The 57,338-nt window shown below is 43.2% G+C and overlaps 5 protein-coding genes across 7 annotated transcripts in view; 4 read left to right on the forward strand and 1 right to left on the reverse strand.

Annotated features, from left to right (window-relative positions):
* The first annotated feature begins 211 nt into the window (after positions 1-211).
* On the forward strand, positions 212-13,240 carry pcsk1 (proprotein convertase subtilisin/kexin type 1). Its single transcript, XM_079265467.1, has 14 exons — positions 212-544; positions 1,767-1,871; positions 1,965-2,087; positions 4,769-4,915; positions 5,911-5,987; positions 6,680-6,768; positions 7,639-7,811; positions 8,139-8,351; positions 8,456-8,556; positions 8,668-8,901; positions 9,902-10,059; positions 10,165-10,298; positions 10,400-10,561; positions 11,123-13,240. Exons 1-14 carry the CDS (start codon positions 356-358, stop codon positions 11,558-11,560), a joined length of 2,343 nt encoding a protein of 780 aa, XP_079121593.1. The 5' UTR covers positions 212-355; the 3' UTR covers positions 11,561-13,240.
* Positions 13,241-14,321: 1,081 nt separating this feature from the next.
* LOC306775216 (globoside alpha-1,3-N-acetylgalactosaminyltransferase 1-like) lies at positions 14,322-16,881 on the forward strand. Of its 2 annotated transcripts, XM_079265526.1 has the most exons (4): positions 14,349-14,406; positions 14,536-14,580; positions 15,179-15,241; positions 15,632-16,881. In XM_079265526.1, the coding sequence occupies exons 2-4, from the start codon at positions 14,547-14,549 to the stop codon at positions 16,576-16,578; spliced, it is 1,044 nt and encodes a 347-aa protein (XP_079121652.1). In that variant the 5' UTR covers positions 14,349-14,406; positions 14,536-14,546; the 3' UTR covers positions 16,579-16,881. The 2 variants fall into 2 exon arrangements, with proteins under 2 accessions (XP_079121651.1, XP_079121652.1); XM_079265525.1 differs by having other exon boundaries at positions 14,322-14,580.
* A 4,052-nt stretch (positions 16,882-20,933) lies between these two features.
* On the forward strand, positions 20,934-34,510 carry ell2 (elongation factor for RNA polymerase II 2). Of its 2 annotated transcripts, none has more exons than XM_079266056.1 (12): positions 20,934-21,124; positions 23,803-23,850; positions 24,532-24,656; positions 24,773-24,936; positions 28,279-28,538; positions 28,952-29,076; positions 29,433-29,505; positions 29,594-30,272; positions 31,247-31,319; positions 31,727-31,898; positions 32,576-32,620; positions 32,741-34,510. In XM_079266056.1, exons 1-12 carry the CDS (start codon positions 20,951-20,953, stop codon positions 32,855-32,857), a joined length of 2,055 nt encoding a protein of 684 aa, XP_079122182.1. In that variant the 5' UTR covers positions 20,934-20,950; the 3' UTR covers positions 32,858-34,510. The 2 variants fall into 2 exon arrangements, with proteins under 2 accessions (XP_079122182.1, XP_079122183.1); XM_079266057.1 differs by having other exon boundaries at positions 29,597-30,272.
* A 1,652-nt stretch (positions 34,511-36,162) lies between these two features.
* Positions 36,163-40,652, forward strand: glrx (glutaredoxin (thioltransferase)). The gene is made up of 3 exons (XM_079265880.1): positions 36,163-36,433; positions 37,828-37,960; positions 40,604-40,652. The coding sequence occupies exons 1-2, from the start codon at positions 36,227-36,229 to the stop codon at positions 37,939-37,941; spliced, it is 321 nt and encodes a 106-aa protein (XP_079122006.1). The 5' UTR covers positions 36,163-36,226; the 3' UTR covers positions 37,942-37,960; positions 40,604-40,652.
* rhobtb3 (Rho related BTB domain containing 3) overlaps positions 40,616-57,338 on the reverse strand; it is an 18,058-nt gene continuing 1,335 nt past the window's right edge. Inside the window, exons 3-13 of the mRNA XM_079265879.1 lie at positions 56,767-56,959; positions 54,354-54,511; positions 53,983-54,091; positions 51,899-52,094; positions 51,553-51,749; positions 46,266-46,375; positions 44,735-44,840; positions 43,773-43,946; positions 42,124-42,290; positions 41,693-41,789; positions 40,616-40,751 (exon numbers count right to left, since the gene is read on the reverse strand). Coding sequence (XP_079122005.1) covers positions 40,633-40,751; positions 41,693-41,789; positions 42,124-42,290; positions 43,773-43,946; positions 44,735-44,840; positions 46,266-46,375; positions 51,553-51,749; positions 51,899-52,094; positions 53,983-54,091; positions 54,354-54,511; positions 56,767-56,959 — 1,626 coding nt within the window. The 3' untranslated portion in view covers positions 40,616-40,632. The remainder of the gene's footprint in view (positions 40,752-41,692; positions 41,790-42,123; positions 42,291-43,772; positions 43,947-44,734; positions 44,841-46,265; positions 46,376-51,552; positions 51,750-51,898; positions 52,095-53,982; positions 54,092-54,353; positions 54,512-56,766; positions 56,960-57,338) is intronic.

Below are 57,338 nucleotides of genomic sequence, written 5' to 3' on the forward strand. Positions count from 1 at the left end.
CCCTCAAGGACTCGAACTCTCTTACCTAAGGTAGACGCCAAACTGACGTCAGAGCACCCGTAATTTGACGTGTGTACACCCCCCCCCCCCATGACGACCACACACACAATGCACACACCAGCCCTCCCCGTCACTAGTATTTCCTCTCCTCGGCGAACCAATACCGCGCAGTTTCTCGTCCGCTCGACCTCAGCCAGCTGTTTCTTTAGGAATTAACAGAAAACAAGGAGATTTATTTGTAGTCACCACGAAACATTTATACCTCGGAGTTGTGGCTGCTTTCTCGGGAGCATTTAAGCTATTTGTACAGATATATATATTTATTTTTTTCTCATCTGGTTGAATTTCCTCTGAGATGGAAGTGAGATGTCATCCAGCGGTGATGTGTTGTGTGTTCGCCATCCTCTTCCCCGCGGGTGCCCGGTCGATGGAGTCCTCTTACGGGGACAGGCAGTACCTGAACGAGTGGGCAGTGGAGATCCCCGGCGGACTGGCCGCTGCAGAGGGGATCGCCAAAGAGCTGGACTACAAACTGGTCCGACAGGTAGGCATTTATGTCCCCGTGTTTAGACTTGAGCAATAAAAGCGCTTAATTATAATGATATATTAATTATAATTATAATTATATTAGATAGGTGTGTGTGCTGGCTGTTTTAATGGATCGTTTTAATGGATCGTTTTTTATTTGGCGTGATATCAAAGCAAACTGGTACCTGAATAATGTCTCGTTTTAATATCAAACACCTAATTTAACAGCAACTCAGCAGAAACCATAAAAGCAAAATGAATCATGAAACGGTCTACAATACCAGCCAGGCAATAGCCATATCAATTATCATACTTTGCTTGATCAAGCCATCAGAATGGAAACTCCTTCCTTTTATGATAGTCCTAAAGCACACTGTACATTTTCAGCACCCTGCTAAATCAAAGGTGGAGGATTTAATCAATCTCTGACTCACTGTTTACACACTTCTGATAACTCTGGTTTTCATATCCATGTTCAGTACGGCCCTGTTTTTTTCCCCAGCATTTCAGACTGACTCATGCAGTCTTCTCCTAAACAAACACATTAGTCATCATAAGGACAGCTCATTAATATGAAGCCTGTAGCTCTGAACATCAGCGGCCAATGATTAACGCAGCTGTCTTGGATACTGAGGCTGTCATCTTCACACATAATCACACACATATTCAGTTTTTATATTACATTACATTCATTCAGAGGACACTTTTTATCCTAAGCGATTTACAGCATCAGCCTCCAAAAGAACAAGAGCTAGATGTCATCAAAATAGTAAACTAATTGACACATTGCTTAGCATCAGTCCATTGCATGAATGTGGATATAAAATGCTTTACTTTCCCCAAAGATGCATGGAAAGAATTGGCAGAAAAGCATTCACACCTGTAGGTCCCATTGTGCTTTGTTTTTACAATGTTTTGGTTGAATACATGAAAATAAAACTTGTAAATACTGTATGTCATGCTAATCAGATTTCTAAGTACGTAGTTTACCCTTCACTTCATAGAAGAACACCACACAGTGTATCATAGATAAAATAGAGGCAGACATTTAGATGTAACAGTGTAGTGATCACACCGTCTGAGTTTAACAGCTTCTTTTTGTTTCTCCCCTGCAAAACTGAATTCCTGAGGCTTTTTGTGAGAGATAATAATGTTTCTAGACCTGTAGGACAGGCTTCAGCGACCAGATGGCTGGTATTATGTCATTTCCTATCTGTCTCTTGCCTTCCTCTGTGCAGATCGGGGCCCTGGAAGACCATTTCTTGTTCAAACACCGCAATCATACCAGCAGAATGAAACGAAGCGCCAACCACATCACCAGGCGGCTGTTGGAGGATGATCGGGTGAGTGGCCACTTTCCTCTGCTGACTTGTCGTGCTCTGCGCGCGATCGTTTTGGTCTCATTGTAACGGCCGCCTCCTCTCGTCTGTGTGTAGGTGCTGTGGGCAGAGCAGCAGTACGAGAAACGTCGCAACAAGCGAGCGTCCCTCGGGGAGTGCAGGGACTGCCCGGTGGATAAGCTGTTTGATGATCCCATGTGGAACCAGCAGTGGTACCTGGTGAGTCACCACTAAGGCTTGAAAGTGATTCACACACAACACAAAGCAGCAGATTAAGCACTGATAGAGAATGTGCATGAGGAATTCAACAGGTGGCTCAACAATTAATCTAGTTTGTGCTGGCTTAAAGATGCCTTTTTTTAGAAACATATTTGAACACTGTGGACTTTCCAGAGCTCCAAAGACAACAGATTTCATTCGATATCCCCGTACTGGTCATATGTTGTGCACTTCTGTTGTGTGTGGTTGAACCGCCTGTTTGCTGTTAAGCTGGTCTGTTCTCCAAAACCCTGTGCGTGCTGGACAGCTCCACACTGCTCTCTGCTCTGTCCTCACAGTGACCTCATGCCTCCAGCGTCCAGGCCACTGAGTGTGTGTGTGTGTGAATTATACCTATAGCAACATGCATTTGTACGCACACAGGGCTGTTTCAGTAAGTTTGCATGCACGCATGTGTGTAGAAATGCACAAAAAGCGGGGAAACAAAACATGAAAGCGGTGTAACAATAGCACGCTATCGGGCAGCTCTAGCCAAAAGAGCCATTTGCTAAATTGGTGGAGCAGTCCGTGTGGAGATGAGAGGAGTGCAGAGAATATAATCCAGCGGGATGGAATAGAGTAGAGCCGTGCATTAAGTCCCAATTTACCCTGAATGGGATGGTTCAGCCCATTCAGGCAAAGCAGCAGAGAACAGTCGACTGTCACAGCTGTGCATCCCCTGCCAGATCCGTTACTTTATCCTGACCGTAGGCTGACCCCAAAATCTTTACTGATTTGAATCATTAATCTTGAACTATGCGACTGTTCTGTTGACCAGAGCACGTACAGTGGATACAACAGTGTTTCTGGGTGCTGCTTATATTTTCTATTCTTTACCAGATCAAATTAAATACATTAAAACACAAGCTACTCCATTAGGGCTGCAACTGCAGATGATTTTTCGATTAAATGAATACGTTTTCATAACATGTCAGAAAATATTGAAAATAGGCAGTCCAAAGATATCTAATTTATAATGACGTGAAATGGAAAAAAGCAGCTAAATTGATTGTTAATCAATGATTAATGCAATTAACCAATTATCAAAAAAGTTGCTGATTTCTGTTCTAATGTATTATTTCGTAATGATTTAAACACCATAATCAACTGTAATATGTTGATGTGATGCCAATACAGTATATACCTAGAACAATGACCATTAATGTTAATGTGTGTGTATCTTTAAATAAACGGTAAGCATTCAGAAGAGAGAGAGAGAGAGAGAGAGAGAGAGAGAGAGAGAGAGAGATTCACATTACGTTCTCTCAGCTTCCACTTCTACGCACCTGCGCTAACCGACCATGAGTCACACGCTTGTGGGGAATAAGAAACAAATTGAGATGAATCATTTTTGCCGATGAGAGATGATGGCACTAATGGAATTGGCCTTAAAGTGCCGCTTAGTGTATTTCCACATCACTCTGTGCCTGTGTTCACAGCAGGAGCCACATACCAGTTCATACAAAGTATCATTATTCGCTCTCCAGCAAGGACAAAGCTCAGCACAAAAAAATAGCTGGAAAGAAAATAACATCACAGCCACAATGCTGTGATGTTATTTTCTTAGCTCCAGTATTTGCAAATGTAGACGCACATATGACGCCACGATGACATCAGAGTGAGGGTGGAGCTGTGTGACGGAGGCACGGAGCCTGATCATTTAATCAGGGAGTGACTCATACTTGAAGCTTGAAATTCCTCCTGCCAGAGAGGGAGGGAGAGAGAGAGAGAGAGAGAGAGAGAGAGAGAGAGAGAGAGAATCTATGTTAATTGTGCATGGAGGGATCTCATTGTGCTCTGGCGTGTGTGTCCACTCTCTCATTTCACATGCGATAGCTGCAGAGAGACTTGCATAAGCTGCTGTGTGTGTTTGCTGTGCAACATTAAAATCGATGCATGGCCGGCCACTGAGAGCCCCCTCAGCTGCTACCAGCATCGACAAGTGACTCATTTGGTCTTACACCAAAACAGGCAAGCTGTAGATATGAGCTGGTCGGGAGTGAAATCCTCTTGAGCAAATGGCCATTGAAACGCATCGTGTGACAGCGTGACATCTGCTGCGTATTTACATTGAATGGGCTCTATTGACTGTCAGCTGGAACTGATACTGTCCAAAGAGAAAGAGCGGTACAGACAAGATGCTAGTTAGAGGATTGGGGAGTCAAAGAACAGGAAAAGAGGCGATACACGACAGGGATGAGTCACGTCTTGGGGTGGCGCTCTGCAGTGTCTGTGCATAATGCGCAAAGAGCGAAAGAGCAAAGTGGGTTCTTTTTTTAGTCTTAGCCGTCTCCAGCTCAGAATCATACTGTTCCCGAGCAGACAGGCATCGGCCCTGCTCACTCTCCCTCACTTCCTGCCGATTTTCCATTCAAAACAGCCCCCCCCCCCCCCACAAAGCCTGCATCATTATGACCCTCTGGCAGCAACCTGCCTACAAGTGGCCATAGGAGTGCACTCAACAAGCCAACAGTCAAGTATTGAATTTCTGTAAATGTCAGTGGAAGAACAGGCAGGCGGAGTGAGCTGGAGGACTTTGGCTGACCTTCTTAACATATCTGATCATATTTAGAGAGCCTGTTCAGAGCTAATCCACACACAATTTAGCTTGATTTACAGATTTTGTAATTGTATCTTCACAGCAAGACACTCGGACGTCTTCCTCGCTGCCGAAGCTCGACCTGCACGTGATCCCCGTGTGGCAGAAAGGCATCACGGGCAAAGGAGTGGTCATCACCGTGTTGGATGACGGGCTGGAGTGGAACCACACGGACATCTACTCCAACTACGTAAGACACTGTTTCCATGGAGACAGCCTCCGTCGTCTAGGTCTGTCGTTGCCATAGCAACGCTGCTGGTGACACCTTACAAGGCAATTGATTAAATAAATTAAAAAAGCCGGTATTAGATCTTCAGTGCGATAAGGTCTGCCTCTAAAAAGCCATTTTTCATGTTTTTAATTCCTGGGTATTCTGCTCTGAATGATTACTCACATTTAGGGGCGCAGAATATGAAAACATTTCGTTTTTTCCGGACAGTGTGAAAGGGGGTTGCGGATAATTGCAAACCGATGAAAGCGAGCACGGCTGAAAGGGAGTTCAGCGAGGTTTTCATCTTTGCATCGTTTCTCCTGTTGAGAGAGGCACTCTGAAAACATAAAAAAAGCCACATCTGTGGTTTGGTTTCAAACAGCGCTGTTGCTTTTATAAACCGCTGCATTGCCAGCGCAAAAGAAGGGAAGAGGAAGAAAGGGATTGTGGGAGGGAGGGAAGGACATAATGTATGACAACAGGGCTGATGGAAACAACTCCCACTGTAATTAAGTTAACGCTGATCAGAGAGGCTTAACAATCACGGCATATGAGCAGCGATCATTTGCATAACTTATGGATCCAAAGTGACAGGCACAGGCGTCTGCTTTAGATCGGATATTAAAGCGGTTACTGAAAGGAAGCATTCATTTTGATTTCCTCTTTAATAAGAACATCATTTGTATATTGAATTGCATTTTACGCTGCAGGAAATGATGGGACAGGCATGACTTTCCGCACACAGTGTAGCATTTCAACCCCCTGCTGTTTGTCAAACCAGGAATATTTCAAAATATAGTTGTGGACAAGCACCCGCTTCCCCTCAGAGTCATTCAACGTGTTGTTTCACCATTATGACACATCAGTCTCTCCTCTTGTCACCTACCAAATGTGTCTCCATGACAGCAGATTGGCTCTGACAAACGTACGCTGACGTCAACCCTTGATATATTTCTGTCTGTTGTTGTTCAAAGGACGCAGCAGCGAGCTACGACTTCAACGACAACGACCCCGACCCTTTCCCCAGATACGACTCCACGAATGAAAACAAGTGAGTTAACTGTGCGGAGAGTTGATATTGGCCATTTTTGTGGCACGGGCTGGCTTATTACAGGGTCCCAGTGTAATAATTAATAAGCATAACATAGGCACAGGAACAAAGAAGCTGATTCTGCACAAGCATTGGAAGACTCAGGATTCAGTTTACTGCCTCAACTGTTTTCTCAGACCATGCCTGGAGTTAATGGCTCACCGTCTGTTAGCTGTCAGACAGACACACACACACACACACACACACACACACACACACACACACACACACACACACACACACACACACACACACACACACACACACTCCTCTCTGCCAAACAACCCTGTGCTCTTTTGTTGTCTATACTCAACAGATCAAAGTCTTTTCTTCCAGATGAATAATTGCAGAGCCACACAACTCGAGAATCTCCCTGACCCTGTCATCACAATCGATATTTCTGCTCTAAACATGACCTTTTACAAGAAAAATGATGGAATCAAACGTTATAGTGGCCTCTTGAGTTTTGCATCCTATGAAATAATGAGTGCAGGTGAAACAGTTCAAGGTAGCCATGAGGGAAACACAATGCATTTCCTGCCTTTCACACCCAAAGATACAGCTCTGAGTCTGACTTGAGGTGAGGGATGGAGCCGAACCGAAATATGCAGGATTAGTGTTAAGTGTGTATTGAATATGTAATTGTTTCTTAGACATGGGACCAGGTGCGCTGGGGAGATCGCTATGCAGGCAGACAACAATAAATGTGGTGTTGGAGTGGCATTCAACTCCAAGGTTGGAGGTAAGAGCTTCTTCTTTTTTTTCGTGAATATCATTTTGTTTTGTGTGAATTTCATTTATGTCGTTGTCTGTTTGCTCAGACAGACACTAGAGACTGAGAAATTCAAATTGCACTGCTATGAGGGATTTAAATGAGCATTGATTAAATCTGTTTGATATCGGCATGGAAACTGAAAGCCTTTGTTTTATCACCAGTGATATACTTGATATGTTATACAATAGCTTTGGTGGGTGCTTGTGCACCATACGTTTTAAATAGTCTACGAAAGAAAAGGACACAAAGAGAATTCATCAAGTACTTCCGTTCTGAGCACTGTTGTTAGATACCAAAGGCTGCATATCCCTGGTTTTTAATTTATTTTATTTATAGCCAGCAGGGAAGGAAGATTTCCTGATGGAGATCTGATCTTTACACCCGATAGTTAACGGCACAATGAGCTCCAATCCACCCAAACAATGGTTTGCAATATTTAGGCTGCAACGTTTGAAGGGCCAGGGTGGCCCGCTGGTTCTTAGTGCATCTCAAGAAACAAACATCACACATTTTGCTGCCCTAAAACACAACTGTATTATTCATAACCTTTAGATTACGGCTGCTTTAATAGATTTAATTTAGTTGTTTTCTCTTTATTTACTGCTATGAGTGCGTAAATTGCGACATTTGATGTCAGCTTAGCCATGAATTAATGAAACGTCTGCAAATATGCCTGATCTCACAATGTCAACGAAAGTGAAAGAATAATCATGTATCCGCCCCGTGAGTCCAAAATTGAACGGGTTCTTCATTGGCCCATGCTTCACCCTTTCCATCAAGTTTCATGAAAACAGAAGGCGTAACTGGGCGCTAACGTTCCTGCACCCCTCTGCTCAGGGATTCGTATGCTCGACGGAATCGTGACTGATGCCATCGAGGCCAGCTCCATTGGGTTCAATCCAAACCATGTGGACATCTACAGTGCTAGCTGGGGACCCAACGATGATGGCAAGACAGTGGAGGGCCCTGGACGCCTGGCCCAGAAGGCTTTTGAATACGGTATCCAGAAGGTAAACGATAGGACGGGCAGCTTGTATTCAGACTCAAGCTGGTGTGAACCCAGACTGAGGTTCTTAATGGGAGCTATCTGCAGCAGTGATGGGAATCAGATCGCATATAATCAATAAGGACAATGTTACTGGAGTTACCTAGAAGTATTACATCTAATACCATGAAACAATTTTCCTCATATTTATTATTTCTATAACAGTATTATGGCAGCAGCTGAATGTGTGTAACAACACGGTATCTGATACAGCAACACATCTAGCGTTTCTTATCGTCTTCAGCTCTCTCTCTCTCTCTGTCTCTCTCTCTCTGTCTCTTGTCCTCCGCAGGGCCGTGGGGGGAAAGGCTCAATCTTTGTTTGGGCATCAGGTAATGGTGGGCGCCAGGGCGATAACTGTGACTGCGACGGCTACACGGACAGCATCTACACCATCTCAATCAGCAGCGCCTCCCAGCAGGGCCTGTCCCCGTGGTACGCAGAGAAGTGCTCCTCCACTCTGGCTACAGCATACAGCAGTGGAGACTACACCGACCAGAGGATTGTAAGCAACTACGTCTGTCAACTATGTTGTGTTTTAAGTCAACTAACCTTATTTGTGTTATCTTAATACATGAATTTCGTGACACTTTGCCTGCTTGCTTTCAGACGAGCGCTGACCTGCACAATGAGTGCACTCAGACTCACACGGGAACGTCGGCCTCTGCCCCTCTGGCTGCTGGAATATTCGCCCTTGCACTGGAACAAAAGTACGTAGTGCTGTTGCTCACAATCTGCATGTGATATTCTTGTCATTTCACACTTCTACATCGATATCAGTAAATACTCATTGGTCGGGCTCTGCGTCTTCCCTCCCGCAGCCCAGATCTTACCTGGAGAGACCTGCAGCACATTGTGGTCTGGACCTCCGAGTTCGACCCTTTGGCCAATAACCCAGGCTGGAAGAGGAACGGAGCCGGGTTGATGGTCAACAGCCGGTTTGGCTTCGGCCTTCTCAACGCTAAAGCCCTGGTGGACCTGGCGGACCCGGCCACGTGGAAGCATGCGCCTGAAAAGAAGCAATGCATCGTCAGGGATGATTCTTTCCAGCCCAGGTATGCGGCTGCTTCACAGCTGCTCTCGTCTACCATTTGAGTTTTGTTGTTTGTCGCTTTGCCAACAGCCCGGGATTTCTGGCCTCTGTTATTAAATGATAGACGTAGCTGCACATTACAGTGTATACATCTTATATATTATTAGAATACACGTTGTGACCCAATGCAAATGATTACATTTTGAGATGGAGAACATTGTTCCCTGAAGGAAACAGATTAAATGATCTGTGATATTAAAGAAGCATCTGCTGCTCTTCCAGTGACATCATGACGATAATTAATCTTAATCCCGGGAGGATTAAAATTAATCAAATCTATTTCTTTTTTTGTAAATCTCAATTCTTCATGATTGCAGCTGAGAGCATTTGAATTTGAGGTCAATCATCAACTCTGAATATTCATTAATGCTAATAGTTAAACAACGGGATTAAATATCTAAACCCAAAAGCGGCCGAGCACGGACAGAAACTCAACGTCCCGTTCAGCCGTCTGTTTGCATCCCTTCATGAATTATTAACCCGAGATCCACGCCTAATGCTCAGCTGCTATACATTTTGTCCCACCAGTAGACAGCAGCTACAACCAACTGAGTTCTGCGTTCCTTTAAGTGTCCATTTTTCAATTTGCAGTTGGATTACGGGGCTCTATAGCACTGACACCCAGTGTCCCCATTACCTTGCTACATCCCTGTCTAATCCCGAGGATTTGGCTCTCCATTTCCCTCAATGCTTAGTGGTCTAACCCTCTCCAGCTTTATGGCAGCTTGAACACGGAAATCCTTTCATTCATGTCTGGGATAGATGAGGATTAACTGGTTTTGCAAATGAATGACCAAACCTGTACATCTTGTTTTCATTTCCAAAATTGTGTTTGTCATTGAATTATCTCACAGTGAAATGTGATGTTTGCAGTAGTTTGTTGAGTTCCACCCCGCTGCTGTTTCCCAGACAGTAATGAGAACATGTCAGGGAACTACATGTTTGTGTGTCTCATCCCGCAGGGAGCTGAAAGCAGCAGGGGCGATCACGATAGAGATTCCAACCAAAGCCTGCGTGGGGCAGGAGAACGCCGTCCGCTCATTGGAGCACGTGCAAGTGGAGGCCAGCATCGAATACACCAGGAGAGGGGACCTGCACATAACACTCACCTCCCCAGCCGGTTAGAGATGTGCACACACACACACACACACTCACACAGACGCACACATTTGAGTGAAATAACCAAAGTTCGCAGATGATCTAACTCTTTGGATTTTCCCCTCAGGCACCAGTACAGTGCTGCTGGCTGAGCGAGAGAGGGACACGTCCTCTAATGGCTTCAGAAACTGGGACTTTATGTCCGTCCACACATGGGGAGAAGATCCTGCTGGCACTTGGACCATAAAGATCACAGACACTGTGAGTTACAGACCGAGCATATTTGGCTTGTTTGTATAACTCCTGAGCTTCTGTTTCCTGAGTTCTTGCTGAGATCTAACAAACATTATCTCCCCTCAAAGTCGGGCCACATGCAGAACGAGGGTCGAATTTTGGACTGGAAGCTGATTCTTCACGGGACGTCGGAGAAGCCGGAGCACACGAAGAAACCTCGAGTGTACATTCCCTACAACGCTGTACAGAACGACCGCCGGGGTGTGGAACACATGGATGACATGATGGAGGCGAGTACAAACGTGGTTAAGATGTAGAGGAAAGGAACGGCTGTTAAATGCAGATGCTTTGCAGATATAATGATGACCATGTTCACCATCTTAGTTTGGCATTGTTAGCATGCGCGCCAATTTGCATAAAACACAAAGTACAGCCGAGAGTGATGGGAATGTCATTGGCATATGCACATTATTTATAGCTTTTTATTATGTGCTCTCCAGGATACTTGAAATCAAACAGTGACTATGAGGTTTAAGTGTCGACTTTCAGTTTAAATTTGAGATTGTTTACGTCCATATTTCGTGAGCAGTGTAGAAATTGCAGCACTTATCACAATCACAGTCATTGTTTACTTTTAGATCCATTGTGTTGGACTAGAGAGCCAAATAAATAGATCACTGCTCAGGCATTTTGGGATTGTATTGATTTTTTAAGTAAATATTATAAAAATGTAATATGAACAAACTAAACAGATGATGTTTTTCTATCTTTGTATAGATTCATGGATTATTTTTACCTCTTGCGTCACACACCATTAACATGTCTCCTCTCTGTCTGTCTGGTTGACACAGAAGCCCACACAGGCCTATCCACCTCCAAAGACTGAGTCTGCACGAGCCTCCTCTCCTTCCGACCCAGAGAAGGAGCCCAAAAAGCCCTCAAATCCACCCTCCTCCCCCTCCCTGGCCCTGCTGCGTCTCCTTCAGACGGCCTTCAACAGGCAGACCCCCGCCCTGCAGCAGCCACAGTCTGTAGCCAGGGCCTCCTCCGCCTGGAGGAAGCAGCAGCAGCAGCAGCAGCAGCCGGGCCGGAGCCTCTCTCCTCCTGCGACAAGACTCCCCCCTCAGACGCTATACCAGGCTCTGGACATGATCAACAAGTACCAAGGCCCCGAGGACAGTGTCTACAGCGACTACAGCGATGGCTTCTACAGCATCAAGCCGTACAGGCACAGAGATGACCGACTGCTGCAGGCCCTGTTCGAGATGATAGATGATAAGCGCAAGTGAAGGCCCGGAGAGGACAGGAGAGAGGAGACGAGAGGAGAGATTTAAGATTGGGGGAAGCGTGGCAATGTGTTGGTTGGGGAGCAGCAGAGGAGGAGGCAAAGAGAAGAGAGGAGCAAAGGGATCTGGTGTTGGAGGTGTGGAAGAGAAGAGAAGAAATACAGGAAAGAGAACTTTTCCACTCAGTTCTCTACCCCCCCCCCCCCCAAAAAACAAATGCTGCATATCTGATCTCTTTACCTTCATTTGCCAATCACCGTTCATTCATTGATTCTGTCATTAAGTCGTGCAAAATTTCCAGTCCACCCGTGATTCAAAACTCTGCTACACACTGTACCTCCATGTAGTGACAGTCGAAGCATTTAATCATAAGGAAGGAGGGGGAGGCCGTGTGTCTCTTCTCTTCACTGCCTGCTCAAGCATGCCAACTTTAGAATATACGTTTTGTATTGCTATCTATATATTATCTATATATTCTACAAAGACAATGATTGTAAAATGGTTTTGACAACAATTGACATCTAAAATGTTCACTTTCAAAAATCCTTTTTGGTTCTATTAATATTTTCATGTCATTTCGATGTGTTTCACACTATTATGGGACAACTTCTCACCTTCAGAGGACAGATTGATCCTTAAAAAACTGACATAAAGTCATGAAATTAGAGTCAGCATACATTCAAAATGAAACAAAATTTTTAATTGATCGGCAATTCGAAAGGTTTGACCTGTGTTGACAAAAGATTAATTCTCAGGGTGTCAACAAAGCTCAACAAAGTATTAAGATAAATATATAGGATGCAAGATTATATACTCTAAAAGTATGCAGACTCAAAAAGAGGAAACATAACCATCCTCTAGTCTGGTAATAATTAGGGACAGATGGAGTCTTTCAGTTGGAGTAGCGATACATTCAAAGTGGAAAAAATATAATCTTCTTGTGCTATTTGTTTAATTTTGTATAAGTACAATGCTGCATTAAATGAAATATTTTTCTAAGGATCCTCATAGTTTATGGAAATAATATATACAGTATCAAACCCTTCTCTTTTCTTGTGGCATGGTTCACTCAATAGCTGCACTACACTACAAATGAAGTTATAACTACAAATGAACACTGCCAAAATCTTTCCTGTCAAAAAGCTTCCGTGTATTTCACTGGATGTACGAATGGCTAAAATGTTGTTTGTTCATCCTCTGCAATATGCGAACTACAAACAGTTCCTTGAACCCTGGACAGATTATTGCATTAATATTACTTCTCTGGTATTATTTATTTGATATTAATGGACCTCTCACACGTCCATCAACTCTGTAGACTAGGGGCTCTGCACTGCAACCTTCGAGCACATTCATCTTGAACGCCTTAATATATGCTGTAATAAATTTGCATACTCATCTCCACACGGTGTCGATCAATTTATAGATGCTATTGTAAGTGTTTCTGACATGAATAGTTATGGATCTTCTATGCAGAGTCTCTATCCTCCAGCTTGGAACTGCCTGCCCCGCTTCTCTGCCAACAAGGTGACGGGAAATAGAAGATGTTTGGGACAACGCTTCACCCTGTAATCTATCCATTCTTTAGTGTAGCCCGTGCTGTTTTCTTTATGTTTTTGTTTTCGACTGACGCTTCAGTCCAAAGTTGTTTACACAAACCAATATTATGTTGCAATTTCTGTATGGATATACAAAATAATAAAGAGATTTATCGTAATAAACTGCAAAGTGACCCCTTGAGTCTGTTTGAGTCTCTGGCAGCAGGAGGGGGCGTCAGGTGTGTCTACAGTGACAACCTGTCGTATAGATAAATGAGAATATAGGGCGAGGGGATCTAATGTATTAAACATGTGGTTCTCACGGGACAGCGACATACAATGAGTATCTTAACTTTCCACACTACATAATACATAGTTTTACTTTCTAAATGCAGGACTTAGTGGAGTATTGTCACTGTGTGGTGTTATTGCTTTGACTTCAGTAAAGGATCTGAACACTTGTTCCACCACTGATTGTGAGTATGTTGTCATGCTGCTGTTAACATGGTTGTATACGTGATTAAATATGCATTCCGGCCTTTTTCAAATTTGAAACTTTGAATCGTTGCCAAGCTTAAAAAGGGATTTTATCATTCGGCCATATGGCCCAGCCCTAATGAGACACACTAGCTGTTAAATAATGAAACACAACACTCACAGTCCAACACATAATACATGTCCTTACGTTGAGTTCAGCAACTGTGATCAGGATCCCTTTCAGGGCTTTGAATTAATAAAAGATCTTTGACGCTATTTCCCACATTCAACATCATTACAGAATCATAGCTCGATAATAGATATTAGATAAAGCATGCTGTCTCCTGATGTTTTCTCTTGATTGTCCTCCACTGTATTTCCTATTGAGTGCCTCCACCTTGTGGACAGAAACAATGCAACACCCTGTTGACGCACACTGCAGCCTGGTTTATAATACGGTATTGTGCCTGTCTACGTCCTACCAACTCTTCTCTTCATAGAAACAGTTGAAATGTGTAAAACGACCAGCCATCGTCTCACCTCCTTCGTCCTCAACATGAGTAGGAGGAAGGAATGAAATCCCTCTTTACCTTGAATTCTATTCTATCAAGTCTTCTCCTGCACTCCTCGGCTCCTCCCATCAGCCCAGATTCCCCACATCTGGTTGCTTTGGTATTTCTCCAAAAACTGAATACTGCAAACGAAAGAAAGAGAGGGGGGGGGGGGGACGAGAAAGAAAATATGTTAAGAGAAGGGAGTGGAAAGTATCATGAAAGCAAGGACAAGAGAGTGAAAGAGGAAGCAAGGAAAGAAAATGATCATTGGTGGAACAAAGTGAGTTAAACAGCACATTTCCAGGAGGAGACAGAGTGGGCAGAGGAGAACCAGAGAGGGAGCGAAAAGCAGAATTATTTTTGCCAAAAATAGCAGCCTCAGACAAAGGTTTGTGTGTTTATCCACCAGCAGGTCAAAATATGGCGCTTTTCCCATTCTGCAAGACGCCCGCAGGTCAGTAAAAACCTCAGCCACTGCTCCACCTCTTCTGCTCGTGTCACATCTGGTTGTTTCCCCCCCTCACCTGTCATTGAGCTGTGACTGCTGTGCGTGTACATGCTCAGTTAAAACGCCAAAGCTTTTTCGAGCTTTTCTCAGATGATGTGAAGGATGTGTAATCTGATCCTGAAAATGTGTCCAGCAAATGGCCTCGCATGTGCTTCCACTGAAGTTCTATCTCATGCAACGTGTAACTTGTGATTCAGTACCGATCTCTTCTCAGTCTAGCTTCTGCTATGTGGTCTTTGCTCAGCCTCACATGCACAGTTTCAGATTACATCGTCTTACTGTGTATCCCACTTGTCACTGCTCGTTCATTTGCGTGTACATATTGCATATGCTTTAAAGATTAAATTATTTGGGCAATCACGGGTTGCTACACTTCCAAAAAGGGGGATATTTCGGTATCAGCACATTCTTTTCATTCCATGAGCTTTGGTCTTTTCTACCTGTCGGATTTAAAGGAACATTTGAAAGAAAATGCACTTCCAGGAAAAGCATGTATCAACTTGTACCGGTTTCATTTACATGTGTATGTTTGTCCTTCAAACAGGACCAGTCAGAGTGACGAGAATACAACTGGTTCTGTACTGCCTTCTCCTGTCTCTTATCATATGTAAGTGTACAGAAGAATTTATTCCACTCTAACACCGTGTCGGGACAGTAAATGCACATACAGTTGAAAAATGTGCTTCTGGCAAAGTGAATGTAAACTACAACTTTGTTGTTGCATGCTAAGTAGATCCTGTCTCGTCCTGTTGTCATGATTGTAATAGATTATTAAAAATACGTTGATATCATATATGTATATATGTCGTCAAAATATTCCAAACAGACATATGGTGAAAGTTATAAAGTGCTTTGAATAAGGTCAGTTGTGATCATTTGGAATGAACTGGGTGACTTTTCTCCAGTTTAATAACAAACGTGTACATATATGTACTTCACAAAAAGTGTCACTGGTTGGAGTTGAAATAAAAAGTAAAACCATGTTTTGCCCCTTCAGACTTCCTCAATGGGCGTAAAGCAGCTGTCAGTGTGGAGTCACCTCATCCTATCTTTCATGCCTTGGGCATGGACCGGGCCGACATGCCGGTCATCAAGGCAACGGCGCCACAAACTCCTCTGGAGACCCCTTGGGGTGCTCCTTTAGTGTGGGGCGACACCCAGAAGTCAGCTAGGCACAGGGCTAAATTCGCACAACAGGGAATCCGTATAGGTCTGCTGGCCCTCGTTGTGGGAACGTATGCCCAGTACGTGCAACGTTTCCTCTCCTCGGCTGAAATCCACTTTCTCCCCGGTCAGATGGTCACCTACTACATTCTCACAGACAACCCCCGCACCCTGGATCCCCCCATCGAGCTGGGCCCTGAACGACAGCTGAAGGTAGTTCCTATTGCAGAGCTGCCCGGGTGGGAGAGGTTGGCTCGTCGCCGGATGGTCCTGCTTGCTGATGTCATCAAACACCCGATCAGTAGCGAGGTTGAGTACATCTTCTGCGCTGACATCGATCAGGAGTTCGTGGCCCCTGTGGGAGAGGAAATCCTGGGAGACCTGGTGGCCACGTTGCACCCAGAGCACTACGGGATGCCAAGAAATGCATTTCCTTACGAAATCCAAGAGGGCTCATCAGCTTGCGTGGAGGAGGATGAGGGAGACTACTATTACACCTCTGAGTTGTATGGAGGGTTGGTTTCTGAGATGTACAGTCTGGCTCGAGCCTGTTCTTTGCTTATTCTGCAGGACCAGGCTAACGGGGTAGTGGCCAGGGGCCTTGAGGAGAGCTACTTGAACCGCTACTTGATCGATAACAGGCCCACCTTCGTGCTTTCCCCAGAGTACAGCTGGTGGGCCTCAGCCCTGGCTCCTGATGTGCGTGTACACAGGCTGGTATCCTTGGGAAGGAAATGCGAGGCTTATAATAAGCAGAAAAAGAATCAATGTAAAATGTAGGGTTCTGCTGGCCGAGCCCACTGAAGTATGAATGCAGATCTCACTCCAACATGGAGAACTATTGTTTTCAGTGTTACATTTCCTTTTTGGGGAAGGTCTCAAAAATGAGCAAACAGTGTTATGACAGGACATGGGATGAAGGGAGAAGATGAAAGAGAGGGCACATGTTCCGATCATTTGTATTCAATTAATACTTCATAATCTCCATTTTGTTTTCTGTTCTATTTGCCAATAACTGTAGCCTGTAATCACACACAAGCAAACTGCACAATCTGCTCTCAATTAAAGACCCATTTGTGTGAACAGTTTGTCTGCGTGCTATCTCTTCCACAGCAGACAAAATAAGAAAGTGACCTGTCTCTTTAAACGGAGCACTGTGCTCTCCATTAATGTCAGCCTCGGAGATACTGCTCCAGTGGCTTTGTGGTCAACAGCGATAAGAGTCAACAGTGTAAGTGCACACTTTCCCCGCAGTGGCCAATCATTAACTGGAAGAGCTGCTGTTTCAAGGTCCTTAAATACCAGGTGGGGGGGAAAGATGGATATAACGGGGTGCTGTTTCTCCAGGTTACAGGAGCTGCCAGGTTTACGCTTCAGCCAACAGTAAAATAGGTTTGAAATGTGGTGGAACTGGTTCAGGAAGTAATAAAGTCATTTTCATTCAAAAAATGGATATTTTCCCCATTATGTGTTGGAGTACAAGGGAAACTCAAATGACCTGAAGTTGGTGGTTGTCTGCTTATCTCTTTCTCCCTCCCTCCCACACACAAACACAGAAATGCATGCTTCCACGTTCACACTCTGCTTCTCCTTCTTTCAATGGGAAGTTTAAACAGCAGCAGATGGCTTTTCTCACTGCCAACAGAATCTGCCTCAGGGACAGATTGCCACGTGGAATTGAAGCTGGAGTTGAACTTTAAATAATGCGTAAAAAAAACTAATTTTCAGTTATGTTTCACTCAAATCTAAAAATCCACTGCTTGCCACACGGGTGTATTTATGTTGACTCACTATCAGTGCTTTTTGAGTGTTATCTCTCTTAAATAATAATGGTCAAACATGAAGAAAAAACTCTCTGTCTGACTGGCAGGAGTTGATTCCAGGCTGTGAGCATCCTACAATATATTACAGACAACACAGGAAATCACTTTAACTTTTAACTTCAAGTATCAACACTGTGGGTAAATTTCAGATGGAATATTAATGGAGTAGCCCAAATCACAACTGATTGTGACTGACACAGTATAACGTGCTTAAATAAACAATAAATAAAAGGGAATAAGTAGCAAGAGATTGCTGGTACCGACCGACATATGAATAACGGGAGTACTAATGAACTGCTTCTTTACATTACATTACATTACAGTCATTTAGAAGACGCTTTTATCCAAAGCGACTTACAATTCAGATTACATCACATTCATACACGTAGGCAATTTTGGGGTTCAGTGTCTTGCTCAAGGACACATCGACATGCGACTAGCGGAGCAGGGATGGAACCGCCAATCCTCTGATTGAAGGACGGCCCTGCTCTCCACTTAGCCACAGTCGCCCGAGAGACACACCTGAACACATATCCAGACAGAGAACGGCCAAGTTTAGCATCGTGAAGGATCACCTGGTTAGCAGAAATACAATTCTGGAAATAACCTAGCAACTTTAAATGTAAACCGTCTGATCTAGACACAGAAAAGGGGCACATCTATCACTGTTACTGATTTCAGGCTCCCGACTCCTGCCCCTAAAACCTGTGCCTTTGATTAGCACTAAAATCTGAGCCTGGCCAAATAATACATCTATCAATGATTAACTTCTTTTGTTTTTGAGAACAGCTTGTAAGGTAGAAGGATACCCTCGGCATTACACAGAACTGTGATGAGGAGTAATGTAGGGGAGGGGGGGAAACTGTAAGTGACAAAAGCGAATGTAACATTTCCTCTGTTTTCAACAAAACGTTAAACAACGAAAAAAGTGCGCTCAGTCGAGTGCAGATCTCTGCAACAGCCACTGTATTGTGTGACGAATGAATGCAACCCACAACTGGCTATCCACGCATATATAGACACCAAACTTCCTCCAAACTTAAAAACAAGCGACAATGAATACAGGCAATCGGCTCAAAGGCGTTGTATAAGACACGTTATACAATCTTGCCAAAAACCAAATTAAACTCATCAAGCTGTCTTCTATAGAGACCAAAACCTTTTTCTGTACCAGCCTGTCAACATGTTTATGTCTGCTGTAAGGTTGTTCATATTAACATGGGGGTCTGTGGGGATGAACAAGCTTCAAGTGGATAGTTAAAGAACTGCAGTTTTTTGGCCCTTACGCGTTGGCTTTATTTCTCAGTGCGGGAGGTTGCTGCTTGCAGCTGAGCTGAGAGGTACACAGCAGAGTGTGTACTGGTAGTTCAATTAGCTGTTAGTCAAACAAACAGTACAGTCCATAAGCTGTTAGCCAAACAAACAGTACAGTCCATAAGCCGTTAGCCAAACACACCGCAAAAAGTAGAAGATGGGGGCCGTTCGGAGATGCACTCAGCTGTCAGAAGTCAATAGCAGTATAAGACAGAAAGATGATTTGAGAAGGAGTGAGTCACCACAACCACGAGAGGTACAGCCATGAATGGGAACACAAAATATTGAGTAATTGCTGCAGCAGAATGCAAATTAAGCCGTAGACAGAAACTCACTCACATACGCCACCCATCGCATCATTCGACAGGCGGAGACCATAATAAATGTTTCCACATTTGAAAGCTATTTGTCAGAGGTCAATCCTCATAGCAAACTGGTTACAAGTAAGGACTTCCCAGTTCAGTAAACCCTATGTTTAATGTTTAGCATCTCACAAAGCGTGAAGTATTCTTTACACTGCGATCTTGGGTTTCCATCAGGTGACACCTTCGGGGCCTCTACAAACACAAAAGCTCTAAAAACCAATGAGTCCTAGCCCCCCCCCCCCCAAAGGCGTTATTTGCACAGCAGGCATTCTGTCAGACAAATCAGAGCACCTCTGGAATTAACCCAGGTTAGTTTTTAAAACCGGCATGTATTCAAACCAAGAAGAAGAAGAAGGTTGGCAAAGTTTTCAACCCAGTGAATTTGTTTCAAATTTTACATTCCACACATGTATAGATATTTAAATAGCTGCAAATCTTTGCGGGACAGTTTAGGTTGAGAAATATTAAGAACTAATTTGTTGATGAGTTAATGTGCAAGAAGTCTGAAATGTGTGTGTGTGTGTGTGTGTGTGTGTGTGTGTGTGTGTGTGTGTGTGTGTGTGTGTGTAGGTGTGTGTGTATGTGACTCGCCAGGGGGATGGGTGGGGTGTAGAGCTATGGTAATCTGCTGGATTCACACAGGCCTTACCCCACCCTGCCCGAGGCTACTCCACACCAAAACATGCTGCCCTAATCACCGGGTCAAGGGGACTGCCACTAGAGAGATAGTGGAGGTGCAGCTCACAGGGGGACACACTTGTGCCCATTGTGCTGATGTCACATTACATCCCATATCATTAAAGGGAAGCTCATGAAAGATGATTATAGGGCGACATATAGGCAAAGCGGTGCACAAAGTAGCATGTGCAAAATGTTATGAAGTATAAAGCAAAGTAGTTCAGAATCGTATCGATTTAGATTATGCGGATATTTATTACAATGCCTGCTAAACGGTATTTGATTAAAGTTTTGTTTCCACTGAAGTATTGTCTACAAAAGCTGTTGACAGATTCAATAGGCTAGAATTAGTTATGACATGTCAGCAAAAACACAGCAGGCAGAGGCAGTTTCGCCAAGAGGTAACTACAGAGAGAGGCTCCGGGCTTACAGAAAAAAGGGAAACTAGATACTGGAATGTTTCTGTTGGCTTTAAAAGATGAAATTTGACAACAGGCTGTCTTGGTTTTGTAAATGGATAGAAAAAAAACCATTTGTACGCCTACAAATGAATCATGGTACACGTCTTATGCACAATAACTTCTAAAGCAAGCGATGAAATAAGTACCAACAACTTTTACTTTAACAAAAAAGTAGAAGTAGCAATAACGCAGAGTAGAAATACTCTTGCACATGTAAAAGTATAAAGTAACCTACACTAGAAACACTCAAGTAAAGCACAAGTAATGTTGCCCTTTAAATTGTAGTCTACGCAAGTGCAGTAGGATACTTCAATAAATATTATTAATAACTTTCCACCACAGTGTAAAGAACAAGTATACATGCTATAAACCTACTGTAAATTCACTGTGGTTGGAAAGTGAAAAACGAACAAGCTAGCAGCAAGTCACGACTAATCCAACACTGTCAGCCCTGTAGACTGTAGTCCCTCCCCGGGCCAGAGTGGTGAGCACAGGGAGCCTGGGCCGCTAAATGCTCCAGCCTCAAAGGGACGATGGTGGAGGGCTGGTAAAGATGGCGGCGCTCTCCGAGGATGGGAGGTATGGATTGAATTGTGGCCAACAGAGCACAGATAGAGTCACCGTATTACACGTCAAATTGACCGAGACGGCGCTGAGAGCCATCGAGAGCCACCGAAATTGTATGGTGAGTGAAACAGTCGTTTATTTCAGTTAAATTAGCTAGGACACTCGGGCTGACACAGCTCGTCTCAGCTGGGAAGCCCAACTGCCACGCACAGCTAAAGCTACAAAGTTAGCTAAGCTGTTGACAGGGCGACTTTCTGCTTGTTTTTTTGACTGTATTGGTCTTGTGTCGTTATATTGACCAACTGAATAAAGCACATGAGACATTGGCCGTGTGCACTGGCCACATTGTACGAATTGACAATTGTTATTTAATTTAGAAAACCTGTTGGTAAAGTTACACTCTTAAGTAGCCAGCGTTAGCTCGAGCTACTTTATAGTATGAATCCCCTATCCTATCCTGAGCTGTGCTGGCGAGCAAAGTCCATATTTTTCTTTCCAAACCAACATTACTTTTACCTAATTAGGAAAGTGGTAACTGTAATGTCATTCCGACGAATGCACTCGTCACCAGACAAGTTTAATTAAACTGAGTCAAACGTGAAAGCTTAGATAACCAACATGGGACTTTTATTCGACGAGGTTGAAGCGTTATATGGCAGAGGGTGGTGGACAACTACGGATAAGTTGAGGCTAATTTAACTTTGACTTGATAACTAGCTAGTTAGTGGCGCACGCACCTCGATGACTGGTCAGCTCACCATATGGCTAGAAGTTTTAGCTAGTTGTAAAACGTCACATCACATCCTGGCAATGGTATAAAGCCATCTCTTAACATAAAATGAACTTGTAAAACCAGCTACCACACTGTAGCTACAGGCTGTGTACGTTTTGAGTAACGTTAAGTGCCTCAAAGGCATACACAGTACAAATATTTAAGTTGAGCTCGTTTGCCAGTATCGTTTTTGCATACCCTCGGATACTTCAAGCTGCATGAGAGGAGTTGACCAGCATTTACAAACGTTATATGGTACCTTTGTCATGTCATTTTGATAAAAATACAATGTATTCATGTACTTTCTAACTCGCAACATACTGCCTCATCAAGCGTACTGCATTTCCCCACTGAGCTTGACACCACCAGTGATTATGAGGCTTTTGGAAACTGTGTGAGCTAATAGCTCACTGCATACCTGTGTAGATTAAATATAATTTGTTAATCTTGAACTGTACAAATGGCATAATCTTGTTGAGGTGCTACAAATGTAAACTAATTTGGACCTCTGCAGTCTTGGGTTGCAGAGGCCTGAAGCCAAGTTACCTGACCTCAAGTCTGCCAACAACGGCATTACATAACGTACTGACTGGGCCTAGGTCTCTGCTCGGGGCTGATGCATTGTATGGGGCTGTACTGTTCAGAGGTCTCTGTGGCGGCTTTTTATGGCACATGGTGCGTGTCTGTCTGTATGTATGTATGCCGCACACTACACACACACCAGTATATGAAACCTTTGCGCACATATAACGAATAGACATAAGGATCACAATTTTAAATGATTGTTAAGTTAGTTTGAGACAAACTGGGTAACCGAATCATCGGTAAGTCGAAGGAATTCTTTTGTGACGGTCCATGCTACAACCTTATTGGATGTGGTAATGTTGGTCAGTGCGCTGCATTGAATGGCAGCCTGCCATCTCTTGCTGACTGAGCAGCCAAAAACTGCCTGCTTTTTGTTTCTCTCTCTCTCCCTCTCAGTAATGTGTGTTGTAGCTCAACCAGTCATCGAACTATGGAAGCTGGCTATCTTTGTCTTTCTGTGGTGATGTGAAATGTGATCAGAACTGTGCGTGTGAGGACTGGTTGGTGTGTGGGGGCAGGGAGTCAGTCAGTGGCTTGGAGTACCGTAGCTTTAACCCTGACATGGTTCTTTCAGTCTGTAAAAAGAAAAAATTAAATCCGAGATTATCTGCTTCTTGTGTCTAGTATGAGTTGGCGAGTATAATTCTACTTTTCAAGAATGCAGAGAAGCTGTTCATAATAAAAGGCAAATTCCTCTGAAACAAATTGATGCAACTTTTTTGGAAGTCTATGATCTAGCTAACTGGCTCCTCAGCTTTGTGAAGAACACATCCTGTGCTTTTCCATGTAGAGACCGAGCCCTAATGTTTGCTGACAGTTACCCATTGTTTCTGCAGCCGGGCCACTAGTGCCAGCAATTATTGTTGCTAATTGAATTGTAATTATTTAATTTGTCTCTTTTTTTAAAAACACAAACACACCTAACATTTCCTAACTTATGCTTCTCAATGTGAGGATTTGCTGTTTTGGTTTTTCATGTGATTCTAAACTGAATTATTTAAGTTTAAGACAAAACAAGCAATTAATCGCCTGGGTTAACTGTCTTTTTTTTTTTTTTACTATTTTCTGACAATTTACTGACTCCAAAAGAATCAATCACTTGATAAAATGATCTGCAGTGTTAATATCAGTGATAAAAGTAACCGCTTGCAGCCCTGCATCAAACATACTCTCAATTCTTATTATTGCCATAGCACAATACTGCTAACAGATTCAGTCACATGGAAATGAGAGAGATTGTCTGCGTGTCAGTTATTACCTTGCTGTAGTTTTAACGCTACCCTACCAGCTCTCCTGTTTTTGGAGTATCAGTGAAATGGTGGGGCATGCTCTGCAGGTTCTATCTAGACTCTGAATGTAGCTATTTTTAGTTTCCCAATACTCCTTTACATTTCCAAAGTGTTCGTGGGGCTTAAACAGTTGTTTCTCTTCACTTTCAGAATGTACCTTCTTTGCAGCCAACAATACAATTCAAGGGACTCCAAGGGGTAAGTACATCCCTCCCCTTTAAGACAAGGGTCACATGAGTGATCGTATTGTGAATACCCGATGTGCAATAAATAGAACCGTAGATCTGTTTTCAGGTTGTAAGAGGGAAGTTTAATTTGGCATCCATTAATAATTTATTGACACAGTAATTAATCAATTCCTTTATTTACTGTTTTCGCTTGCGTGAGTTGTATTTGTTGAGGCGACCACACGCAAGTGTCTTTCTGACTCAACTACGGCTCAGTTTACACTTCTATGTCACCAGTATTGCACATTATTAGTATTATTATTATTAGTATTAGGAGTACTAGCAGTACTGTACACAGTATTTCATTCAGGTTTCAGGCCCTTGTGAATGACATACTGGTACACTGTTTTGCGTTGCTTGTTAGTCCGCGATGCACATGACTCCCATAAGGCCTCCCCTTAGCTGCTGAGACCTCAAGAGAACTTTCATGCTAGCTCCCTTGTTCAAGGGAGGTAGCTGTGGTACAACCCCACAGCTCAGATGTAGACCCTGCTGCTGTGCAATATGTGATGGTGGTTTGGCATATGGCAGTTTCATAGTGATACATTAACGGCCATTTGTTTTTCCATCTCACCACAATTAATGATCTCAAATTCTCACATGTGAATAGATACTATAACTTGTTGTTCTCCCTGTGTGTGAATTCTTACAGCGCATTAAAGTTCCCAGGACAGATTCCTCCTCTGACACCTTCCACAATTTTGATTTTTACCTGTCTAACGTGGGCAAGGACAACCCTCAGGGAAGCTTTGACTGCATCCAGCAGTATGAGTCGAGGTAATGGTGATCACTGACCGGCTGAATCAACGGTTACTGTCTTACTACACATTGCTAGAAGGTAATCCCTTTCTGCCTCGCACACATCCTCTCATACTGTCCCTCTTTGTCTCCAGCTCAGGGGCCTCACACCTGGCATTGTTGGGCACGGTACAGGACAAGGTCACGGTGTGTGCCACCAATGACTCCTACCAGGTGACCCGGGAACGCATGACCCAGGCCGCCGAGGACACGCGCGAACGTGGGACCAAAGTCATAAAGCCTGGGGGCCGGTACAGAGGTAAGGCCCATCACTACAGTCTCGCCTCTGCATGGGCCACAGTCAGACACCAGCATAGCGTTACGTCCTATCGACACCGTTCCTCACTTTTCAAACTGATGTCCTTACCCTATTCAAACCCATTACTACAGCTGACTCAGCCATTTTGCCGCCTCAGTCTTCTTCAGATTAGCAGTCTGACTGATAAGGGCCAAAGGTTGCTGTCGAAGCCATTTCTGTTTTATTGACAGACAGCCTGCCAAAATTCGACTAAAAGTGTCACAATACAGGCGCTGCTTGTGTTCAGCACCTGTCGCATGCGACCAAGCAGAACTTTTCATGTTTCCCGTACACATGATGAGCATAACTTCCCTGCCAACAGTCCCGGGATTTCAGTAGGGCTGGGCGATATGGCCTAAAAAAAAAATCTCCGATTTTTTTACAAAAAATCCGATTCACGATTTAAATCGATTTTTTTCCCCCAAAATTTTTTGCAGATGACAGAAGCTGTTGAAAACAATTTTTTCTTTTATTTTGTGATGATTTTCCCAAGTAGGTTGATAAAAATAAAGTGCAAACAAAACCTGAACATTGTAGAAAGGTGCCTGTAGTATACAAAAAGTATTTGGTCACTCTTTTGTTTGCCTGAATCATTTAAATATAAAATTTAATTAAACATAACATTAAATGGCATTAAATAGTAGCCTTCCATTGTAAACAACTGTGCAAATGTAACTTTTTACAGTAAGCTTTTCTAACTGAATACACTGATACAAACACAGCATGAAATAAAATGTATATGACCCTTTAACATTCACATTTTCAAAAGTGCAACATCTGATCTAACATCAACATAACATATTTTGCACAGTAAATAAGTGCATGTAAACAAAATCAAGTGCATTCACAACATAACCAACAGTATTAAACAGTAGTGCATGTTTTTTCTAAATATTTTTTGCCAGGAAGACAAGCCTGTCTACTACCTCTGGCTTCAGGCATGCACGGTGGCATGTAACAATGCCCCCCCCCACACACTGAAAAGCCTCTCAGAGGGGGCACTTGTAGCTGGCACAGAGAGGTATTTCTTTGCTAAAGTACTTAGCCTTGGAAAGTTAAGTTGGTGACGCTTCCACCAGTCAAGTGGATCGGTGTCTGGGTCAACCTGCTGGACCACAGGTCAGTTGTTGCGGAGTAGAATGACATCCCCTCCAGCTCCGCAGAGATCCTTTGGCGTGTACTATTGTACAGCCGAGGCAAGGCAACGTCAGAAAAATGTTTACGGCTTGGTAGCACGTACCTGGGGTCCAAAGCTTTGAGACGGTGAATAAACCCCGGCTTTTCCACGGTGTATATGGGCACCATATCTTTTGCGATATACATCGCGACTGCATCCGTGATGGCTTTCCACCGGGCACTCTTCTTCTCATGCGGAGTACAGTTGGTGAATGTCTCCAAAATGCTGGGTTGTCGTTGTGAGGTGGCGGCGGCGGCGGCCAGCAGTGAAGCTGCTGGCCGCCATTGTTTTAGTTTGTAAACAATGCGCGCGCACTCTACTACGGGAACCCAACGGGGGGGAGGGGTGGGGGCGATTTTCTCGATTTTCAATAAAACACATCGCCTTAAAGCACACATTCGAATTAATCGATTAAATCGATTTATCGCCCAGCCCTAGATTTCAGTCACACAAGCTGAGGAGAAAAAGTAATCGTTTGTAATATAATTTGGCTCGTCACTCTCTCGCCAGCCTCATCCCTTTTGTTTTATCGAACTCTGAGCAGGTAGGGTTACGGATCTGCAACTAAACAACCTGCTGATGTAATCTCTCGTTTCCTTCCCCGTCTTATTTTCAGCACGATGACAATATGATTAATAAAAACTGCATGCCAGTAAAGGAAACCACAAAGGAAGACGAGCCTCACTCAGCCTCCTATTGTGTGAACATGGTCTGTTTATCAAAAGTCTACCAAACCACAGAAGCAACACTGGATGCAAAATATTAAATTTTTATGTCAACCACCACTAGGGATGCAATATTGCACAACAAGTTAATAGGTTACTAAACAGATTGGAATTATGGAGCACAAATAAAAATGGATGCACTGTCAGTAGTTTTTCTAGATACTCCGTCTAACTGATCTGTTGCCATTTATATATTTGCTCGATTTGGTGGGATGACCTAATCAAACAAGTGTCTTTAAAAAAAAAAAAATTTAAAAATCATACTTTTTGTTTTTTTTTAAGCCATCTTTTAGCTTGAATAGTCCAAACTAGTTTGTAGGAGTTAAGCCTTTGTCAAAGAGTTCCTTGTTTAAAACAGAATCAAAGTCTCAGTCCTCACATTTTGTACATGACATAAAACCTCCTCGGGCCTGTTTCTGGGGCCCATGGGAACATTTGCATATAACTGGCCCAGATAGAAACTGGGAAACGAGAGAAGCAGCGGACAAAAGGGGTGGGACAGGAGCTCGAAGCAGCTGGTTTGCAGCGAGCACCCTATTTACTGATGCAAAGGGGGGCTTCTTACTTTCACAGGCTGTTAATTTCAGGCAACAGTCTGTTGTCTTTTTTTATCTTCCTCTTAACCGGTATCTTGTAATGAGAGCTACACAACTCCTATCGTCCTGAAATCAGTGGCATTTAATGTTCCATGTGCCACTACTCTTGTTCTGTATAAGTTCTCCGTGTACAGACTGATTATTTCAGAAGGAGGAAACTTTGTTACATAAGCCTTTCACCTGTTATTAAACAAGCTTACACCTCCAGCATTGCTCCAAGGCTGCATCCACACTACTACTGTTACATTTTAAAACGCATATGCTGGTTAAGAGTAGTGAGTAAGGTGTCAGCAGGCAGTCAATTTCAATATAAAACGAGCAATAAAAAGTGTTTTGAGAAAGTGTGAGTAACCGCAAACACGAGAGGTCCTTGAGCATGCAGCCATAACAGGACTGTCCTAATATTTTGTAGTTCTGCTGCAGCAGAATGTGAGTTCCCGTTTTTAAAGTCTCAGGCTATCAAATATTCCTGGTATGTCTCATTCCCTTGCTTCTCAGTGAAACAGTCCTATTTTATTGTTTTCATGTACGCCGTGTTTGTGGCCATCTGGAACTAATGGCAGAATGGCTCTGCTTTAAGAGTTGTTGAGTGGAATCAAACTCCACACACTTCAGCTCCTATCTTTGTTATCATGATGGGTGGTGATGTTTGCAGATGCATAAGACTGACTTCAGTAAGCGAGATGAAGATAGTAGGCAGGAATGCTGTTGAGCAAATGTGTGACAACATAAATACATGTGATGATGAAGTTCCCTGTGAGGGGAAAAAGAGGCTTTTAAAGTTGTCTTTACTTTCCGTCTCTAGGAAAGCAAGTCCATATCCGCAACCCGGCGCTATCGGGTCAGGACGTGGTCCCAGAGCGCAAGCGCTCCACACCCATCAACCCAGCCAATACTATTCGCAAGTGCCTTTCCAATAACCCCGTCTCCCAGCGGCCGTTCAGGGACCGCATCATCCACCTGCTGGCGCTCCGGCCCTACAAGAAGCTGGAACTGCTGGCCCGTTTGCAGCGGGACGGTATCAACCAGAAGGACCGCAACTCATTGGGGACCACCCTGCAACAGGTAAAGTGTTGAATTTTATGCTAAAATATGCCGTGTCAATATTTAGACTGCCACTTAAAATAGAAGTGACCCAGTTATTAGTATTTACACATCCTCCATTTGACAGCAAAATCGAGAAGTGCTGACTTTTGTATTTAAACAGCTGATATTTAGGTATTCCTCGTGTTCTCAAAGTGTCTAGTTTGACCCCAGAGGTCTCCTTACCCGCCGTAAAAATGAAATCGAGATACACAAATCTGTCTATCTGAGGAAATTCATTCATTCACTTTGAGGATAAAACAAGCCCCTTAATCCTTTAACGTTATTTGCATGCACAGATGTTAGGCAGCGCAGGAAATGTGAAGTTTCAGAACATGTGTACTTCTCATGCGGTCAGTTTAACTTTTAACTGTGTGTCTCTGTGTACCAAACAGGTGGCAAACCTTAACCCGAAAGACAACACGTACTCACTGAAGGACTTTGTTTATCGTGACCTTCAGCGAGACTGGCCCGGCTACTCTGAAGATGACAAGTCACAGGTCGACCGGATCCTGGCTCGGTACATAAATAGCCTGTTGAGCATTTTATTTTCCTTCTGAGCGTACTCTGTTGAACAAACAAAGCGTTTGTGTTGTATGGAGTTCATAAAGGCTAAAGGTGGCTGTTAATGTGTTACGGTCCAAATATATAACTGTAATGTTAGTTACTGTGGATCCTACTATTTGTTTTGCTGACACCTTTCAATTATTGATTATGTGAAAGGAATAGTTCAGCATTAAGTCAATAGCGCATGTAGCACACAAGTAGGTTTTATTTTACAGTAAGAAATCATTTACCTTTACATTTTAAATTGTGTATTGTTTACATCAATACACCGTGCTCTCCTCTGACGACACTATTTCCTTTCTTTAACAGCAAACTAGGTCTTCCTACTGAGACCCTCTCCTCAAGCAGTTCACCCAAAGACACTGTCCCCACATCCCCCCAGGTATCTGAGCAAATACACACCATCAACATACACACACCCCCACAGTGAAGTGTGCAGTTTTTCAGATAAATCCTGTGTTCTCTTCCAGAAGCGCCAGGCAGACTTTGACTTTATTGATCCTTTGGCACCCAAAAAAGCCCGCATCTCCCACCTCAGCAACCGTGGGCCAGCCACCTCCTCCTCCTCCGACCGCCCCGAGGACGAGGGCAGCCCCAGCTCTAAACGCCCGTCTCTACCCGCCAACGTCAACTCTGGCCCTCCCACCCATCTCCCAGTCCCGTCCCACCCACCAGCACCCTCCCACCAGCAGCCCAGCCCAGCCTCAAACTCCCACTCACCCAGCACCCCGGAGGGCTGCGGCACCCAGGACCTGCCGATGGACCAGAGCTCCTCCTGCAGAGACCCTTCACCCAGCCCCTTCTCCTCCGATAGGACCCTGCAGGACCACTATCGGCACCCCGTCCCCAGACCCACCGCCTCCCTTAGCCCTCCTCCCCCTCCCCCTCCTCGCACCTCCCTCACAGTTACCTCCACTGTTATCACCAGCCCTCCCTTGTCCAGCAGTACCAACAAGAAGTTCAAAAAGAAAACCAAGAAGCACAAAGACAAGGATCGAGAGAGGGAGAAAGGGAAACGGACTGAAAAAAGTAGCATAAGTCCTCCCAGTGTAGCAGAGCCAGCCGAAGACACTCGCAGAGCCAAAAGGAAGCGCAGTGCAGAAGAAGAGAACCGAGAAGTTATCAACAAAAACCCTCACAAAGATCAAGGTGTGTTCATGTCTTCATGAAGTTATTAACTATCAGCATCACTTAAATGGCCGCACGTTACAATTACTGTCGAATGTTTTCCGGCTTGCATATCACATTTATTACAGGGTTTGCTTTGTCAATTAGGTAATCAGTGTGTGTTCATTTGGTGGAGGGGACGTCTCTTTAAGGGTTTTTTGTTCCGGTGCTCTGAAATCTGCCCGTGTGTGTATTTGGACTCGCTAGTCCAAGCAGCATTGGTATGTCTTGTGACTAACATGCCTTCTCTGTCCAAGTTTCCAGCCAAATTATCTTTCAGACTTTGGATTGTTGCTCACCATGTTACAAATATTTATGTCTGTTCCATCCCAGCCAACCACATAGTTGGATGTTTGATGACACTGATGCACTGGATGCTGTCTGAACACGCTGAGGCGTTGATCTGTGCATTCTATCCTTTACCCTAAATGAATTATAAATAAACATAAAAAGCTATTTACAACATATTTAATTATTTTTTGCTTTGGCCTAAATGATAACAAACTCAAAGGCGTCCACTACGGAACGAGCTGTAGCGATGGGTTGCAGTTATATTATAAACACAACTATTAGAATATCTATCAGACAAAATGTATTGAATATGACACTTCTGATACATTCACCCTTAACAGCCTATCAAGAATTTATGCACAGTTTTATTTTTAATATCCTTCGACCCATCCCACTAGTAAAGAGACGTCTAGGTTAAATAATTGTTAAAATTACGTTCTTTATTGCTGAATAGCAGCAAAACAAGTAACCCTTCATTAAGGCCATGAACTCTCACACACGTCCCAGAAATGATGTATTAATAAGCTCTTTGTTATGCTTACGAAAGTAATTGGTTGTCTGACAAATGACAATTTGGTAGGACGAGAGCATATCGACCAACCAAGCAGTCAGCCCTCATTGTCAATGCAGTATTTACATTCTTGCACTTTCCTCTCCCTCCTCAGGCCCTTCAGATAAAGAGAAACCAGTCCAATCCACTGAATTCTCCCCCACAACGGAGACGCCCGACTATGTAGTGTGAGTAACCTCGATATGCTGTGAATTTCCCATTGTCCCACAGCGTGACCCTCTTCACCTTTCAGGGCTCTCCTTTCACAATTTGAAACATTCGACTAAACGGGACATTGAGAAGAGACCCATGCTTGACAATGAGAACACAGGAAATGCAGCAAAAACCCAAATGTTTCATTTGTGCGCTCTGGTATTGTCCAACAGCTGTTTTCTCACTTCCCGTGTAACTAGTGCAGAGATGCATTGCACAAAAAGAGAAGCTCAAAAGTTGTTAACACAAGATTCTCACCTTTCTTTAAAGATCACAACCTTTAGCAAGGTGTTTGTTAAATACATTCTGAAATGATCATTTTTACGTGTTACACGACTTTCAAAAGAATCATTCAGTTAAATGTCCTTTCCTGTGTTTACAGGAAGTACATGCCTATGATGTCCATGGACCAGCGGCAAAGTTACAAGGACGACTTTAATGCAGAGTACGATGAATACCGCCAGCTGCACGCCCGCGTGGAGAACATCACCCGCCGCTTCACCGAGCTGGATGCCAAGTGCCGGAAGCTGCCACCCGGCACCAAAGAACACCAGGTCAGCATGAATACACTGTACTAATGCTGGTGGTGCCATTATCCACATGCCAGCGCGCACTAAACAATTATATTATCACGGCCTTAGCTACAGTCGATGGGCTTATCTCTGGGTTACACTCGTTGTCTTTTTGATTCTTTGACAGTTCATTTTGTTTGTACGCTCTCTGACATCTGGGGATTAATGCAGCGCATAGAGTATAAACGCCTCCGTACGTACTCGGGATGCACTACGCCGCCAACCGCTAGTACAAACAAAGCTATTATCCTGATGGAGCGGTCGATTTATCATTTTAGAAGCCCATCAATTAAATGAGCTCTCAAAAAAAGGTTGCTGGTTAAAATCGTTCTATTAGATGCACAGTGTGAATGGACCAGAATCATAGGATTTGATAAAGTATCAATGAGTCTCCATAGTAGTGTTCCTATTATTTTGTCCATTCCTGGTATATAGCAGATAAGACAAAAATAAATACAATTAATCTGCAACCATAAGGCAGCACATTCGTTTAGTGTCCGATGTCATCAGAGCCGCCAAGTTATCACAAAGATGTCACCATCGGCTGAAAACATTTCAACACTTTTTCCTGTTACAAAGATACTGAATGCATTTTCAGATTTTTAATGTTTATCAGTGATGTGGCTCTGCATTAAAAGTCATAATTTATATTTTTACAGAAGGTGCAAGAAGATGTCCTGAAAGAGTACAAAAAGATGAAACAAGTGAGTAGTTCTACAGACGTCTGTCTCGTGATGATGCTTGTTTATTATTAACTATATTTTTCTGCCGGGGTTCCTGTCGGGTGATATTATGTGCGTGTTTTTTTTTTTTTTTTTTTACAGCACAGCCCCAACTACCACGAGGAGAAACAGCGCTGCGAGTACCTGCACAACAAGTTGGCCCACATCAAGCGGCTAATAGCTGATTTTGACCAGCGCAGAGCCCAGGCCTGGTGCTGAGAGCGCAGCACATCTTCACTAACCAGTATTGAAAACGGAGTGTCAAACCAGGAGGGTGTGTCCAACTGGCTGTTATTTATTAACACCCCTTCAGTTACTGCCTCCAGAACAGCCCCCACCTTGTTTCCCTTTTCTTTTCTTTTTTCCATCCTTTTTCATTCCTTGCTCCTCTTCCTCTTTTGATTCCACTGGCTTCATTGTTGCCTGCAATCTTGAAAAATCTCACTTTGACTTTTACCCCCCATATTTTGCTTTCTTTAAGTTTCTTCTAAATGGGCTCCTTTGGAACACCACTGGACCGGTGGAAGATGCAGCCTGCATGTGTGAAGGGGTTTGTGGGAAAACAGTCAACTCTTCTAATCTTTGAAGGACTTTATCTTCAGGCAAAAAAAAAGAACTAAAAAAGTATTTTTGAGCATCAGAGAAATTATTACCTTGTATTTAAGTAAAAAAAAAAGAGGAAGATCTATTTATTTTGGGACTCGTAGTGCAAAGAAGAGTCCGTAGATGATATATTGTTTAACTTTTGTTGAAAACAATGCAAAAAAAATTACCGCGGGCCTTATGTGTTTTGACTTTGTGAAGCCATTTTGCACGCAAGATCCATTATGTCATCTCATTTGGCAAAGGTGTCTCACCTGCCTCATTTCCTCTCTTTTCCTAAAAAGCTGTACTGGATCACCTTGCTTCAACACAGCACTGTTGAGTTTGAAGCTGAAGGGGAAGGAAATGAGACGGGCAGGAGAAATCAATTGAGCCGATTTTGAGAAGCAACAGTATGTGTGCATGAATTGTAAATTTAGTTGTCTTGGCCACATGGGTTGGTGAGGGTGGGGTAACTCAAAGGAGTATGACCCCCCCCCCCCCTCCCCCTGTCAGTAGGGGGCAGGATTCCTGGCACCACCAGTGTTTAGTGTTCATGGTGCATTATGGGTGCCTTAAGGTGTTTACACCCAGAAACGTCAAGTTGGGCCGACCCTTAGGTCCACAAGCTACACAAAGGAACTATAACTGCCTGGAAACAGGATGTGTGTGCGTGTGCATGTCGGAGAGCTGAATGAAGGAAGGGATGTAAAGTCTGAAAGAAGTGTTGCAAATAGTGTGTGTGTGGGTGTGTGTGTGTGTATATGTATTTGTACGGTTGTGCATTATGTGGAGTGACAGGTGTACGAAAAAGAAAAACTGAAATGTGGAGAAAAAGTGAGAAACATGAAAAACAACAAAAAAACAGCTGCTATAGTGTTTGACCAGCCAGAGCACTCAGGATCAACCTGGCTGGAGTAACAGTACCTGATCTTAATTGAAGAGGTATAAAAGATCCTTATCTTTCAGACTGGTTCATCTCTAGACCTCCTGGTGAAGGACTGCACCCTCTTCAGCTTTATCCAGCGGCAAACAGTTTCTGTTAGAAAGAAGCAAACGTGTCATCCACCAGAGGACAAATCTGTATCACCATTTAAAATGTATTTGATTCTCAGTTTGAGTTCTGCAGAGCAGTGAAAGATTATTATTTTTTTTTTCAACATTTGAGATGGATTCAGTTCAATGGATGGATGAATGGCTTCTATGAAAAGTCTTTATTTCAACAAGGGAAAATTGTTTACAAACCTGTTAGAATGTTTGCCAAAAATTAAATATTTTTCTGGTACTGCATCCATGGAGTAACATTTCTGATTTGGGCTTAATTTTAGGAGACCTTAATACTGGAATATGTATCATTACATGTTGGGATGTGAGGAAGAACTGAGTCACTGTGACCCCCCCCCCCCCCCCCCCCAAAGATCAAACGGAAAAGTGTTGACTCAGCAGTCTGCTCTGATTTATATATTCAGATAGTGTAGACATGTAGGAGTCTGTCCCATAGTGAAAACTCCCCAGAAACAGATTTAAGTAAATTGGGTCTATTCTATTTCACACACATTTTTGGTTGTGGCGCTCCGTCAAACAGCAGACGGAATCAACGTAACATAGTTCCAGACCTAGCTTAACTTGTCTCAACTTATTTTGGACAGAACAGCAGCACTTGTATCTTTGATGTGTCACAACTGCAAGTAAAAAAATGTCCACCAGAGTTCAGGCTCGACTTGACAGTTACATGTTGGCTGAGGGCTACAGGGTCAGTGTTTTGGTTTATTTTTTCCCCCTCTTCCAAAGGTAATCTCCCAGAATTAGCAGTCAACACAATGATGGAGGCTAGGGCTGTACATGCAGCCTTAAAGTGTTCGCCATCAAGTGTGTGTCCTCTTCTCAGCCTTCCAAACACTTCTGTCTTTATCAACGGCAAATTTACTTAAATTGGGTGTGATGAACATGATTTATTTCACTCATTGTGGTGGGAGGAAGGAGGGAAGAGGTTTGATCGAGTCTTAATGAGGAAGCGACGAAGTTGAAAAACGCCCCGGCAGCGTTTAGGTATGAGGAAACTACCTAAAAATCAAGTGACTTTTGGGTGAAATCTGATCCTGCCTAGCTGAAAATGTACAAGACATTTCAATAAAAATCAATTTCGTTTTACCTGGAAACATGTCTTTTGTTGTATGGTCTTTGTGGTTACCTTTTCATTCATTTGAAATAGTTATATCAAGAAACTTAGAATAGATCAGAAGGCCCACCTGCTATCAATCTGTGACATAGTAAATGTGATTTATCCAAATGAGGAAGTGCCAGTTAATTTAGTGTCCCTCAAGTAGTTCATGTATTCAGTGTTGAAAGATTTAAAACTGTCACACACTGATAATTAACACTAACATTGCATTCAGAAATGGAATTACATAAACATTTAGCTCCACCAGTAGCTTGTGAACCTTTGGGCCAACTACTGTATGGTGCAGAATATTACACTAGTTCATAATCAATTTTCGATAGCGCTTTTCAAAATACCCAAAGACGCTTTACATGGCAAAGACAAACTGAACAAACAAACAAAAAGACAGAGGAGCAAACACAACCAACATTTGGTAAAAAGTTATCACTCACATTCTACAGTTATTAACCGTTGCGACTGGTAAAACGTACATTAGTTAGGTAGTCGCTTGGTTCACCATCAGTACTGTTCTCCAAAATGCAAACAACCAGGTTTAGTTGAGCCACATCTGAACGCAGAAATAAAGAGATCGTCCTGATCGTTAGCGGTAGTAAGTAGTGTATCACTTTATAACTTAAGTTATTATCCAATTATCAATTCTCTCTGAAAATCCCTAGCTTGTGCACGCGCTTACATGCGCATGCACGAGAGTGAAGTATCCCTTTAAGAAGAAGGGGGTGGTGGCTGCCTCTTCCGTCATCCTGAGAGAGCGAGAGAGAGATCATCTTTGTTCTCCATTGATACCTTCTTTCTCATCTTGTAAACACTTCATCGGACGACTTAAAATGGCGCAGCAGTTTGTGCAAACTAAAATCAAGGGCGATAAAGTGGTGCTGTTCATTAAGCCCACGTGCTCGTACTGCATTACGGCCGAAGAGGTTTTGTCAAAGTACAAATTCAAGCCGGGACATTTGGAGAGTGTAGATATAAGTAAACGCGGCGACATGAGCAACATGCAGGAGTACTTCCTGGAACTCACCGGAGCCCGCACGGTAAACACAGACGCTGTCTTTGTCATAGTGTAAACAACGCTAGTGTCGTTTTAAATAGCCTGAAAACACACGTGTACACGTGTTAATCTACAACATAGGACTGTAGATGTACAACTATGTGTAGGCCTACTTTGAGGAATACAAAAAGTGAGAGTAATTTTAACCACAGGCGATATATACTGGTTATGTAAACAACCGGATGTATGGTTTGTAATGTTTAATGTCAACATTTGCCAGTTGTTCAGTCATTTTGCTACGGTTCCTCGTGTAACCCATAAATGACTCAGCATCGTGAAATCGTGAGTCAGCAGCAGGAACTACGCACACAGAAGCCCACTTACCGACTCTTCTTCTGTAGCAAAACCAAGTCAGAAAGTTACATTTAGGATTGATGAAATAATTAACCTATGAACAAACTGAGTAGTGAATAATATGGATAAAATCGTCAAGTTATATCTATATGCAGTGGTAGAGGAAGTATATTATTTTCAACGAATCTTCACATTTAGAAAGCTAGAACCAGGAAATTATTTGTCATGTGTGCATGAAACAGGTGAAGCTCGCTACCCTTTAAGTGGCTGTTTAATGCTGATGGGAAATGTAGTCTACTGAAGAAATAAACTCTCCAGTGTATGCTAACATTATATTGACCGCGAAAGCATCGAGGAGTTAGCTACATGAAGCACATCTCTTGTAGACTAATACGTAAACAAAATAAACACACAAACTGTTAATGGAACTATTCTAACACCGAAACAGAGAAATACAACCGTCCACCTTCCGAATTCAAGTTTACACCGAACTCAAACGGGCTAATTAGCCTAGCTTATTAACTCATACTCCATTCAAACTGCACAGAAGCAAAATAAAACTCACCGAACACGTTTTGGTTAGTCTTTCCACTGTTCCAACTATCAGCAACTCTGGTTTGATCGAAATAAATCTTTTAATTCACCGAGTAAAATGTGAAAATATGCCAGCTCTACCAGCCGTTATGGCCCTCTGCATCTCTCTCTCTCGTGCCTACGCTGCGGCTTATTGGCGGCTCGTGCTCTTTCAACATGATTCAAAGAATCAGTTATACATAACATCAGAAAGAACTGCATGCTATTATCACAATATAGCTAGATCTCCAACTCAGACATAAAAGAAAATTTACAGATTTTCCCTTTAAAACAACTGTCAAAATAGTGGCCAATTATTGTTTGTCATTGCCCACAATGGCCTTGTACCAGATGGTGATGGGGTGGATACCAGTGTCATGGCAGCATCTCTGTTGGTAGAGACAGTACCTGGTGGTATACATCGCTATGCTGTCCAACTCCATGCACAACACTGAATAATCAATGACTGCATATTGACCCCTTGCTTCTCTTGTGTTGATTTGAATGTAGGTCCCGAGGGTGTTCATCGGTGAGGAGTGTGTTGGAGGCGGCAGCGACGTGGAGGCGCTTCACAAGAGTGGGAAACTGGAGAGCATGCTGCAGTCTATTGGAGCTCTGCAATGACCTGCTGCATACCTTCCAGGTAACAGGACACCTGCACACACTCACCACAGTCACCAGCTCGTGCAAAGTGAAAGACGGAGTGTGTGGCTGTGGTAATGGGGAGGCCCTTTGTAGTAGCAGGCAAGAAAAAAGAGGTGGGTGTACACTCCCAGAAGACCCAAAGCAAGTCATTAAGTGCATACATTAGTAACGGCAAGCTCTAATTAGTGTATAAATAAATACATTAAAAGAAAATAAGATGCCCGAGGTGGTGCTCAAAGAGATTAGGAGTAATTGCTCGGTGGTTAAGACGTGAGTGAAATCTGCCGCAGGCCAACGCTTCATCCAGTCCTTAAGGAAATGTACACACGGGTATAAATGAAACTCGATGAATGCAGATGTTTCCACTACATGGTTTGATGAGTATGAAAATCAATGGTAATCACATGCTTCCTTCACACCAGATCTCAACCCAAGTTAAAAACTATACAAGATCTTGAAATGGTGTTATAACCGCCTTCAGATATCAGCCTGATAATGGCCTGACCCAGAGGCAAAGGCCAACAAGCTTATGATCTGACATGGTCCAGCTAGCTACGTTAAGAATGAAAGACTCGCCTGTTCTGACACAGATTTTAAGGCTGATCCTGCAGTTCTGGACAATGTTCTCCACCAAAGAAACCTCCAAATGAGGGAATACCGTTGTTTCTCTCTCCAGTAGAGTTTGGAGAATCTTTGCCGTGGAGCACTGAAGCGGTTGTGTTGAAACACAGCAGAGCGCAGACATTCATCCAGTCTGTGGTTCGTTCATTCTAAAACATGTCTTTATTTAAAGTCAAACGTCATGTTATCTACACTCTGTACAACACTGGCCCGGTGGAGCCACATGTGTGTGGATGCAGCACTGGAGTACACTTAGTTTTACAGTCAACTCTTTCAACTGTTATTGACTCTTTTTTTCTTTTTTTATTAGAGTAGACTGGGAGTTATCTGAGGATTTCCTAGTAGACACACACCGATTGTTGTGGTGCAGCAGCAGCAGGTTAATAATACACCAGGTGGTTTAAAAGGTACTGACTGATATCACCTGTACACTGTCAAAATCTCAGTGGTAGCTTTCTTGTACTATATTCACAGCCTGCTGCTACTCCTCTGCTTAAGTACTGCAAGAACAGCATACGAATACAGTTACGTACTGCTTGTCGACTGTTAATGACCGATACTGATCCATTAAATAAGAAATAGCTGCAAAATGTCACTATTGGTCTTTTTTGCTTTCATTTTGTGGCCTGTTTTTTTAATCATGCACCCTTTTGAAGTAAATATCAGTGAAACAGTAGACTGTAAAATAGTGTCACCCAGTAGTCTCTACTCCAAATGTAAAAAGGAAAAAAAGTATAATGTCATAATCATGTCCACATACAGTATAGTTTACAAAAATAATTGCAGCACCAATAAATCATAATCTCGTTATGATTAAAAACAACCTCTGAAATTAAAAAAATAGGATAAATAAATATTGTATATCCACCCAGAGGATTGTGGTTTTTAGTGTACCAACTTATGTTCGTGATATGGTTGTTTCTCCTAAATCTTTATACCACTTCTGTCCACATAAATGCTACCGAAGGCTTTTGCCATTTCATGTGACAGACAGAGACAGACCATTAGTATGTGTTATTGCAAATAGATACGGAATAGTTTCAACATGATGTCATATAAACCTGCAAAGGAAGTGGTGTAAAAGTCCAGGCTTTAAATTAAATAATAAAAAAAAACCACATTGATTATTGTTCTGGATTTGGTGTACTTGATTTTTGATACAGGCGATGTGTAGTTTAATTTGACGATTTCATTTCAAGCCATTTTTTGACACAGCCGACGCCCAGAATGTATTTCATCTCGCATCATCGATCTGAAAGAATCTTAATACAATAATTGTATTGAATTTGGTCCTGCTCGTCTGCTGAACTTTAGTTTTTAAACAGCGGTCGTGAATGTTCCACCTGCAGCATTACCACTTCTCCTGAAATACCGATAGAGCCGCAAAGAAGTTAGAGGCTCAAGACGTATTTCAGCTTCAGCAATGCTGCACGTGATCACGTTCACAATTTCTAGATCCAAGAGGTCACAGATGCATCATGGGCCACGGTTTTAATTTAAGACAGATAAGTCCCGTTCTCCAGTGTGCAGAAGATACAGACATTCTAGAGAGCAGGAGCCGTTTCCTTCCTGCCTTTTCAAACAAAGTCACATCATGGTAGTTTGAAACAGTCTGTAGGATCCCGGTCTGTTTTGGAGCCATTTTGTGTCACTGTTCAAAGTAGATATTCACCATTTTGCAGTAGAAAGATACTCTTTCACTGTGGGCCAGCTGGTCGTTTTTAAATTCATATTGGGTTTCGAGGATCAGTCATTTAGTATGGCCCGTGATGAATAGTCATTACGCAAAAGGATGCACAGTCATTCCTCCGGGGGAAGAGAGGCGTGTCTCAGCGGTGTGTGTCACTGCACAACGTTGTCCTTTTGGTTGAGGAGTCTCTTGACCTCTCGGTGTCCCTCAGACTCGGCCCTTCATCCAGCACAGGAAACACTTCATTCTGTCTGTTTTTCCACGTGTCGATGGCTCGTCTCACTCTTTATTGTCTCCCTTCCTCTCTGCTCTCCCCACTGTTTTGCACAGGTCTCCAGGCATCCGGGTGGGGGGGGGGGTCACATGACTATGCAGCGGGACTTGCGTAACTTGCGTCGCCGCTGCTGGTACTCGCTGAGCTCCTGCAGGTAGCCTCTGGACGGCCAGCGTAGCCTCTCCACCTGCTCGCGCTCCTCCTCTGGAACACAGGAACATATAAACTGTAATCTACCGTAAACACAACTATATTTACTGTGCCTGGCACACACGCTCATATAAAGACATACACTTTTAACTGCTTGCATTGTTGCCAAGAACACTGCCGACGAGGCTGAATAGTCTGATCAGACTTTGTTTACACCAACAAGCAACAGAAGACCAACGGCTATCCATCATGTACTGTGGCCTTATTCTGCCTTTGACTTCTCTTGTGCCCTTAAGTACCCGTCCAATGACCTTAAACTTGTGTGAATGACTGATGTCAATAAAATGTGGTAACTGCAACTAACCGGAGCAATGCGGCTGTTAATCTTTAACTGCGTGCCAAATGCATGTGACTATAATAACCGAGGATTAACTGGTATTAAGAATACTACAAGGATGTATTACATCCAGTGTAACACACAACATATTGTGCTATATGGCAGTATAGCAGTTTATAGCAGTATAGCATAAAGTACAGAGGTTTTCACAGGCGTCTAAAACCATGTTGTCAAACCTCCAAAAATAGAAAGTAAGAAACTTACTTTCTATTCTCCAAAAGGTGACATCATGGTTACTATTGTTTCAATTGTATTAAGTGATTGATGGACACCTTCATTACACCGCATATATTTTACTAACTGGTTGGCCATTTAACAAAAAGATGAAAACCAGCCTACCTTTGGCAGCCCTGATCTGAGACAGAGAACCTAATCGACATTTATTTTTGGGGAAAAGCAGAACAGATCCTCACAAGCCTGCAGGCATTCTGACTTGATCATTTTCAAAAAAGAAATCTGAAGCCTTCCAAACTGTTGAAATCAGCAGTTTAATTTTCACTCTGCAGCAATTTTAGCTTGCGCAGCCATTACTTACAAGGCTTATTTGAATTTGTTGATACACGTTTAAATAAAAAAGAAAAAAAAGAAAAACACTAACCTGAGAGCTCCAGGAAGTCAGGTTTGTGACTAAAGATCAGGTAGTTGTTGGCGATGAAGTGGAGGAGCCAGATATACAGCTGCTCTGCATTGTGGCACTGAGAATCAATTCAAACATGCACATTATGTTAAATAACAACGATTCTCTTGAGAATTAATGCGTTCTCACATAACCATGAATATCTGTAGCGGATGGAGGCCTACAGCTACTGCAAGTAAAAGATTAAGTCACTGAAAAAAATTACATTGAGCTATTTTTTTTTGGCAAACAGGAAGAATTGCTCTGTCAGCATCATTTGCATTTTGGAAGCTGAAGAAAATGTCCTATTCTAATGAAATAGTCATTAATTTACACAGCGAGACGAGCCATCTCCTGCAGGTGTGTTTATTCTCGCAATTCATCTCCCTTACATGCTCAGATGTAGCACTGACCTTTGCTCGGCGGAGCAGTCGAATCACGCTGATGCCCGTGGACGACAGCTCTCTACTGGGCATGCTCTGAAGGTAAGCGCACACGCACACTTCACACAGATGCTGGAGACGCTTCACCTGGTACATCTCCGCACAGACCAGCACGGCCATGGCCTGCAGCACACTGGCTGGACACACAAACACACACACTAAGCATGTATCGTTATGACGTCATGTACTGCAGTGGTTGCAACATTTTTAAGCCGGTAGGCTTTCAGAGGCTTCTGTAAATAAAGTGTTATGATTAGTGGTCCAAATATATTTTTGAACAGAGCAACATCAGGATTACCACAGGAAGCTTTTAACAAACATAATCATCATAAAAGGATTGTGTGTGTGTCTATTTCCACCATCATACAGTATACGATATGTACACGAGTGAAATACTCATAGCGACCCTCCTTTGATTTCACAACCTTAGTTTTTCGTGGCCACTGCTGGAGTTACCTTGTTTTGCCCTTGAGTGCTGAGCTCTTACATAACAGCAGTGCAGTGGCTGCAGCCCCTGGAGCTGCTTCATGGCTTTAATTTGCTGTTCCCATGACTCAACCTGAAGCTGTATCTCTGGAGAAAGCTTGCTTACCCTCCATGTACCCAAGACCGATCTGAAGGGTTTGGTTTTAGAGTTTCTTCAAGATTTTTTTGTTTCATGAAAACACACAACACTCCAACCAAAGTCCCTTTAGGCATGACTGCAAAAAGCCTGTAATTCAAAGCTGTATTCAGTAATATTGTACCACAAGGGGGCAGAAAAACTAAATAAAAACAGCTCATTGTTTTGGCGAACCCGTTAACAAATAGTTAGCAGACACAACGCAACAAGAACATTAGTTGGTTTGTCTGACTAAAGAAACGAGTGTTGATTTTCAATGGAATCAGCTGAGTTTTCATAATACATAGTCATTTGATTCAGAAGTCGAATAAAAATAATTGTTATTGTAACTTTAAGGTTGTAGGAACACTGAAAAAAATGTAACGTCATCGCCACCACCAGAGAGAATGATCAGCACTAATCCCTTTGAAAATGCAGCGCACAATGTGACAGATAGTGACAGAGGAAAACAACAACAACACGTTTGGGGCTGTGAGTTTGCACCATCAAAAGCAGATGAAGCAGTGATGCCACAGCTTGATGTTGTCATCACTAAATCTAATTGAATTTTAAGCCTGGTGCTGTTCTCCGCCAGCCTCCCGAGACTGACACTGGCAGCATGTCGCAGTCACAGATGGTTGATGGGACTTGTCATCTGTGCTTTTGTTTTGGGCGGCGTTCAGTGAGCGACGCCAAGAGGAAAACGCCACTGTGCCTCCTCAAGTGTTCTGTAATGGTGCATATTCCTGTAGCACAATAAAATGACGTCAAAGGTCCATTGTACTTCTGCAACACACGGTCTCACGCCATACAAAATCTGCTACCGGGTTTAATTAGTGCTCAAGATAAAGAGGGGAGGGCCAGCTTCTTACTATATTTAGCTCCAGTTGACGATGTGTTTGCAGTTTTATGTGCCATTTTTTTAGGCACCTAAAACGGCTTTAATGTTATTGTAATATTGTAGTCGTCACAGCGGTGTACTTGAGTACACGTCTGGGTTTGTGTTCAGTAAACTCACCAGGACAGCAGGAGTCAGTGTAGAGGTACTCCAGGAAAGACAGGAAGGTATCTGAGGAGACGCCGTGGATGGGCACCACTCTGCTCCGGGCCTCTGCATATTTCCCACTGAACATGGCCGCCATGACGTCGCAGCGTGCCACCAGCACTGCTCGGTGGGCTGGCAATACACTCCCTGAAACACACACAGGCACACACAGACATGCAAAATTAATAGCTGGGTTTAGAATTTCAGAGTAGCGTCTAGGAAAGTCCCAAAGAGCTGTGAAGTGAAAGGCCTGACAGTATAAACGATTCACGATTAATGTATTGAATGTTGACCGATAGTAACAGAATGCATCTCTGATGTAAAAACGTTTGGAGGTGATCACAGGGTTTTTTCTCATCAGACGTGTAGAGGCCAAATCTAATTAAATTTGACTTGTTAAAAGTGATGATCAGTCATAAAACGCCATTTAAAATACCGGGACACAAATGACATGAAAAGCCTGGGCACAAGTCCTGACATAATCGCTGTCGTGAAGTGCAATTAACAGCCATTGACTGCTCTCACTACACTCAGCACATAAGTGGGGAACAAAACGGAACAGAAATGCACCAAAATATTAATTAAGTCTATATTTATAAGTTTAAAAAGCTCAGCGGTGCAAGGACCAAAACAAGCTCACTGCTCTTTTTATGAGATAAATATTGATTGGGATATGCTTTCGGGCATTATTTCCAGATTTCTCAGTTTGAGCTTGCACGAGCTTCTGGTGAGATGAAACCCGGCCGGACCGGAAGGCAGCCCGTCTCTCGGACCGCTTTATCTTATTTTGCCTGTGAATGGATACCCAGGCCCGGGAGTGAGATCACAATTCAATCACTGCTACTTAAATGTGACCTTCCTCTGCTGTGTGGCGGTGCATGCATTTGTAAATATATGTGTGTGTGTGTGTGTGGAACAGATAAGCATTGACCCACCTTGCACCATGAAGATGACATCGGAGTAAAGAGGAGAATTGAAGAGGTTGACTAGAGTCTGGGGGCCGAGCTGAGCTGCCCGGGCACTCGGCGTGTCCCTGGTACCCTACGCACACACACACACACACAGAAGAAGAAGAAGCCAAAAGAAACGTACAGAGAGAGTTAACATTCCTCTGCTGGATGTCAGGTACTAGTTACCAGCGCAATTGCGATTCTGTACGTCTATCTCACCTCTGCTGTGGAATACAAATGACCTCTCTGCCAGTCGTGCACAGCGCTGCCCAAACACGCTTCAACTGCAATGCCAAGAACGACATGACGGAACTGGCTAACACCAAAAGCAGACTGGGAACCACACGCTCGTCCAAACAGTCTATTTATCTACACATTCCTGGTCATTTCGAGCATTCAAAGGATGCATCATGTGGCATATGTGTATCCAGTGTACTGCAGTGCACAGCAGGTGAAATCAGTAGTATGACAACGGCTGTCAGTTGGTTTTTGCAGTGTATGTGCAAATGCAGTCGCGTTACATCCTCAAATGAATGCCGTCAAAGCATCCCATTACCGTTGAGTGACCTTTCTCAGTCAACCGAAGCACAAAGGACTTCATATTCTCTCACGGCTCTGCTGCAGAGGGAGTGCTCAGCAAACACACGGAGGCTTCAGCAGAGGCAGCTACAGAATCAAGCCCCTTTGATTCTGTAAATCAATGCAAAGCTTATGGAAAGCTCGATGGAAGATTTCAGCCGGTCTGGCAGAGTGAGAGGACCCGAAGGTGTTTGCAGAGGACGGGATCAAATCACGACTGGACATTAGGGTGTCTCATCGCGTTAAAGTGGCCCAGCCGTCGCTCGGTGTGTCAGCTCGCCTCTACACCGCCTCAGGTAGCAGACCTAGTTCTATCCAGATGGGTTGGTGGGATATGCATGGTGGTGCCAAAGGCTTGTCAGACGCGGCCATGTCATGTCTCCTGATCTCGCTCTAAATGTTAAAGTCTGCCGCCTATTACACAGAGCCACCTTAAGTTTTTTCAGATGGACACAATACTTTACAGATGTGACACTGCGGTTTTTTAAGGAAATGTTGGATTTCATGGCTCCTTACAGATATCGCGTTGTGCTTTGGCTCCTGTACGAGCATATCTCGTTTGTCTCGTCCTAATTCCCAAAGTATCTGGGAGGGGATACGGGCAGTAATTATGTAAATATGCCAATTAGAGCCAGATTATTACTGCGCTGTTTTTAAACGAGGTCTTGCTAATTAAGCTACTGTTAGTCTGCAACTACAAAAACGTGTTCATACCTTCAAAGAGTAGATTTGACACAGATATTTAACCTCTATTGGTGGGGAGGGCTGTTATAGGATTCACACCATAAAATATTCCAGTCTTAAAACAAGATTATGTGATTTTTAGGGTGTGTGTGTGTGTGTGTGTGTGTGTGTGTGTGTGTGTGTGTGTGTGTGTGTGTGTGTGTGTGTGTGTGTGTGAGAGAGAGAGAGACATTTTAAACATGAAAGAGCTCACCTTTTCTTTGCCGATGAGGGATCGTATGCGCTCCATAAGCTCAGCCACAGCTAGTGAGTTCTTCAGCTTCTCTTCCAGGGCCTCCTGAAGGTGATCCCACTCCCACGCTCCTAAAAACATCCACAAACACACTGATTCTCGGGACCCACAATAGTACAGTTTACAGAAATACACAGGCAAACTCTTTTTAAGATGGCACTGTGTTCTGAAACACCCACGTACCTTACACACTGAACCCCCAGTGCCTGTTTTTGACAAAGTTGGCGTGTTCTAAAAATGTGTCCGCTTATATAACCCACGGTGGTTATGGGTGGGACACCCTGTCCAGATTCCACGAATGTCAGAAGTAGTGACCCAATGCCTTCAATAACACACCAGTGGCCATAATAAATCTGCCTTACTATAATTACATTTTGTATAGCTCCATCTATAGTCCAGTAAATTAATGGATAATAATGCCAATCTATACAAATGAAATGTATCAATATATATGTTATACAAATATAGCATAACATATGTAAACATATTTAAATTACAGGTAAAGTCACAATTAAATAGTTTGGCTTATAGACGGAGAGTCTGCATTTCCCTTCATCTCATCCATCCACATTAAAAATAACGACCAAAATACAAAGTAACTGTGTTTAAACCAGAGTCTACAGCTATGCTAGCGCTGGTGCTTTAAGCTAAATGCTAACGCCAGCATGCTAACATGCTAACATTGCAGTGCTTGGATGCTGATGTGTAGCTGGTGTGAATGTCATTAGTTGTGCAGGTATTTGGTCATAAACAATTTGGCAATTCAAATGTTGTCCTGATGATGTATAACGGCAATTTAAAAAAGTAAGGGATCACATGATGCATGTGATTAAAATTGTTGAGACATTCCACATTTCCACGAAAAACCCTATTGTGGACCTCATAGTGGCGCCAGAGGTAAAGTCAGGAGATCACCAAAGTCCGTAGGATTCATCCTCTGGGGACCGTGAACACCGCTAGAATTGCTTCAAATTATAGATACACAATAAACAAATAAAAGTGTTCAAAGAATGAACCCGGAAATGAGTTGGCATTTTTGTACTTCCAATTATATTGCTGAGCAAAATATGCAAGTATCATAAACTTCTGTTTACCACAGAGCTATATAATCAAATGCAAAAATCCCATTGGCTTTTTGTTGAGGGAACGATGGCAATGCTAACTTCCTGGGTTAGCCAAAAAAACAAAACATTATCCCCTGCAGCACTTTATAGGAAAATAGACCTTTAGGTTGTGATAGACAGTAATTTGCCATAAAAAAAGGATGTGAAGTATAAATACTCAACGAGACAAAGTAAAACTCTTCACCCTGCACAGCTGCATTGAATCACTTCACTGGTGTACTCATTTATAAAGCCTGCACAGCCCTGCAGCTTGATTGGGATGGTGCAAATTGTCTCACTGGGACATAAACAGACTGCTGAGGGAAGAAGGGAGCTGGACTGGGCAGGATTTATCTCATCATTAGTTCATAATGACGGTATTTGGGTTGATAGAGGGATTACCTCAACACGCCGTGCCGGATAATAACCCTTCAAAGCACAGACACCTCGTAGGCAGGGTGAGAGATTAGCTCAGGAGCTGTGGTGCCGACATGCGACGCAGCCGCACACCAAATAACACAACTGGATACACTGGGAGATGGATAAAATGGAATACACATGCATAAAGCAAAAATCATGCTTAAATCATTTCTACATAATCTGACAGATACGTTTTGAGTGCTGGTGTCTCACCCACCTACACAAACAAACACAAAAGATACTTTTGAGAACAAGTTGTACAGATTAGCACTAATTTCCTGGATGCTTTCCTTCACCTCCTCCAAAATGACATTTCATACTGAATTGCCGATTCTAAATCTTAACCCTAACAAGGACATAAAGCAGTGTACTTTGTGCTAAAATCAGTTGCTGGGAAATTAAATTACAACGTTTTCCCAAGTCGTCCCAAAAACAGCTGGCCTGTAGTCTAACGTCTGACCCTAAAAAAAAGGCCAGGATGACCACAAGCACACAACGTGATTCATCTGTGTTGCACACATAATGCATGTGCTAAACATGCACACGCAGAATAGCAACCAAGTGACAAAGTCAATACATCTGCAGCACACTACGCAAGGAGACAGAGTCTCACAGTGTTAGCGTCACACAAACAAAGTCGCGGCCTCTGTGACTGTCCACACACACACTCGAGTGACAAAAAACCCAAGCGTGGATTAAGAACCATGAGTGTGACGCTGTGCGTTTACGGAAACATGATATTGTTGTGGAAATTAGTTCCGCTAAGCCACTAAAATGAGCTACAACGGACAAAAGAGTGGAATTGAATTGAGAGAAGAAAGCGTTCATCCTATCTCTAGGAATGCAAAGCACGGCTCGTTGTGGATTTACTGCAAATGGATAGGGGTGTAACGGTTCACAAAATTCACGGTTCAGTACGATACAGTGGAGCCACGGTTCGGTACGTTTCGGTACAGTAGAAAACTATAAATGCCAGAGAAATGTACTTGATTTTAAAATATATTTATTCATTACAACTAACATCATGAAGTTATTCTTTGACTTTGAACAATGATGGAACTATACCTGAGTGACCCATCTTCTGGGGTGTCTTCTTAGCAACACATGAGCATAAAAAACAAAAACTGCTCCTTAATGTTATGTAGTATTGTTACTTACATCTTGCAAAAGAGATTTTTAATCTCAATGGGACTACCTGGTTAAATAAAGGTTGTTTTTTTTTCGGTTCGTCATACGTACCGAACCGTGAGCCTCGTACCGAACGGTTCAATACGAATACGCGTCTCGTTACACCCCTACAAATGAACATCAAGCATTGGCTCACTGTACTCCCAATATTTCAGTGTGCAAAGCAGGCACATATTCACGTCTGGTGCCGAATCAGATCAAGACAATACGGAAACACACACATACTGTATGTGAGGTCAGCTGCTTTAAACGTACAATCAGACCCACTATTTTGAAGGTTAAAATTAGTCATTTTTCACACAAGACTTAACAAATGTCTGCCTGCAGTGTTTTATGGAAACGTGACATTCGTATTCTGCTCTGCACATGAACACATTTTCCCTCTTTCTGCTATTCTCTCCAAGCCAGACACACACACACACACACACACACTAACTGTATGCTCTGCTGCCCATCACCCAAACACTCTCCACCAGCTCCTTTAAACACTCCATCCCCTCTCTCACCTTGGTTTTGCACCCTACTCACAATTTTACACTCCTTTCTTTCCCATATTCCTCCAATCATTTGAAAATCCACACAAGCACTTAATGTGTGTGAAGACACACACTGTACCCTCCGTCTTTCAACTGCTGCCGTTCTTATTCTTATTCATACAGTCACTCACAGAAACTCAGTCGAACCCTATAATCTTCTTCCCTTCTCCCCTCACCCTTCACCAGCACACATACACACTCAGCTTATGTGTGTGTGTGCCTCTGGTGTACAAGTGTGCCAGACCATCAGTGTTCCTCACATGCATGTCGCGGCCATGAATCAGATGTTAGCACAGCTTTTTGCCATAAGGACTCCTGCACGACATGCAGTGTGCATTGAAGTGCTGGCGTGCACAAGCGGCAAGCACGGCACTGCAGACTCTCAGCCGCAGACCGAGAAGGTTTCCATTACGGCACTGATGTTGCAGAGAATATCACATGGCTGTTTAACTTGGCTTCATACGCAATCTGAGAACATTTTGGAGGAGAGTGTCACAATTTGCGAAATGTTTTGGTTGCATGTTTTACGCCAGCGTGTGCCTGTAACTTTCTGAGGTGAAGTTTGTATAAGATACTGTTAATTTTACACGATATGAGGCCATTGTAACCGAGTCAGATTCTATCAACAAATCAGCCATCGAAATGATGGAAGTTCAATTTCTGCAAAGATGTCTCTCGTGTACCGATCCATGTTTAATAGAACTGAGCTGGGTGGAGATAAAGGGACAAACAAGACAGCAGTGTGAGATCACAGTACTACGCGATGAATGATCAGGCACTAGATTAAAACACTACAGTTGCTTACAATCAAGCACTTTCAATTTGACTGATTTCTGTTCCTCTCCATAATGGAACATTGGATAAGATCCAATAGCAGGCAAACTACCTTCTGCTGCCGGGGGACATGAATCATCACATCTAAATCATTGGAAAAAGAGCAACTGCTTTTGGGGAACGGAGTTCCCATGCTGTGAATTACAGCTCTGTAAGCTGTATTTAAACTCCAGTTGTAATGTGCAGAGTCCGTCTAATATGGCAGCAAACAGGGAGCACCACGGCTGAAACACCAGCCATTGCCATTAGCAACATACAAAAAAGTGTCACCAAAACAAGGTTATTAATGATGAACGTAATTCAATAAATTGAGCAGTTTGTAGCACTTAGAAGCAGGAAAGTAGTTTTTTTTAAAGTGCAATGGACATCATTCTGCTGTCGAATTAATGTGCAGGAGTGTAATGAGCGTAAACAGATTGAGTAGAGATGTCTCGGGGCAAAGTGCATGTTGGCTGCTGTTGTTTTGTATTCTGATCTCCACTTTCTAGTTGGCACTTCCTGTACAACTGACGGGTTGTTCTCCTGTGTTGTGATTTAGGTTGGTGCAGCTTTTAATAAAAATTTAAAAAATTGGCAGCATTAACATTAATTGCTTCGGATTAACTCTCTGCCTTGTCATATTTTAGTTTTTTTTACTTTGCTTTGGATTTTACGATATATATATAATAAAATGTATATAATACGTCAGTAGGTACCCCTCAAGAGGATTTTGAAGATTTAAACTGTCTTAAAAAAAGACATTTGCTAACAAGTGGTAGACTTGATTACACTACAAAACGTTGCCACACCGACTTAGTATCATAAGCTTGCGTTTGCCATAAAAATACGTCATCCTTGCAGCAGTCGATACTTGCAAAGCTAAAGACATCCGCATCAACTGTAGGCCTACTTCGTGCTAATTAGCAAATGTTAGCGCGCTAACACGCTAAATTAAGATGGTAAACATCTTAAAAACATTACAGCTGTTCAACATCAGCGTGTTCATATTCATGTATCTTTTGTACCAGCAGTCAGTGAAAGTGCTTCCAGTGACAGTGCTACCATCACACAAGTGGTGGGGTAATAAAAAGGCTAATTGGAAATAAATTTTCTGGAAAAGAAACAAAACAGCAGATTTGTGGTTTACTCAGTTGTATCAGTGTGCTGCGCTTGACTGGTGGTTTTTACCTCTATAAATGAACATGAGAGTCTCCCACAAGCACATACACAGTAGGGGGTCCTTCACCACCAGACGGGAGAGGCGTCCTGTCAGGTGCCCCTCTGTTCGTGGCAAGTCATCAATAATCCCACCGTCCCAGGTGGAGAGCAGCGAAGGAGGGCCTCCATCCCGCTCTCTGCAAACACACCGCGACTGGGGACGTTCCCTGTCCAACCAGAGATGAAATTCAGCACAACATCACAGTTACACAGAAGAGGAGTTTACAGACGGCGCTGAGCTCCCCGCTGGCCACAGGCTCAGCTGGTGAACAGCTTGTTAAGCCCCGTCCTGTGAACGAGCTAATATCTCTCCTACCTGTTCTTGGGCCCCAGGAGCAGCTGTCTGAAGTACGGACTGACAGCGCACAGCACAGCCGCATGCGCCCAGCCCAGCTCTTTCCCAGAGTCCCCGGCGTAGAAAGCCACATCGGCGAACTGCACGCCACGCTCCAACAACCACTGCATGTCCTGGGAGAAGCTGGACTCCTCTACTCGGATGGGGGGGAGACGTGCTGAACAGAGGGAGGGAGGAGGGGGAAGATAGATAGGATGAGTTGCGTGAATTAACAAGCACTGCTGAAATTCTGCTCGTCTGCATTTTTTTTAAAGTGAAAAGTAAGAAATCCTCCAAATGCGTTTTGTTCAAAGCACCTCAAAAGATTTGTAATATACACGTTTGGTGTACTCATATTTTTTAATCTCCCGTGTCTTTTTGACAGTGAGTTTAGACAACTGAGATAAATGGGGTGTATGGGTGTGTGGTATGTGGAGAGAGTGAGAGTGACGGCCATGGTGTAGCGAGATCTTCTGGTTAAAAAAAGACAGAAGAGAGACCAATGTCATGGTGTGCCCTGCCTTGTCGCTTAAGTTAGAAAAGACGCTTCCAGATGTGTTTGTCTTTGCGCTTATGAAAAACCTGCAAAGATGCGGCCCGAGGCTGCTGCACTGGATTTAGGTCTATGTGAATAATGGAGAAAAAAATTAATAAAAATACTGCAGTCAATAGAAAAAAGGGAGAAAAAAACATCCTTTATGATCCATGTATTCAGATTAATAAGAAGCGAAAAAGCAGCGAGCAGGGAAGCAAAGGAAGTGGGGGGGATGGAGCTCCACAAATCATTGTCCAATTATATTCCGATTCATGCTTCATACATACCGCTCCTCTGTAGACAATCTCCTTTTTTATGACCTCTCAGATTTGGCCGTGAAAATTGTGCTGTTCTTGAATCAGTGAACGTCATATTTAATGCAAGCTTCCCCATAAGTGCAGCTAAGTAGCTTTGGAAAGCACCAATGCCTCTGCCAGCACTTGCTGTATTTTTTGGCTGGACTTACAGTTGTCAGTCATTGCAGTAGATTGAGCAGCAGAGTGGCCAGATCAATATGTAACACATAGTTTGTGTTAAATGTTTTCAGGTGCTGTATTTTGTATAAAAAAAAATAACCTGTGTGGAAAAATGCTGAAATGGCAGCAGTAGAAGAAGAAGTTGTAAACTTAAACCAGAATTTGTTCTAATGATGTCATTTCAAATAAAACACTACCACAACCAGGAATGGCAGATGATCAATTAGGAGAAAGAAAGCGCCAAAGTCTAAAAAAAGTAGAACATTAAAAGAAAGGAAAAGCAGCAGAAAGGCAACAGACAAGCACTCCAGCGTGGCGCGTTTCTTTTTAAGCATTGGAAAATAATCAACCTTACTGCGTCTCAGTTTCAGCTTCTTTTGATCGTTGTGTCCAGCATAGTCATTTATCTCCTCTCTTAATTAGCCTTTTGTGTTTGCAGAATCTGATTGACTTAAAGGCAGTTTGATTAAGTTTACAATAGAGCTACAGTCTGCTACAAACTCAAACCTTTTGACAAAAATCTCAACGGGGCTTGTTTTGAAATTCATTTGAAATTCTGAATTCAAGCAGATTAAAAACTCAATTGAAGTTTAAACAATTAGTTGATGCTTAACTTGCAACGCTTTGATTATCAATTGACTGTTTCTCAAATATTCTCTGATGCCTCAGAGCAAGGCACTAAACTCTCAGTTGTTGCTGTGTTTGGTGCTGCAAAGAGCTCAGTCTGAAATTGATTCAAACGTCATGGAATAAAAGTAGTCCAGCTAGCTCTTTGTCTGTCCTCTTATTTCCAGTTTGGAACAGAGAATATTGATCTGGATAAGAACCTTTGTGCTCAGCTGGTTTTATAGCGATGTAAGCTGGAAGAAGAAGCAATCCAGTCAGTCCGATTGAGTGTTCTCCACACAGCACAAAGTATTACTAAATATAAAGAACCGTTTCCATTCGTTAAATTTGTAAAATAGCTGAAGGGGGTTGACACTGACCAGACATGAATAGATGCCACTTTAAATAAAAGCAATATTAGTTTTTAGATACCATAGTAATCCTCTGACCTGGTTGTTCTAAGTGAGGGGGACGGAGATCGTTCACTTTATTTCCTCGCCTCTTCTCCGGCCTCTCTTTGGCTTTGTGTTTCAGACACTGAATCATGAAGTACTCCAGCTGTACAACACAGAAATGCATGCGTTAGTACAAAAAAAAACACAAGGTACCAAAATAGTGTTGTTACATCATCAATTCTTAGCTTTGGAAACAACTTCCTGAGAAGACCGACGTAGCCACCTGTCCCTGTCTCCTCGACTAAGAGCTGTACCTATCCGAAACGCAGAGTCGACTGAGTTTTAACAAACGGGAAGATTATGAAAAGTTTAAGAATTCATATTTTACGGCTCGGTCACTTCCTGTGTGAGGAGACACCACTTACCACGCTGCCAAAGTAGCGCCCCACAAAGACGTGGTTGAGAGAGGGCAACTCCAGGTAGGTGGCCCCCAGGTCCCGGGACAGCTGCAGACCTTCACTATGAGGCACACAGCTGCTCCAGTCGGACGCACACAGCGGGCACGTGCATGGAGGGCCTTCATCTGAACACAGAGAAGAGGAGAACTCTGTTCTAAGATGAACTCATTCAAACTATAAATAACTGAATCTGATAAATAGTTAATGAGGGCATTTGAGAACCAATACATTTAGATCTGTAATGTCAATGCCCATGCCAGGCATGGATGGAAACATGTTTTGAAGACACAAGTCAGATAAAACAAATGTGCACACTGTGGTGATAGTTCTCAATAAATTCAACAGATTCATGTTTGAATGTAACAGAGACACCGGTCAGGCATTGTCAAGTTACAGTGCGGTATTATACTGTACAGTGTCAACCCATCACTCAGGGGGTTGTGATCTGATTAAGAGTCAATCTAGTGTTCCAACACGGACAAAAATGCTGCAAAATATCTAAAATACATCAAACAAGAAAATATTGAATGTACTAAATCACAAGAATTCAGTCAAATACAAAACATGACACTCAAAACCTGTTTTGTTCAAATGTTTCACTGCTTAAAAGGATTAAGTGGAAAAAAAACCAAACACTTTGTTTCACATTTCACAAACAGAAAATAGAAAACAAATCTGGCAAAACAACATTAAAACCAGATGCCACAGCCACGTGGGCTTTGATGGTGTGGACTGGCCCTTCTTCGTAATTACACAGTAGTAAACCAATGAGGATATTTAAAAGGTAGATAGGTGTCTATTTTACCATTTTGTGAACAATTGACATTTTCTGCTATGTAGTGTTTTGCAATGTTGGTTCCTGTCATGTCATTGGATCTTTGGTTTTGAATGCGTTTTGCATCTTGAAGAAAAAGCTGAAGAATTCTATTGCAACAGAAAAGATGGATGATCATTGGCTCTGCAAAGCGCATGTGCACTAGGACCAGCCTGTACCACCAACCAGTAACATGTGTGCATGGGGACCAAAGAGGCAGAATCCAACAGAAAATTTGGAGGGATTAGCTTGAAGGACAGACAAAGAAAAGACGAAAAATAAAGGAGGAGAGGACCAGATATAAAAGAGAGAAAGAGCCCAACATACAGCTGAGCACTGAGGCATTTCATAAATCATACTGCTAACAAAATAAATTAAAGGCATAGCGACAGAGCTGGACTGTGTGTGTGTGTGTTTGTGTGTGTGTGTGTGTGAGAGAGACAGAGAGGTGGAATGGAAAGCATGAGTGTGTTCGAGCAGCTGACAGGCGGTGACTTGGCACATCAGTGGCATGTTAGTGTGCGTGCGTGCCCTTGGATGAATCTGTCTGTGCTCCTGCGTTCGGCTCTGGTTTAATGGCTGTGTTAATGCACGTTCGGCAGCGACTCTCTGCCACAGCTGTGCCTGAGGTGGTCTAAAGTCGAGCAGCAGCTGGAAGCACTCAGAGCACAGCCGTCGCTCTCTGCAATCATGAGGGGATAGCGTGACAATACTCACAGCAGCCGCAAAACAAGTACACAAACAAAGGCTCTGGTCTACATCCCTCCCTCCCTCCCTGGCTGCCTCGCTCCCTCTCTCTGGCAAAGACTTGACTTACACTGTGATCATTGTGCAGCGGAGCTCTGACAGGATCTCAAAGTGTGTAGCTAAAAATACAACCTGGTGCATTTGATGAGCGTCTTTGCGGAATCTGGATTCAATAAGGGTCTGTGTGTGTGTGTGTGTGTGTGTGTGTGTGTGTGTGTGTGTGTGTGTGTGTGTGTGTGTGTGTGTGTGTGTGTGCGCGCAAAAACACATGCAGACCCACTGAGGTACCAGATGCATGTGTGTAAATTCCTGATGTGTTAAGCAGCCTCCAGTACATCTAACAAACTACTGGTATGGTGCACTTTTGTTTTTCATGTATATTTAAGTGCTGGGCGAGCTTCTTGTCTGCTTGCACAGCCAAAACATATGAAACCTGATGTCTCGCTTTGGTGCGTTTCCAGCAGGCACGCATGTGAGCTGACCCCATGAAGCCAAGAGGAGATCTCATCATGAGCATCCTCCTCCTCATTGCTGGGAGGACACCCCAGAGGACACACAAGGCTCGGAAAGTGGCGAGAAGAACGCAATATTGTCCCACAATCAAACTCAACAACTGAGGCAGCAGTAAATCATCCGTAAAATACCAGGATATCAAGTACAATGGCTGAGAGATAAGACATTTTTGTATTTGCAGCCTCTCAAACTCCATTGTTCCCGCACAACAATGACAAACTGTTTGAGGAGCCAGCTGTTGAAAGCAAACCTAAAACTCAGGCTGGCTCCATCAAAAAAACACACAGGACAGAAAAGCATCCTCACCGTTCAGCCGCGCTCCAACAGCGACCAGGATGACGGGCACCCCCCAGTGCCTCAGGAGCGGGCGGAGTCTCGGGGCGTAGCCGTTCCTCACCTGCTGGAAGGCCAGCTTGTCTGTGACTGAATATTTAATGACCAGGATGTCAGCCTGCTCAAGAACTTTCCGTACGCTTGCCCAATCGCTGTCCAACAAGTCCTGGGAAGGCAAGAAGAGCACGACAAAAAAACAAACAGGAGGAGGTCAGATGACATACTGAATTGTCTGAACACCCAACCAGTCACCCTCACCTTAGATAACCGTAATCCTTCCCCTCTGACTCTCCTTAAACACCTCAGTGTGGCACTCGGGACTTTACTCCCAAGGACCCGAGTGAGGCCGCTCACTCTAAACCGAACTGACTCAACTCATTAGGCAGGAGAGAAAAAAAACACCTCAGAAAGCTTTGCGCAATTTGAATAAAAACAAGGACAAAGAGCCATAGAATTACACTGACAGACTTTGTGCCGCACCGCCCCTGACATGGTTAGACAGCCCGATAATAGGCGCTAGAGTGCTGCTAACAACGGTGCTTTCA

This window comes from Melanostigma gelatinosum, assembly GCF_949748355.1.
Source record: "Melanostigma gelatinosum genome assembly, chromosome: 3".
NCBI lineage: Eukaryota > Metazoa > Chordata > Actinopteri > Perciformes > Zoarcidae > Melanostigma > Melanostigma gelatinosum.

What these genes read in the sequence shown, in the direction of transcription:
- pcsk1 (XM_079265467.1), top strand. Translation starts at nt 356, where the DNA reads ATGGAAGTGAGATGTCATCCAGCGGTGATGTGTTGTGTGTTCGCCATC. An exon ending in GACTCCACGAATGAAAACAA is followed by an intron (nt 5,988 to 6,679) that starts GTGAGTTAACTG and finishes ATTGTTTCTTAG; the next exon opens with ACATGGGACCAGGTGCGCTG. An exon ending in GATGATTCTTTCCAGCCCAG is followed by an intron (nt 8,902 to 9,901) that starts GTATGCGGCTGC and finishes CTCATCCCGCAG; the next exon opens with GGAGCTGAAAGCAGCAGGGG.
- LOC306775216 (XM_079265525.1), top strand. Translation starts at nt 14,547, where the DNA reads ATGGCGCTTTTCCCATTCTGCAAGACGCCCGCAG. An exon ending in ATTCTGCAAGACGCCCGCAG is followed by an intron (nt 14,581 to 15,178) that starts GTCAGTAAAAAC and finishes TCCTTCAAACAG; the next exon opens with GACCAGTCAGAGTGACGAGA. An exon ending in TCTCCTGTCTCTTATCATAT is followed by an intron (nt 15,242 to 15,631) that starts GTAAGTGTACAG and finishes TTGCCCCTTCAG; the next exon opens with ACTTCCTCAATGGGCGTAAA.
- ell2 (XM_079266056.1), top strand. Translation starts at nt 20,951, where the DNA reads ATGCTCCAGCCTCAAAGGGACGATGGTGGAGGGCTGGTAAAGATGGCG. An exon ending in AATTCAAGGGACTCCAAGGG is followed by an intron (nt 23,851 to 24,531) that starts GTAAGTACATCC and finishes GAATTCTTACAG; the next exon opens with CGCATTAAAGTTCCCAGGAC. An exon ending in TGGGGACCACCCTGCAACAG is followed by an intron (nt 28,539 to 28,951) that starts GTAAAGTGTTGA and finishes TGTACCAAACAG; the next exon opens with GTGGCAAACCTTAACCCGAA.
- glrx (XM_079265880.1), top strand. Translation starts at nt 36,227, where the DNA reads ATGGCGCAGCAGTTTGTGCAAACTAAAATCAAGGGCGATAAAGTGGTG. An exon ending in AACTCACCGGAGCCCGCACG is followed by an intron (nt 36,434 to 37,827) that starts GTAAACACAGAC and finishes ATTTGAATGTAG; the next exon opens with GTCCCGAGGGTGTTCATCGG.